The sequence below is a fragment of the Schistocerca piceifrons genome, chromosome 2 (genome assembly GCF_021461385.2).
Source record: "Schistocerca piceifrons isolate TAMUIC-IGC-003096 chromosome 2, iqSchPice1.1, whole genome shotgun sequence".
NCBI classification, from domain to species: Eukaryota; Metazoa; Arthropoda; class Insecta; order Orthoptera; family Acrididae; genus Schistocerca; species Schistocerca piceifrons.
Window position 1 is genome coordinate 112,137,832 of NC_060139.1, and position 72,089 is coordinate 112,209,920.

General features: G+C 44.4%; 1 protein-coding gene across 1 annotated transcript; it reads right to left on the reverse strand.

Annotated features, from left to right (window-relative positions):
- Positions 1–29,248: 29,248 nt before the first annotated feature.
- LOC124775182 (translation initiation factor IF-2-like) lies at positions 29,249–54,518 on the reverse strand. Its single transcript, XM_047250022.1, has 3 exons — positions 54,381–54,518; positions 37,279–37,562; positions 29,249–29,450 (listed from the first exon to the last, which is right to left on the reverse strand). The coding sequence occupies exons 1-3, from the start codon at positions 54,516–54,518 to the stop codon at positions 29,249–29,251; spliced, it is 624 nt and encodes a 207-aa protein (XP_047105978.1).
- Between the last annotated feature and the right edge of the window lie 17,571 nt (positions 54,519–72,089).

Sequence of the window (72,089 nt, forward strand, 5' to 3'; positions counted from 1 at the left end):
GTGGTCGGCTGTAGTAGCCATCTTGTAACTGGAGTTGGTCGCTCACACGCAGGACACTCGCACCCGTCGCCCGACGCGACAATGCAATCACAAGCAACGCTCCGATAATATCATAATCCGACCGTTGTGTTGAAACGTATTAAAACTTGGGTCTGTGAGCTTGTTTAAGCTTGAAATTGCTATTTGAGTCTTTATCGCCTCCGATGTTGTCTCCAGCACTAGGACACGAAACATTAGGCACAGAAATATGCCTTGAAGCTTAAAACAAAAATCACCTAGGAGGTGAATAACGGCCATATGACCCTACTGAGAAAATCAATAATAAGTAAGGAATCTAGGAACATGCTAAAGCCGTCCACGTATCGCTTCCGACAGCCCTCCTCTCACGGGACGTGAAAATGCACATAGACGAGGAGCTTGTGACGTCACAGCGAGAAATTCCACGTTACACTACAGTGCGGAGCGCGGAATAAGGACCCTGGCACATCAGATTTTTGCCTCGTGGAGACGAAAGGGGCCAATGAGATGCGACATCGTTTTACGTCACAAGCAGAACATAGGAGCCGCCCAATTGTACGGCGTTAAACACTGTATTTAGTGGGTTTTCTTTCCCATAGAGTATGTGCTATGAATGAAAACTGTTCAAAGCATCAGAAAACTGAGGAACTCACGAAAACGTTTCGTTTTAGCTGCGATTTGTTATAATAAAATGACAGAAAGCTACATAAATGTAAACTGAAGACTTCTTGTAGTTGATATTTTTAGTGTTATAACTCGTATGCTACTAAAGTATAGGCTTCTGTTTCAGTGCTACGGCATAATGATTATTTATCAAAAGCACTTCTTTTTTTAGTACTGTTTACATACTAAATACCAAAAAATGACAGTTGTAGAGACACTCGTTACACAGTCTATGTCGTAGTCGGAAGTTGCAGCAACTCTTGTTGTGAGCGGCGAAGAGAGAGACAGAAAGCTAGTGCCCACCTTCCTTTAATTTTTTTTACCTTTTATCTTGCAAGAGACTCTGGGTCTTTAAGGTTGAATAATAAGTACATTGTTTTTGTTCTACTGATACTGGGTCTTTCTTATTCATTTAATGGAAATATTATCTCAAAAGTCGATTTTATTTATTACAAATAATGTATTTTCTGCAATACTTGTTGCAAAGGATAACGACTGGAATGTTTCCCCAGTAGCCAGGAATCTTAACGTGACTGCCTGTCTATATCAGGAGGTAAAAACAACTTAAATGGTGCAAGTATTTATTACTACGAAACTTACTGTAAAATATATACACCTGTTTATGGATTTGTGGATTGCCTCGTGTTTTTGCCTTGCCGGTGAGTATCTTTTCAGAGGTGGTGAACAGGATCGAAAAAATCCCCACTTTCATTCGAATGAAATTGCGAAACGAATCTCGATATTAACTCTGTATGGTAAAATTTATTATTTCAGAGTGCTGATGATAAATTTAACTAAGAGAATACGATTATTGTGCATACGCAGACTGACATTAGACTCTATGGTTAGGTGACAAACGTTATGAGACACCTCCTGACATCGTGTCGCACCTCCAGTATTGCTCGTACGTCAACAGAGACAACTCTACGCAAACGCCGCTGCTCTCTGTCGTTAAGTGAAGGCCGGCGGCCACTAAGGATGGCGGTTACCACTGAAACAACCGGTTTTCGGTTATGCCGGTTCTTTTAGTCTCCTTTTTAACCTTACTGTTAATGCGCTCAAAATAACCGGTTTTAGGAATAACCGACTTTCAGTTTTTTGTTTGCTGTTATTTCCAGTTATAAACAAAGACTTCGAACTAAGACTGAAACATTTTAATGAAGGCGAAGACGTAGGAGATACGATCGACATGGGGTTAAAGGTGTAGCAGAAATCAGTCTCATTATCTTCAGCAAAGAGGGCAGGGCGAGAATGGAAGGTCACAAGCTGGTGACTTCGCAGAAGCGTCACTTGTGGATGGGATCAATTTTTCATCCTGCAGCAACTGCAAAATTAAGGGGGTCATTTATTACCCCAAGTTTATAGCACGCCATCACAATTATAGATACGTCAATCAAATTTAGATTCTCTTTCGTGGGACATTTGAGATGATTTCTCTTTACATAATGTCTCAAGCTTATTGTGCCTCTTCTCATTTTTAATCTATTAAAGCCGATGAAAGACAGTACTTCATAAAAAAAACTTTCCCGATTAGGGATGGTGGCAGTCTGCAATCCAGCTTACGTCCGAGGACGACAGCGAAAAACTACCGTACAGATCAAACGGGAGCAAGTTTTGTCCATTGTTGAGTACGCACGTACAGTTTCGTAGGAAACGCCATTTGGCAACAAGTACATCACTGTCACGACAATACTGTACCGGTTCGTTGCTAGTTCACAGCCGTCTGCATTGTTAATAAAATGGGATTTATCACTCTTCTTATTTTCTATTACCACTCAATATTTCAAAGCACTGGAAATTTTACGAATAAACATTACTCATTTTTTAAAAAACCAATAATTTTAATACTGCTGCTACGGCAAATTCATGTATGGCAAATTGATATACTGTTTTTTTTATCTGGTTATTAAAAAAAATGAAGAAAACCTGTTATATACGAGACCAAACATAAACCGAAAAATGTCTCTCGGAACTAAAATACCGGTATCCACTTTAAGCGGTCGGTTCTTTCCAATCGCATCGGCCACTGTTTTCTCCGTGGTGAGAGTTAATACCTGAAATTTAGTATTCTCGTCGCACTCTTGACAGTGTGCATCTCAGGATACTGAATTCCCTAACGATATTCGAAATGGAATGCCTGCGCCTTGCTCCAATTACCATTCTGCGTTCAAAATATGTTAAATTTCCGTCGTGTGGCCACAACCACCTCGGATATCATTTCGCATTGTTCACTTGAGTACAAACGATAGCTCCACCAGCGCACTGCCCTTTTAAACCGCGTATAAGTGACATTACCGCCATCTTTATCGCTATCCCATGACTTTCGTCATTTGAAACCAAAAATGGGGTGAAGATTCAATTGAATTAACGAACAACTTCTACTGGTAAGTATCTGAGATCGAAGTATAGCATTATGTAGTGTTCCTCTCCTAGCACTTCGCTGTTCAAGATTAGATTAGATTAGATTTACTTTAATTCCAATTGGTCCATAGTGAGGAGGTCCTCCAGGATGTAGAACATGTCAGAGAACAATGACACATGACAAACATTTACCACTGAAACAAACAAGTAAATGTACCTTCCGCAGGTCCCAAGTGAAATGATCGTCCTTATTTTTAAATGAACACTATATGAAAGAATCATTTTACAAACAGTCATTTAGTAAGGTCGCATTAATGCATTGAATTTAAAATTTAAAAAAACGTTTTTTTTATTTACAAGGTAATAAACATATAACAGAACTGCTACAATACTTATTTACAATGAACACATTACTGCACTGAACTGGTACAGAAATTAGATTGTGCTTATATCAGTTGGTTCTACTGAGAAATTCATCAATGGAGTAGCAGTTGGCCACCAATAAATCCTATAGGCTTCTCTTAAACTGAATTTCATTGGTTGTTAAGCTTTTTATGGCTGCTGGCAAGTTATTGAAAATGTGTGTTCCTGAATAATGCACACCTTTTTGTACAAAAGTAAGTGTCTTTAAATCCTTGTGAAGAATACTCTCATTTCTAGTATTGATTCCATGAATTGAGTTGTTAGTTTGAAAAAGTGACATATTTTTAATGACAAATTTCATTAGGGAATAAATATATTGGGAAGCAGTAATTAGTATCCCTAGTTCCCTGCCGGCCCTGGTGGCCGTGCGGTTCTAGGCGCTCCAGTTCGGAACCGCGCTGCTGCTACGGTCGCAGGTTCGAATCCTGCCTCGGGCATGGTTGTCTGTGATGTCCTTAGGTTTAAGTAGTTCTAAGTGTAGGGGACTGATGACCTCAGAAGTTTGAGTCCCATAGTGCTCAGAGCCATTTGAACCTAGTTTCCTAAACAGTCTTCTGCAGGATGTTCTTGAGTTCACACCACATATAACTTTTATTGCACGTTTTTGTGCTCGGAAAACCTTAGCTTGGCTTGATGGATTACCCCAAAAAATAATCCCATATGACATTATGCAATGAAAGTAAGCATAGCATGCCAGTTTTTTCATTTTTATATCTCCTATGTCTGACACAATTCACACTGCAAATAGAGATTTGTTAAGACGTTTTAGCAGTTCTGTGATGTGCTCCTCGCAGTTGAATTTGTTATCAAGCTATAATCTCAAGAATTTAACACTGTCCACTTTTTCTATCTGCTTGTCATCGTATGTTAGGAATATACTTGTGGGACATCCCTTACAATTTCTAAACTGCATGTAGTGTGTTTTTTTTTTTTTTTTTTTTTTTTTTTGCAAAGTTTAGCGACAAAGAATTGGTTAGGAACCAGTGACTAATGTCCACAAATATTTTATTAACCGATCTTTCTAAGACTACACATGATTTGCTATTTATTGCAATGTTTGTTCATGCCATGGACGAGACCAGAGTCTTACTCGCCATTTTCTTCGCTCTTCTTCAACAATCACTAACAGAATTATCGCAGCTGTTCTACGCGCGTCCGTTTTTCGTAAGAAAACTGTCTGGTATGTGAACGAAATAAAGCAGACAACGGCCGCTCGAGAGCACTGAGAGCGTAAATCACGCGAAGGAGCTCGTCCAGTGTGAAGACGCCACTGTGTCGCGAGAGACACAGCGTCCAACGTTCACGTCTATGTTAGCTGCCTCTTACGGTGTGAGGACAGCTTTTGGGACCACGAGGACATGGTTAGACTAATTACTGCTCGTATTTGAGCAGTTGTTCTTTCCGCCCTGCATCCACGAATGGCACGGGAAGAAACTCTAATACGTGATACAACGGGAAGTATCCACGTAACCAACTTCGCATTCGCCCGAAGAGTATACAACGAGGTGACGAAAAAGTCGCGGGACAGCGATATGTACATACACAGATGGCGGTAGTGTCGCGTACACAAGTATAAAAGGGTAGTACATTGGCGGAGCTGTCATTTGCAACCAGGTGATTAATTTTAAAAGGTTATCGACGTTATTCTGGCCACACAACGGGAATTAGCAGATTTTGAACGCGGAATGGTAGCTGGAGCTAGCAGCACGGGACATTCCATTTCGGATATCGTTAGGGAATTCGGTATTCCGGCATCTACAGTGTCAAACGTGTGCTGAGAATACCAAATTTCAGGTATCACCTCTCATCACGGACAAACAGTGGCCGACGGCCTTCACTTAACGAGCGAGGGCAGCGGTGTTAGCGTAGAGTTGTCAGTGCTAACATTGAAATGTCCGCAGAAGTCAATGTGGGGCGTACGAGGAACGTATCCGTTAGGACAGTCGCCTCTCATGGGCTCGTGGCCATATTGGCTGGACTCCAGATGACTGGAAAACCGTGGCCTTGTCGGATGAGTCCCGATTTCAGTTGGTAAGAGCCGGTGGTAGAGTTCGAGTGTGGCCCAGACCCCACGAAGCCATGCACCCAAGCAGTCAACAAGGTACTGTGCAAGCTGGTGAATACTCTGTAATGGTGTGGGCTGCGTTTAAATGGAATGGACAAAGTTCTCTTGTTCAGCTGAACCAATCATTGACTGCGATGGAATTTTTGTGTATGGCAATGCGCCATGTCACCGGGCCACAATTGTTCCGACTGGTTTGAAGAACATTCTGGACAGTTCGAGCAAATGACTTGGCCACCAAGATCTCCCGACCTGAATCGCATCGAACGTTCATGGGACATCATCAAGAGGTCAGTTCAGGCACAAAACGCTACACCGGTTACACTTACATAATTATGAACGACTACAGAGGCATCTGTGGTCTAGAGGTAGCGTCTTTGAGTAATAAGCAAAACATCCTCGGTCCCAGCTTAGAACCCCGCCGCGGCTTAAATTTTGAACAAAATCATCAGCAATGGCGGCCGAAGCCTTCCGACGTATGATTCTACTCTCATTCTGCCAACGACCTTGTCAAAGATGGTGAAGGAGCCTTCAGAGGTTCTGGGCATTCTCTTGCCCTTGCGCTGGGAAACTGCCCCTAAAGGTTGAAGACTCAGCAATGATCAACGGCATGAGAATGCAGAACGCAATGGTGACCAAGACATAAATGTTGAATAACCAACGAAAGGATAACGCTCTACGAATCTGGCCGTAGAATGTCGGAAGTCTGTACGTGGCGGGGAAGCTAAAAAATCTGAAAAGGGGAATGCTAACATTCAGTCTAGATATAGTAGGGGTCAATGACGTGAAATGGAAAGAAGACAAGGATTTCTGGTCAGTAGCAGCAGAAAATGGTAAAACGGGTATAGGATTCCTTGTGAATAGGAAGGTAGGGCAGGGAGTGAGTTCTCGTGAACAGTTCTGTGATAGAGTTATTCTCATCAGAATCGACAGGAAACCATCACCAATAACGATAGTTCAGGAACACATGCCGAAGTTGCAAGCTGAAGATGAAGAGACAGAAAAAGTATTCGAGGATATTTAACGGGTAGTTCAGCACGTAAGGGAGATGAAAATACCTGGAAAAAGCGTTCGAGAATGTGAAATTCTGAGTGAAACAGGTGTAAGCTATAGGGAGAGGCGGGTAACATACAAAGTGTACAGGAGCCAAGAGGGAATAATAAGAGTGGGAGACCAAGAACGAAATGGTCGGATTAAAAAGGGTATAATATAGGCATGTAGTCTTTCATGACCATTGTTCAATCTGTATATCGAAGAAGCAGTGATGGAAACAAAACAAAGGTTCAAGAGTGGAATTAAAATTCAAGGTGAAAGGATATCAACGGTACAATTCGCTGATGGCATTTTCATCCTGAGTGAAAGTGAAAAAGAATCACATGATCTACCGAATGGAATGAAGTTGAGTACAGAATAGAGACTGAGAGTAAATCGAAGAAAACGAAAGTAGTGCGGAGTAGCAGAAACTTAACATCAGGATTGATGGTCACGAAGTAGATGAAGTTAAGGAATTCTACAACCTAGGTAGCAAAATAACCAATGACGGAAGGAGCGAGGAGCACACCAAAAGCAGACTAGCGCTGGCAAAAATGGCATTCCTGGCCAATAGAAGTTTACTAGTATCAAACATAGGCTTTAAGGGGAGGATTACTATCTTCTAGTTCAAAAAAATAGATTTTTTTAAATTGCATTTTTGGACCCATAAAAGCGTTTAGAATCCACCCCTGAAACGGTTTTTCCGAATACGGAACGGAAATGTTTATTATTCGGGTTTGAACAAAAAAATGCACCTGCCTGAAATCGGCCTTTTTCACGCACCAGTTTTTTTCTTTCGGAGGACGAGTTATTATACCGGTGCTTGGGAGGAAACACACAAAATTCAAATGAAAGTTTGAACGCGTGTGTTTGAAAGTTAGTCCCCAAGCATATTCATTCTGGTGCGAAGACTGTGGAGACTGCGACTTTCCTGGCTGTGAGCAGCTTCAACGAAGGGTATTCAGCAAACCTGAAGACCATGACAACGATGGACGTCACCCTGGGACTCTATTCGACGCAGCTCTCCAAGCATTCGGACGACTACCGGATTTAAGCGGCCGAAAACCGCTTGTCACCGGCCGTACGAGCGGCTCTGGAGCAGCGGAGGATGGCCCAGATAGAGCAGAACGTCCTCTATGAAGAAGAGGAAGGACTAGTTTATGGGCCCGGAATAGCAGATTGAACGTACATTGCATAATATTGCATTTACATGCAGTCAAAACTTCAAACGGGTTTTTCTCGAAATGACATTTTTTATCGTGCGGTATGGTAACTTCAAATCTACTGAGCCGATTGGCATGATTCCTTGTTTTCGACGAAGCTAACTAAATTGTCTAGGAGATGTACCACTTTTATTCCGATCCATCAACTATAAGTATTTTGTTTCCTATGGTCCAAATAACTTAAGCGAGGTACAACTCCTAAAGAATCTTATATACTTCGCTAACGTCAACTCAATTTTGATTTCAGCCGGCTGACCTGTGACATACCGCGCGTGGAGGTCTACATCGAAATTTTGTTTCGTTCCGCCAGCACTTCCGCCTTTGCTCTTCTACATTTCCGGTCGAAAAAATTCCAATTTGTAGAGAAAATATCAATAAACGTTTTGACCAAATTTGACACTGATATCTATAACACATCCCGAGAAAAAAATTCTCAAAGACCATGCTTTTTTCGGTCCAAAGACAGTAAACCTCCCCTTAATTTGAGGAAGAAATTTCTGACAGAATGAATTTGGAGCAAAGCATTTTATGGCAGTGAAACATGGACTGTGCGAAAATCGGAACGGTAGAGAATCAAAGCATCTGAGACGTGGTGCTACAGACGAATGTTGAAAATTAGGTGGACTGATTAGGTAAGAAGTGAGAAGGTACTGCCCGGAATCCGAGAGGAAAGGAATATGTGGACAACACTGGCTAGGAGTAGGCACAGGATGATAGGACATACGTTAAGACATCAGCGAATGACTTCCATGGTGCTAGAGGGAGCTGTAAAGGTTAAAAACTGTAAAGGAATACATCCAAGCCAGCCCGTGTGGCCGAGCGGTTCTAGGCGCTTCAGTCTGGAACCGCGTGACCGCTACGGTCGCAGCTTCGAATGCTGCCTCGGGCATGGATGTGTGTGATGTCCTTAGGTTAGTTAGGTTTAAGTAGTTCTAAGTTCTAGGGGACTGATGACCTCAGATTTTACGTCCCATAGTGCTCAGAGCCATTTGAACCATTTTTGAATGCATGCAGCAAATAATTGAGGAATGTAGCTTGCAAGTGCTACTCTGAGATGAAGAGGTTGGCACAGGAGAGGAATTCATGGCGGGCCGCGTCAAATAGTCGGAAGACTCACGGGAAAAAAAGAATTAGATTAGATTAATTATTCATTCCATAGACCTATGAAAGAGGGAATCCTCCTGGGCCTGGAACATGTCAGATAAACACATTACAAAAATGTAATTAGAAAAACTTGAGTTTCATTAATTTTAATGATCCTCAGTCAATAAACGGTAAAATTATGTACATCAATTAAATTTAAACTTCTAATATTTACAGGTTTAATACTTACATCTGCTTTCATGAAATCCATCATTGGTTCAAATGGCTCTGAGCACTATGGGACTCAACTGCTGAGGTCATTAGTACCCTAGAACTTAGAACTAGTTAAACCTAACTAAGCTAAGGACATCACAAACATCCATGCCCGAGGCAGGATTCGAACCTGCGACCGTAGCGGTTCCAGACTGCAACGCCTTTAAGCGCACGGCCACTTCGGCCGGCGAAATCTATCATTCAGACATTTGCTAGTTTCTAGTATTGTCAAAAATTAAAGTAAATTACTCATTTCAGTGATCCTCACTTAAGAACAGTCAGATTATGTATAAGATTTAAAATTAAACTTCTACTATTTACAGACTTAAGACTTACATCTGCTTTCCATACATCCATCATTCAGACAGTAGGTAGTTACTTGGCTGTTACAACCAAGTATTGTCAAAAATTAAAGTATAATAAATTTTCATTAAAATGGTCTACTGCAATTGTTGAGAAAGTCATGGTTGGAACAGAAGGAGTTGACCACCAAAAATTCTTTTAAATTATTTTTAAATTGTGCCTTGTCTGAAACTAAATTCTTAATGGTTGCTGGTAACTTATTGAAAATATGCGTTGCTGAATACTGGACTCCTTTCTGGGCAAGAGTAAGCGATTTTAAATCTTTATGTACACTCCTGGAAATTGAAATAAGAACACCGTGAATTCATTGTCCCAGGAAGGGGAAACTTTATTGACACATTCCTGGGGTCAGATACATCACATGATCACACTGACAGAACCACAGGCACAATGCACAATGCACAATGTCGGCACTAGTACAGTGTATATCCACCTTCCGCAGCAATGCAGGCTGCTATTCTCCCATGGAGACGATCGTAGAGATGCTGGATGTAGTCCTGTGGAACGGCTTGCCATGCCATTTCCACCTGGCGCCTCAGTTGGACCAGCGTTCGTGCTGGACGTGCAGACCGCGTGAGACGACGCTTCATCCAGTCCTAAACATGCTCAATGGGGGACAGATCCGGAGATCTTGCTGGCCAGGGTAGTTGACTTACACCTTCTAGAGCACGTTGGGTGGCACGGGATACATGCGGACGTGCATTGTCCTGTTGGAACAGCAAGTTCCCTTGCCGGTCTAGGAATGGTAGAACGATGGGTTCGATGACGGTTTGGATGTACCGTGCACTATTCAGTGTCCCCTCGACGATCACCAGTGGTGTACGGCCAGTGTAGGAGATCGCTCCCCACACCATGATGCCGGGTGTTGGCCCTGTGTGCCTCGGTCGTATGCAGTCCTGATTGTGGCGCTCACCTGCACGGCGCCAAACACGCATACGACCATCATTGGCACCAAGGCAGAAGCGACTCTCATCGCTGAAGACGACACGTCTCCATTCGTCCCTCCATTCACGCCTGTCGCGACACCACTGGAGGCGGGCTGCACGATGTTGGGGCGTGAGCGGAAGACGGCCTAACGGTGTGCGGGACCGTAGCCCAGCTTCATGGAGACGGTTGCGAATGGTCCTCGCCGATACCCCAGGAGCAACAGTGTCTCTAATTTGCTGGGAAGTGGCGGTGCGGTCCCCTACGGCACTGCGTAGGATCCTACGGTCTTGGCGTGCATCCGTGCGTCGCTGCGGTCCGGTCCCAGGTCGACGGGCACGTGCACCTTCCGCCGACCACTGGCGACAACATCGATGTACTGTGGAGACCTCACGCCCCACGTGTTGAGCAATTCGGCGGTACGTCCACCCGGCCTCCCGCATGCCCACTATACGCCCTCGCTCAAAGTCCGTCAACTGCACATACGGTTCACGTCCACGCTGTCGCGGCATGCTACCAGTGTTAAAGACTGCGATGGAGCTCCGTATGCCACGGCAAACTAGCTGACACTGACGGCGGCGGTACACAAATGCTGCGCAGCTAGCGCCATTCGACGGCCAACACCGCGGTTCCTGGTGTGTCCGCTGTGCCGTGCGTGTGATCATTGCTTGTACAGACCTCTCGCAGTGTCCGGAGCAAGTATGGTGGGTCTGACACACCGGTGTTCTTTTTTCCATTTCCAGGAGTGTATATTGCTCTTATTCCTAGTATTGATACTGTGTACTAAGCAGCTAGTTGGCAAAAGAGATGTATTATTTACAACAAACTTCATTAAGGAATAAATATACTGAGAAGCTGTGGTTAATATGGCCAATTCTTTCAATAGGTTTCGACATGATATTCTTGGATTTACACTACTATTACTCTTATTATACACTTCTGTACTCTAAAAATTTTTTCTCTGTTTATGGAGTTACCCCAAAATATAATAGAGGTAGCATGGCTCAGTGTTTCTGCAGGGAATTTCCAACGACTTACTGAGTACATGATCTATCGAGCTGGTACACTACGCCTTGCAGAAGGAGGTCCGACACGATATTAAAAAGTGGCCTATGACTTTTGTCACCTAAGTGTCGATGTAGAAGGGCCGAGATTATGTGAGGCGTCACGTGAGAGCCGGCGAAGCTCGGTCGGCTTCGCTGCTCCAGCGACTTGTTTGTGTGGCTTCGCCGCCCCGTACTCTACACCACGGCACAGCGTGACGCGGTTAGCCCAGCGTGCGGCGTAGCGACCTCGTCCAGGGACGGGAACCGCCCCGCTGAAAGCGACGCCGCTTTCAATAACGGCCTGAGTCAGAGCCAGGGGGCGGATGTTTGCCGCGGCCGCCTTTCTGACACAATGGCGGCTCTACCTGCCACCGGCATCCGGCTCGGCGCAGCGCGCCATTCACGCTCTGTCCGGCTGGCTGCAGTGGGCCGCTAACCCCCTAGCGGCCTAACCCCTGCGGCGTGCCATCGGCCCACACTTCCGCCTCAACCATGTGGCCGCACGTGCGAGCGCTCTGTGCGGCTCTTCTCGCACCTCCTGCCCCTGACACAACCACCTCATTTCCGCAGCTTGTTTGCTGACTCATCTGTAACCCACTCACGTCGTCTTTCAACTTTGACGTCTGCCACTTTTACCATGCATTACAAGAAACTGAGGACATTTACCATTGTTTCCTGGCAGTCACCGGTGCACGTGCCATTTACTAGATGACGAATTTCAGTCTGTATAGTCTGTCTGTAAACTCAAGAGTGAGCAGCGCTTTTGGTGGGGGAAGTGACCTTTCCCAGAAGAACCCTGCCACTGGCCTACAGGGCCACCCAAAATCAGTTGCCCGTTACCTGTGTAGCGGTGTAGTTCGGCGTGCAGTGATATACGTCGTTCCTGTTCGTTGGATCTTAGTTGCCAGTGTCAGTCAGTTGATTTTGTGTACTCACTGATATACATCAGTATCCGGATGTGTGGATAATCGCCCTGCATTGCAAGAAAATGTGCAGAATACGAAGAAAAGGTATTTGCGGAGTAACGAGCGTTCGATCGTCTCTAACGTTATTACAGCGTGTGTTAAGGAGGCGACACGAAAAGAACTGTTGGCTAATATTACCAGTCCCAATCAAAGGACTGCAGTTTATGCAAACGTCAGCCTCGCCACAGTAGGACACATAAGGAAGGAACGCGAAAACAAGGTGCACGGTTTACTGGAATCGCCGCGAAGGAAAACTAATTTAGGGAGGAAACCTATCGTTGTAGACGATTTCACAAAATCGGTCATTCGACAAACGACGGAGGACTTTTACATAAACCAAAGAATAGTGCCCACATTACGGAAATTACTTACTGCTGTGAAACAAAAAATACATTTTCCTTGGCACACAAGACATTCCGTGAAATGGGATTTACCTGGAAATACTTTTCAGACATGTTTACGAAGACAGTGACAAAAAAAAAGCAGTGCGAATCGAACTAATACAACACACGAAATTATAAACTTCTGGTTACTTCTTAAACACTCTTCGTGTTGCAAGAATTGTTAAGTTTCAATGCAGCCCTTCAAAGAAAACTTTTACCTTTTAGTAGAAACACACAGTAAGAACAAGCCTTAAATTCTACAGATTGATTGCACTTTATCTAGTTCGTCTTACGAATAGAGGAACATACATTCACATGAATAGGCATTCGGTTCTATGTTTGTAGTAGGATCCTGATTCCCGTTAATATTATTATATCTTAATCTTTTTTACTCTATAATGTTTCGTTTCGAAGAAGCTATCGTCTTTTTTTTTCCTTATATTCTTAACGCATTTCTCTAAAAACAAACGGCGTCGCCTCAGATTTAAAGCGCGCGCTGCGGCAGGGACTGCACTACGTTGTGAAACAGCCTGTAGAAGCGCCCTTTGACGTAGCAGGGTAGGCAGAGTGGGGAATCGCTCGCTCGCTCTTCAGTTTACAGACAGACTATACCAACTTGCAAAAAATCGGGCCTTATGGGACTGGTGTTTGAAAAAATCGGTAAGACACAGTTTTTGTGGTGTCACCGCCAGACACCACACTTGCTAGGTGGTAGCATTTAAATCGGCCGCGGTCCGTTAGTATACGTCGGACCCGCGTGTCGCCACTATCAGTGATTGCAGACCGAGCGCCGCCACACGGCAGGTCTAGTCTAGAGAGACTCCCTAGCACTCGCCCCAGTTGTACAGCCGACTTTGCTAGCGATGGTTCACTGTCTACATACGTTCTCATTTGCCGAGACGACAGTTTAGCATAGCCTTCAGCTACGTCATTTGCTACGACCTAGCAAGGCGCCATATTCAGTTACTATTCTGAACAGATAATATTGTGAATCATGTACCGTCAAGAGCGACGTTCATCATTAATGGATTAAAGTTAAGTATCAAACTAATTACGTCCGCTTTCTGAATTCTCATTCCTTGTCATGTTCCAGACCTCACGTCAGTATAGTTCTTCCCTCCTCACATCAGCCTGTGTGAGCTAAAACGCGTGCATTTCGGCCTCCACTAGTAACACGGTGTTGGCTCTTCTGCCAACACGAGACAGAGAGGGAGAGAGAGAGAGGGAGAGAGAGAGAAGAAGAAGAAGAAGAAGAACACGCAAATATTCTATCATTACACAAGTATTCGTATTTCCTTGTATTAGGGGAGACCGTTGGAATACCGACCGACACGTTACACCTTAAGAGATTTTTCGTTTCTTTTTTTTTTTTTTTTTTTTTTAAATCTGTTGCTTCCATGGAAGAACTCATGACTCTTTGTGTAACCCAGGAATATTAAACTTGAAACTATACCAGAAAAATCGAAAAATTTTAAATACTTTCGGAGCTATATAAACATTTTCCTAAGACTGCAACTCTGCTTCTCTGCATTAGCTTTCGAAACTCAGCCTCCTGTGGGCAGACAGGATGTTCTCATACAGCAAAAGGAGAAAATCATGAACAGTCCTGAACTGCACTTGCACCGGAACAAATTGCGGATGGGAAAAAATCGACTGCTGTTTCTAGACCTCGCCCTGGTATCGTACTCAATAGTTCGTTGACGACGTCTTCAGTCTCAGTGCTAAATGGTTGGCATTGTGGAATGAAAACGCTCCCTACTATCTGTGTGATCTAATAGATCCATCAAAAACGACCAGTGGATTTTGAACTCCCTCGTCAGATGTGGAAAAGTTTAAATACAATTTGTATGGGATGCGGTGTTTTTACAGAGAACCTATACATGTGGGGAAAATGTACATCAAACTGCGACTGTGGAGCTCCATGGATGCGATATGAGAATGTACCCTTGTGGTCTAGTTGAGTTCTTCGTTCCAGCACATACGTACCTTGAGTGGATAACTATAACTAATCTTAACATGCAAAATTTATGCTGCAAGTGGTTTTTTCTTTAAATATCTTGCAATATCACAGTGCTGAATAAATACTTGGTGCGTTCGGAAATTCTTTTGTGTTCACAGGCCCAATTCCTGAACAAACGAGTACAATTTATATCACAGTTATTGATAGCTTCCGTATTTGAGCAGCAAATGACTCTGTGGGATCTTCTCTCGTTACTGGTGGACAACTGCATGAAGTTTGTCGTTGATGGTGAACTTCTTACCCTGCATGACCGCTTGCATTGCATTGTATCCAATAGATCCCGCGAATATGGATGATGTGGCAACGTGGCAGCACGGCAAGCCCTAATTCACGCACAGTGGCAATGGTCTGGCGACGGGCGTATGACCACGCATTGTCGTGTTGGAGCAGAATGCCTCGGCCCCATTTTCCGCGTTGGCTTTGTTGAATGTGTCGGCGGAATTGGTACAGTGAACTGCAGTACCTATCATTTTTTTAAAATTTCAGTTTATTTGTTTTCCGTCCGTGACATGCAGTGGAAAGACAAAACGACAATGTATTTGAGGCGACTTTCGTGTCAGTAATAACGATACGAATGGAACAATACCTACCAAGGCGGACTACCGATCACTGCTGAAGGCTGTATTGAGAAGGAGCCTGTCCACCAGCAGTATCCCTTCCTGATTTCAGAACACGTTCGTCATTTGCCTTTGCACGAATAGTCCCAGTCGTGGCTTCTTGGGACGAAGGTTCTTAGTATGCTTCCACTCCATAGACTGACGTTTCTTTTCTGGAGTCTCGTAGAAGAACCACTACTCGTCGATGGTGACCCGACGTAGAAAAAATCTCCGCTGGATGTGCACTGTGCTGTTGCACCAACTGTTGGCCCTGCTTCCATTCGCTTCTATTTCTACGCAGTGGTGACTGAATGGTGCACCCATTGCGCACACATCTTTTTCATCCTCAAATCCTCATGGATGTTGGTGTGGAGCATTCGCTGTGATAGAGCTGTTGGTTTCTCTACTTTCTTCAAACGTTTTTCTCAAAACTGTGTTTTTCAAATTGACAGGAAATCTTTTGTCTATATCTTTTGGGCGAGGAAATTGACATTTGTTTCATAGCGTCACCACTCTATTAGAAATTATTATTTTTCAGTTACCCTGAATACTCTATGCTGATAGAAAATACATTAAAAAGGACTTACACAAAATTATCTTGCTCCAGTTCCAGTAAGAAGGTTCCGGGAATTCCCGCTGATGACCAATGTTCTAGCTCCCAGGGGTCCTTCCACGAGGATGATATGACGATATTATTTCATCTGGTGTTGTGGACTAACAGTGAGCACTTTGAATCCTGCACGTACATACGCACAGGATGCGGCGCCGAATAAACACAATGATCTAAAGATATTGTACGTCATTTGTATTGTGGTTCACTCGTGTTCCAATCAAAGCTCCACTGACGAGCCAAAACGTTATGACCACTGCCCATCGCGCGTATGAAGGCCGCCTGGTGGAGTTGCGGACATGTGACGCGATAAGGAAAGCGTTTAAGCGGAACAGAGACGAACGAGGAATACGTTCTAGCGACGAGACGCGGTGCGAACGGGGAAATCCACCGACATAAGCGACTTACAAGGGAGCCTCCCCATCGCACCCCCCTCAGATTTAGTTATAAGTTGGCACAGTGGATAGGCCTTGATAAACTGAACACAGATCAATTGAGAAAACAGGAAGAAGGTGTGTGGAACTGTGAAAAAATAAGCAAAATATACAAACTGAGTAGTCCATGGGCAACATAAGCATCATAATGGAGAACGTGAGCTTAGGAGCCCCGTGGTGCGGTGGTAGCGTGAGCAGCTGCAGAACGAGAGGTCCTTGGTTCAAGTCTTGCCTCGACTGAAAACTTTACTTTCTTCATTTTTGTATAGTTATTATCTGTCCGTTCGTTCATTGACATCTCTGTTCACTGTAATAAGTTTAGTGGCTGTGTTTTACGACCGCATCGCAAACCCGTGCGATTAGTAGACGAAAGGACGTGTCTCTCCAATGGGAACAGAAAACATTTGATCGCAAGGTCATAGGTCAACCGATTCCTCCACAGGAAAACACGTCTGATGTATTCTATACGACACTGGTGACGGCATGTGCGTCACATGACAGGAATATGTTGTCGACCCACCTAACTTGTACACTTGGCGAATGGGTAAAAAGATTGTTCTACCTTGCCCGATTTAGGTTTTCTTGTGGATGTGATAATCACTCCCAAAAAAGTGATGAAAACATAAGAGTTTGTCACATAAACTGAAAATAACAAATTAAACTTTTCACTCGATGGAAGACTTGAACCAAGGACCTTTCGTTCCGCAGCTGTTCACGTTACCACGAGACCACGGCACTCTCGCGTTCCCACTCTCCTTAATGTTGCCTATCTTCCGTTGAACTACTCAGTTTGTATATTTTGCTTATTTTTTCACAGTTCCACACAACTTCTTCCTGTTTTCGCAATTGATATGTGTTCAGTTTTTCAAGGCCTATCCACTGTGCCAACTTATAACTAAATCTGAGGGGGGTGCGATGGGGAGGTTCCCTTGTTAGAGGGCAAACTGTAACGGTCCGGAATCTCGAAGTGGCGAAGCTGGACGCATCCTCGCCCGCTTCTGTCGGGAGTATCCACGTGTTTTATGTAGAAAAGGGCGTATTAAACCACACGATGACTAATCCTAAACCGAACTTACACTTTATAGTTACTTGACACATTCGACCACTATCCTAAACCACGCGCCCTTCTTCTCTTTTTTATTTTCCCTAGCGCTCATCCAGTATAGTACGGAGCCTACTTTTTCAGGATTCGGAAAATTTTATTTCCTTATCTATATAAACGATCTAGGAGATAATCTGAGCAGCCGTTTTAGGTTGTCTGCAGATAATGCTGTCGTTTATCGTCTAGTAAGGTCATCAGAAGATCGAAACAAATACAAAACGATTTAGAAAAGATATCTATATAGTGCGAAAATTGGCAGTTGACCCTAAATAATGAAAAGCGTGATGTTATCTACATGAGTGCTAAAATAAATCTGTTAAACTTCGGTTACAAGATAAATCGATCAAATCTAAAGGTCATCAATTCAACTAAATACCTAGGAATTACAATTACGAACAACCTAAATTGGAACACACAGAAAATGTTATGGGGAGAGCGAAGCAAAGACTACAATTTATTGGCAGCACACATAGAAGATGCAACACATCTACTAAAGAGACTGCCTACACTGCGCTTGTCGCATCCTTACCAGATAGGATTAACGGAGTTACGTAGAGGAAGTTCAGAGAAGGGCAACACATTTTGTATTATCGAGAAATAGGGGAGAGAGTGTCATTACAAAATTGTTAAGGCTTTCGTGGCCACTTGTTGACAAACTGCCTATTGGCTTCTGTCTCGGGTTCTTCGACCGACGTTCATCTAATGATTTTTCTGACGTTTCGCCAGCACGAGTGGCTGGCATTGTCAAAGCTTCACCCTCCATTTCCGGTGGTGAACTGGAGCCGAGCTCGCGGGCGCAGACTATATGTACCTGGCGGAGAAGCCCTCGGATGTTGGCGCGCCAGGTACATATAGTCTGCGCCCGCGAGCTCGGCTCCAGTTCACCACCGGCAATGGAGGGTGAAGCTTTGACAATGCCAGCCACTCGTGCTGGCGAAACGTCAGAAAAATCATTAGATGAACGTCGGCCGAAGAACCCGAGACAGAAGTCAATAGGCAGTTTGTCAGAGTGTCATTGATATGATACAGGATTTGCGAGGGACATCATTAAAACAAAGGCGTTTCTCATTGCGGCGGATCTGCTCACTTAATTTCAGTCGCCACCTTTCTCCTCCGAATGCGAAAATATTTTGTTGACGCCGACCTACCTTTGGAGACGTGAACACCTTAATAAATTAAGGTAAATCAGAGCTCGCACGAAATACATATAGGTGTTCGTTTTACCCGTTCGTTGCTCGACAGTGGGATAGTAGAGAATTATTGTGAAGGTGTTTCGATGAACCCTCTGCCAGGCAGTTAAGTGTAATTGCGTAGTATCCATATAGATGTAGATGTCGACATTTAACTTTGTGGCTGGGTGCCTTTGCTAAAGCCACAGTCGGCAAGGTAACCTAAGGGATGGACATCGCCCACGCCGTCACTCTGGGAATCGTGTTCTCTGAGACGGAATTTGGGAACCTGCCCGGAGAGTGGGAAAGCGCCTAAAAACGACACTGAGGCAGACCGGGGCACCAGCCTGCGGTCGTTAATCTGCTGTGCTGATTCGATTCGGCTTTGGCTCACCTCTTTGTCTCTCTCTACCTCTATCTCTACCTCTGTCCCTAAGCTAGCGCTCTGAGCATTGCGCTATACGAGCAGGTGAGTCCATACCCATACGTGAGGTTTTGCAGGAAATAAATTCGGGGTGTAATGACTGGCAGTTATCTCTCAATATTAGTAAGTGTAACCTACTGCGTATAACAAGGCGAAAATCCCCATTAATGTACGAGTACAATATAAATGTGGCCGAGCGGTTCTAGGCGCTACACTCTGGAACCACGTGACCGCTACGGTCGCAGGTTCGAATCCTGCCTCGGGTATGGATGTGTGTGACGTCCTTAGGTTAGTTAGGTTTAAGTAGTTCTAAGTTCAAGGGGACTGATGGCACAGGAGATAAGTCCCACAGTGCTCAGAGCCATTTGACCCATTTGAACAAAATAAATGTCCAGTCTTTGGAAGCAGTAACGTCCGTGAAGTATCTGGGTGTGACTATTCGAAATGATCTCAAATAGAATGATCAGATTACACAAGTAACGGCTAAGGTGAAATCTAGATTGCACTTTATTGGTAGAATCCCGAAGCGATGCAGTCCTTCAACAAAGGAAATAGCTTACAATACGTTAGTTCGTCCAGTCTTGTAGTATTGTTCGTCTGTATGGGACGCTTACCAGTTGGGCCTGATTCAAGAGATTGAGAAGGTCCAAAGAAGAGCTGCAAGATTCGTGACTGGTACATTTAGCCATCGCGAGAGCGTTACAAATCTCATAGAAAGTTTGAAGTGGGACACACTTGCAGATACACGGCGCCCTAAACAGAAGGGGCTGCTCACTAAATTCCGAAATCCGATCTTCACCCAGGATGTAGAACATATATTATTACCACCAACTTTCAAATCGTTCAATGATCACGATTCAAAGATAAGGGAAATAAGAGCTCGTACTGAGGCGTTCAGACAGTCGTTTTTCCCTCGCGCGAGCCGCGAGTGGAACCGAGGGGGGAAAATATTACTTTGGCGCGAATTGTGCCCTCCGCCACACACCGCTTGGTGGCTAGCGGATTGTATATGCAGATGTAGATATGTAGATGTAGATGTGTTGACGAAATAAAAACGTGGTGGATGGTCGTTCAGTCTGTTTCACTATCGTCACGCTGTTGCTCTCTTGGGGAGCAATCGTGCAGTTGTCGAGCTTAAAATTATAAGAAAGAGGATTCGCAAGAACGTACCTGATTATTCGTTCATAACAAAGGAACTAACTCCTCCGGTAGTACAGATGATGCACATAAATACAGAAACCCCCAAAATATAGCACTTTACCATGCCTTATATGGAGCAGGAAAACCACTGGCATTCAAAACTGTTTCCTGTCCTCTCGGAATGGAGAAATAAAGGTCCTGTATGGCTTTCACGGAAATTTATACCCTCCTTCCGGTGAAAGAGTGACAAGAGCAGATAACGATGGTGGAGGTGTACAGCGATCCTGGACGAAGCAAGCTGTGTGAACAGGGGCCCCTGTCGTCTTGGAACACAACATTACCATTGGAGAAAAAACACTGTACCATGGGACGGATCTGATCAGCCAGAATTCCACATAAGCCTTTGCAGTAATGCGACCTTGAAGAGTAGCAATGGCGCCCGGGGAATACCACGACATGGCTGCTCAAATCGTCACCGAACCCCGGTAGTGTTTCACTCTTCGGACGTAAACTAGGCCAGAAACTGGAAAAAAATATGCAACAAGACTCATCCGACGAAATGACTTCCTTCCATTGTCTCATAGTCCAGGTTTTATCGCTTCGGCACCACGATATACTGTGAAGGGCATTTGCATCACTGATGAGTGATGCAGCTCGCTCTGCAATTCCCTTCTTATGGAACTCCCTTCGTGTTGTTTTGATGCAGACAGGGTCCGATAAGCGCGACATTCACTTGCGCAGTGATTTTTTCAGCTGTCGTACTCTCATTTTTCGTCACAACAGTGTGGCGCTATCACTCGACGCAAACTTTCTTCCCTGTTGTGACTTAGCGGATGTTGTTTTCCGTTTCCCGGTACGCGGTATAAATTCTCTAGATTGTCGCACAGATGACAAAATGGTAGATATCGAAATAGATGACAGAGGGATAGAAAAACAATTAAAATCGCTCAAAAGAGGAAAGGCCGCTGGACCTGATGGGATACCAGTTCGATTTTACACAGAGTACGCGAAGGAACTTGCCCCCCTTCTTGCAGCGGTGTACCGTAGATCTCTAGAAGAGCGTAGCGTTCCAAAAGATTGGAAAAGGGCACAGGTCGTCCCCGTTTTCAAGAAGGGACGTGTAACAGATGTGTAGAACTATAAACCTGTATCTCTAACGTCGATCAGTTGTAGAATTTTGGAACTCGCATTACGTTCAAGTATAATGACTTTTCTGGACACTAGAAATCTACTCTGTAGTTAATCAGCATGGGTTTCACGCTATTCGTCCACGAGACTCAGAGGGCCATAGACACGGGTTCACAGGTAGATGCCGTGTTTCTTGAATTCCGCAATTCGTTCGATACAGTTCCCCACAGTCGTTTAATGAACAAAGTAAGAGCATATGGACTATCAGACCAATTGTGTGATTGGATTGAAGAGTTTCTAGATAACAGAACGCAGCATGTCATTCTCAATGGAGAGAAGTCTTCCGAAGTAAGAGTTGTAAGTAGGCTGTTTATGTTTTCTCTATGTAAGTAGGCTGTTTATGTTTTCTTATTGGCAACGTTACAAGTAGGCTGTTTATGTTTTCTTATTGGCAACGTTACGTAGCGCTCAATATGAAAATCACTGGCTGTGCTGTGTGCAGTCTGTGGCTAGTTTGCATTGTTGTCTGCCATTGTAGTGTTGGGCAGCGGCAGCTGGATGTGAACAGCGCGTAGCGTTGCGCAGTTGGAGGTGAGCCGCCAGCAGTGGTGGATGTGGGGAGAGAGATGGCGGAGATTTGTAATTTGTCATGAACTGATATATATATTATGGCTTGTGATGATATTAAGGTAAATACATTGTTTGTTCTCTATTAATATCTTTCATTTGCTAACTATCCCTATCAGTAGTTAGTGCCTTCAGTAGTTTGAATCTTTTATTTAGCTGGCAGTAGTGGCGCTCGCTGTATTGCAGTAGCTTGAGCAGCGAAGATTTTTGTGAGGTAAGTGACTTGTGAAAGGTATAGTTTAATGTTAGTCAGGGCCATTCTTTTGTAGGGAATTTTGAAAGTCAGATTGCGTTGCGCTAACAAAATATTGTGTGTCAGGTTAAGCACAGCCTTGTAGAATTGTTCAAAGGGGACGTTTCAGAGTGATTTCAGGTGTGCCGCAGGGGAGTGTCATAGGACCGTTGCTATTCACAATATACATAAATGACCTGGTGGATGGCATCGGAAGTTCACTGTGGCTTTTTGCGGATGATGCTGTGGTATATCGAGAGGTTGTAACAATGGAAAATTGCACTGAAATGCAGGAGGATCTGCAGCGAATTGACGCATGGTGCAGAGAATGGCAATTGAATCTCAATGTAGACAACTGTAATGTGCTGCCAATACATGGAAAGAAAGATCCTTTATCATTTAGCTACAATATAGCAGGTCAGCAACTGGAAGCAGTTAATTTCATAAATTATCTGGGAGTACGCATTAGGAGTGATTTAAAATGGAATAATCATATAAAGTTGATCGTCGGTAAAGCAGATGCGAGACTGAGATTCATTGGAAGAATGCTAAGGAAATGCAGTCCGAAAACAAATGAAGTAGATTACAAAATGGTTCAAATGGCTCTGAGCACTATGGGATTCAACTGCTGTGGTCATCAGTCCCCTAGAACTTAGAACTACTTAAACCTAACTAATCTAAGGACATCACACACATCCATGCCCGAGGCAGGATTCGAACCTGCGACCGCAGCAATCGCACGGTTCCGAACTGCGCGCCTAGAACCGCGAGACCACCGCGGCCGGCAGTAGATTACAGTACACTTGTTCGCCCACAGTTCGAATACTGCTCACCGGTGTAGGATCCATACCAGATAGGGTTGATACAAGAGATAGAGAAGATCGAACGGAGAGCAGCGCGCTTCGTTACAGGATCATTTAGTAAACACGAAAGCGTTACGGAGATGATAGATAGACTTCAGTGGAAGACTGTGACAGAGAGACGCTCAGTAGCTCGGTACGGGCTTTTGTTGAAGTTTCGAGAACATACCTTCACCGAGGAGTCAAGCTGTATATTGCTGCCTCGTACGTATATCTCGCGAAGAGACCAGGAGGATAAAATCAGAGATATTAGAGGCCACACAGAGGCATACCGACAATCTTTCTTTCCACGAACAATACGAGACTGGAATAGAAGGGAGAACCGATAGAGGTACTCAAGATATCCTCCGCCACACACCGTCAGGTGGCTTGCGGAGTATGGATGTGGATGTAGATACGGTGCCACCTGGAACACCAGACACTTCGGCAACTTAGTTATGTAAGCACCCACCATACGAGCGCTAACAATCCGCCTACGTTCGAATTCAGTTAGCTGTGACATAATGCACTTACAACTAGATAGAACACTGTTCTGATCGAGTCGGACATCTGCAACGTATTAAGGACATAGAACAGGCGCCATTTGTGGTCAAATAGAACAGGGCAACCTGCAGGACTGACTAGCATCTGCATTTATACTGTGGTGACAAAAGACATAGGATACCTCCTACCATTGTGCCGGACGGACCTCCTTTTGCCTGGCCTGGCCTGGCCTAGTGCAAAAAATTAAAGAGACCTTTGGAGAGAAGAGAACCACTTGTATGAATATCAAGAGCTCAGATGGCAACCCAGTTCTAAGCAAAGAAGGGAAGGCAGAAAGGTGGAAGGAGTATATAGAGGGTTTATACAAGGGTGATGTACTTGGGGACAATATTATGGAAATGGAAGAGGATGTAGATGAAGACGAAATGGGAGATAAGATACTGTGTGAAGAGTTTGACAGAGCACTGAAAGACCTGAGTCGAAACAAGGCCCCGGGAGTAGACAACATTCCATTAGAACTACTGATGGCCTTGGGAGAGCCAGTCATGACAAAACTCTACCATCTGGTGAGCAAGATGTATGAAACAGGCGAAATACCCTCAGACTTCAAGAAGAATATAATAATTCCAATCCCAAAGAGAACAGGTGTTGACAGATGTGAAAATTACCGAACTATCAGTTTAATAAGTCACAGCTGCAAAATACTAACGCGAATTCTTTACAGACGAATGGAAAAACTGGTAGAAACGGAACTCGGGGAAGATCAGTTTGGATTCCGTAGAAATGTTGGAACACGTGAGGCAATACTAACCTTACGACTTATCTTAGATGCTAGATTAAGAAAAGGCAAACCTACGTTTCTAGCATTTGTAGACTTAGAGAAAGCTTTTGTCAATGTTAACTGGAATACTCTCTTTCAAATTCTTAAAGTGGCAGGGGTAAAATACAGGGAGCGAAAGGCTATTTACAATTTGTACAGAAACCAGATGGCAGTTGTAAGAGTCGATGGGCATGAAAGGGAAGCAGTGGTTGGGAAAGGAGTGAGACAGGGTTGTAGCCTCTCCCCGATGTTATTCAATCTGTATATTGAGCGAGCAGTAAAGGAAACAAAAGAAAAATTCGGTGTAGGTATTAAAATTCATGGAAAAGAAGTAAAAACTTTGAGGTTCGCCGATGACATTGTAATTCTGTCAGAGACAGCAAAGGACTTGGAAGAGCAGTTGAACGGAATGGACAGTGTCTTGAAAGGAGGATATAAGATGAACATCAACAAAAGCAAAACGAGGATAATGGAATGTAGTCAAATTAATTCGGGTGATGCTGAGGGAATTAGATTAGGAAATGAGACACTTAAAGTAGTAAAGGAGTTTTGCTATTTAGGGAGTAAAATAACTGATGATGGTCGAAGTAGAGAGGATATAAAATGTAGACTGGCAATGGCAAGGATTTCGTTTCTGAAGAAGAGAAATTTGTTAACATCGAGTATAGATTTAAGTGTAAGGAAGTCGTTTCTGAAAGTATTTGTATGGAGTATAGCCATGTATGGAAGTGAAACATGGACGATAACTAGTTTGGACAAGAAGAGAATAGAAGCTTTCGAAATATGGTGCTACAGAAGAATGCTGAAGATAAGGTGGGTAGATCACGTAACTAATGAGGAGGTATTGAATAGGATTGGGGAGAAGAGAAGTTTGTGGCACAACTTGACTAGAAGAAGGGATCGGTTGGTAGGACATGTTTTGAGGCATCAAGGGATCACAAATTTAGCATTGGAGGGCAGCGTGGAGGGTAAAAATCGTAGAGGGAGACCAAGAGATCAATACACTAAGCAGATTCAGAAGGATGTAGATTGCAGTAGGTACTGGGAGATGAAGAAGCTTGCACAGGATAGAGTAGAATGGAGAGCTGCATCAAACCTGTCTCAGGACTGAAGACCACAACAACAACAACAGTGCAAAAACTCGATGAGGCACGGACTCAAGAAGTCCACTGCAGAAATATTGAGCCATGCTGCATCTATAGCCGTCCATAATTGCGGAAGTGTTGCCGGATCAGAATTTTGTTCACTAAATTATGTCTCGATTATGTCCCATAAATGTTCGATGGGATTCATGCGGGGCGCTATGGGTGGCGAAATAATTAGCTCGACTTGTCCAGAATGTTCTTGAAACCAATCGCGATCAATTGTGGCCCGTTGACATGGCGCATCGTCATTCATAAAAATTCCACCGTTATTTGGGAATATAAACTCAATGTATGACTGAAAATGCTTTCCAGTCAGTTATCGGTTCATTTCGACCGGAGGACCCAGTCCATTCCATGCAAACACAGCCCACACCAGAATGGGGCCGCCACCAGCTTGCTCAGTGCCTTGGGTCCATGGCTACGTGGGGTTTGCGCCACACTCTCACCCTACCATTAGCTCTTAGCGACTGAAGTCGGGACTCATCCGACAAGGACACAGTTTTCCAGTCGTCTTGGGTCCAACTGAAATGGTTACGAACCTAGAAGTGGCGCTACAGGCGATGTTGTGCTATTAGCAAAGGCACTCGTGTCGGTCGTCTTCTGCTACAGCCCATTAACGCCAGATTTCGCCGCGCTGTGCTAAGATGTCAATCCTAGCCGCGGCATGGTGCATTTCTTGACTGGGTACTGACCTTAGCCCACGCATTTGAACCGCGTGAGTCTAAGGGACACATCTACATGTACATGCGGAGGTATGGGAACCCCCGAACACACAACCCTATTCTGCGGGAAATACAGACAACACAGGAACACACCAGGAATAAAACACTTACAAACTGAATGACACATATACGATGCAATCAGGACACCAGAATTATGGGACGAACTAAACGTACTGACAGAAAAAATCTCAGATGAAAGCCATAAAGAGTACAGGCGCGATAGACCGTACAGACGATAAACCTAGATGCAGCACCTACATAGACGCCATAGTGTGGAGGATGAAAACCGAGACAGAGAGAAGACCGACAGAAATGTATTAGTCTAAACATAATGTATAGATATCACAATAGATTACACATAACTAAAGCTCAACATGAATAGATGTAAACAGTGTCGGCGCACCGTCGCAATTTCCAAAGGCAAACACTTTAAACCTGTAAATAGCGTAATTATCTTAGTAATAGCTTTAGTAATTAGCATAGAAATTATAGATTAGCACAGACCTTCTTAGTTAAAGGTAGACAAAAAATGGTTCAAATGGCTCTGAGCACCATGGGACTCAACATCTGTGGTCATCAGTCCCCTAGAACTTAGCACCAATTAAACATAACTAAGCTAAGGATATCACACACATCCATGCCCGAAGTAGGACTCGAACCTGCGACGTAGCAGTCGCGCGGTTCCGAACTGAGCGCCTAGAACCGCTAGACCACCGCGGCCGGCAAAGGTAGGCAAAGGATCGGAGACTGGGGATCAATGGCTTGACGACTAATTCCAAGGCTTTCATCCTCACTTCCCCACGGTGGAGGGACCATAAATTCTTCCTTTCCTATCTTCTTTCCTCTTCTTCATTCTAGACTAAATTTTTGCATTTCTTTTTCAAAATTTAAGCTTCATGTAAATTTTTGTTAAACGGTTTGGGAAAGCTGCCATAAAGAAAAGAAAAGAAAGATAAACAGCAAACAAAGATAAACAAGTAAAAGAAAACAAAATAAAAGAGACAAAAACGAAACACGATCAACTATGACGTGGCGGGACACGGGCAACGGTGCGATCGGATGCGGGAACTGATGTGGAGGTTCAGCCATATCTTCGCCCATATACCGATCGCAGCGGCTAATTGGTCAATAACGACGCACCTTAAGCAATTAGGTGGTGCGTCGTAAAATAAGGGCGGCAAGTGAAAAAAAAGTGTCCTAACGGATTCGTTCGTCGCACGTACCGCTTGGTTTTGTGCGCTTACTTCCCGCAGTGTTGCTTGTCTGTTAGCACTGACAACTCTACGCAAACGCCGCTGCTCTCGGTCGTTTAAGTGAAGGTCGTCGGCAACTGCATTGTACGTGGTGAGAGATAATGCCTGGAAGTTGACATGTTGGACTCGGGATACTGAATTCCCTAACGATTTCCGACTGGAATGTCCCGTGCGTCTACTTCCAACTACCGCGTTCAGTGTCTGTTAACCGCCGTCGTGCGGCCACAATCACGTCGGAAACTTTCTGACGTGAATCACCGCAATACAAATGACAGCTCCGCCAATACACTGCCCATTTGTACCTTGTGTGTGTGTGTGCGCGATACTACCGCCATCTGTGTATGTGCATATCGCTTTGCCATGACTTTTGTCACCTCAGTTCAAGCTTCTATTTCTCGCGGTGTTTCTACAGGGTGTCCCAGCTATCTTGTCCACCCAAAATATCTCTGGAACAATAACAGCTATTGGAAAATGACTTTCACCGGTATCAATGTAGGGCTGGGGTCCATGAATGTACATATTTGGAAACATTCTAAAACGAAAGCATATGTGTTTTTTTAACACCAACTTATGTTTTTTTTAAATGGACCTCCTATATTTTTTCTTCAGCAATCCATAGCATGACAAAGCTCATACACAATGCCGTTGATTGCGTCGCAATATTCCCATTACATCCAGAGATATTAAGACGCGAAGTTGAAGCTTGAAACACCCGACATGCGCTGCTATCGCACGTCCTGAGGCTCAGGCGTGAACCCCATGCTGCCCGTAATCGCGATGTGATTGACATGTGTAATCACACCTCAATACTTATCAAGAGGTCCCAAACAACGGTAAAACTTTTAGTCCACTTGCTCGTTTCACTAAAACCATCAACATGAATTTTACTATTACGAGTGAATGATTAACTGTCACTTGCGCTAGATCTACAGTAAAGTAAAGTTTTAACGTTGAACGGCATTACATTTTTAGTAACGGATTAACGATAAGCGAAGTTAACTTTGTGACTAACAATGCGGTACACAGATATGTTACAGAACCACATCACCCCTAGCCTATCGGATAAATACCTGCTGGAATGTACGACGTTAATGCAGGAGGGCAGCAGACCGTATTATTCGTTTCGGACCTCTTGACAAGTATGGAGGTGTGATTACACATGTCAATCACATCGCGATTACGGGCAGCATGGGGTGCACGCCTGAGCCTCAGGACGTGCGCTAGCAGCGCATCTCGGGTGTTTCAAGCGTCAACTTCGCGTCACAATATCTCGGGATGTAATGGGAATATTGCGATGCAATCAACGCCATTGTGTATGTGCTTTGTCATGCTATGGATTGCTGAAGAAAAGATACAGGAGGTACATTTAAAAAAACATAAGTTTGTGTTAAAAAACGCATATGCTTTCGTTTTAGAATGTTTCCAAATATGTACATTCATGGGCCCCAGCCCTACATTGATACCGGTGAAAGTCGTTTTCCAATAGCTGTTATTGTTCCACAGATATTTTGAGTGGACAAGATAGCTGGGACACCCTCTATATTTTTGTCCAGCTCCTGTAGTTTGGCAAGAGGAACCGCGGATGGCCAGACGGGTGTGTGAACCGAGCTGGAGCTGAGTGCCAGTGCAGCACGTTGTCCAGTGTTCAGGATCGCTCGGTCGCCTTATGCCGCCTTTCCGCGCCGACAGGCGGTAGCGCAGCGTGGAGCTGCCCGGGCGCCATCCTGGGCCCGGCGCCGCGCGGCGCGTCGTTTCCAAATCCCTGGCAGGCTGTTGACTGGGGCGGCGCCGGCAGCGGCGGCGGCGGCGGCGGCGGGCGTCGCGGGCAGGCAGCGCCCAGAATAGCCGAGGATGGCCGGCCGCGGCCTGTTGCAACGCGCCTCACCTGCCCGCCAGGCTATTACTGCCCAAATCTTTCACAAGCTCCCCCGCAGGTGACGAACGCTCCGACGCTAAAATCGACGCCGCCGCTGCGTTACGAAAGTCACCGAAGAGGTGGCGCAAACGGGTGTCGACCCAGGTGTAGGTCCGAGGGGGGAAGGAAGAAGGATGGGGAGCCGGGGGGGGGGGGTGAGTGAGTTCGTGACCCCTCACCCCCCCCCCCCTTTTGGCCCGAAACTTTTACTTGAAGTACACTCTAAGACACAAGAAAAAGACACATCACGAAGGAATAATCCGAATGGGAAGAAAACTGGTAGGTGTGATCTACATGGACAGACAAACAAATCACTACAGTTTCAGAAAAAATTGGATAATTCATTCAAGAGAAAGAACCCCCAGATTGAGCAAGTCAATAACGCGATGGTCCACCTGTGGCCCTTATCCAAACAATTATTCGATTTGGCATTGTTTGACAGGTTGGTTGGGTTTCCTCCTGAGGGATTTCGTGCCAAATTCTGTCCAATTGACACGTCAGATCGTCAAAATCGGTAGGTGGTTGGAGGGGCCTGCCCATAATGCTCCGGACTTCCTCAGTTTGTAAGGTGGCTATAATTTCACACCTTACAAGCACTCATCTACATACCGAGTGACTAAAAAGTCAGTATAAATTTGAAAACTTAATAAACCACGGAATAATGTAGACAGAGAGGTAAAAATCGACACACATGCTTGGAATGAGATGGGGTTTTATTAGAACCAAAAAAAAAAAAAAAACAAAGTTCACAAAATGTCCGGCAGATGGCGCTGGACAGCAAAACGTCAGTGACTGAACATGACAATCGTGTATGAAAGGAGCTGTAATGAGAGAGAGAATCAGATGCGCTAGCAGTCGCAGCATGTTACGTTACCTGAAAAGGCGCTTTTAGTGAAGCTGTATTATCAGACGCGTGAAAGATCTCTTGTGCGCGTCGTTTGGTGATGATCGTGTGCTCAGCCGCCACTTTCGTCATGCTTGGCCTCCCAGGTCCGCAGACCTCAGTCCGTGCGATTACTGGCTTTGGGGTTACGTGAAGTCGCAACTGTATCATGATCATCCGACATCTCTAGGGATGCTGAAAGACAACATCCGACGCCAATGCCTCGCCATAACCCCGGACATGCTTCACAGTGCTGTTCACAACATTATTCCTCGACTACATCTTGAGGATTGATGGTGGACATATTGAGCATTTCCTGTAAAGAATATCATCTTTGCTTTGTCTTACTTTGTTATGCTAATTATTGCTGTTCTGATCAGATGAAGCGCCATCTGTCGGACATTTTTTGAACTTTTGTATTTTTTTTTTTGGTTTTAATAAAACCCCATGTCATTCCAAGCATGTGTGTCAATTTATACCTCTCTATCTACATTATTCCGTGATTTATTCAGTTTTCAAATTTATACTGACTTTTTGATCACCCGGTAGTTAAATTTTGTGCTGGGGTACGGTTTTCGAAGGAGGTCACGGTTTTCCAGTTATTCAAGAAAAACGCGTTGGAAGGTAAGTAGCTTCTCAATTGAGCTCACGATGCTGTGTGTAGCCCATACCGGTCCCCCCACCAGGGAAAAATCCCTAGCAGTAGCGAGAATAGAACACTGGAGTCCATTATCTTCCTGAAATTTAAGCCCAGCATGGTTAACGATAAAAGGCAACAAAAATGGAGATAGGAGATAGAATATCTCCGACGTACAGCTGTGCTGTAAGGTTACAGCGGATGACAAGCAAAAAAAGGTGCCCTGCTATGAAAAGAACTGGCACTGCATACCATCACTCCCAACTGTTGGGTCATATCATGGGCAACACTCAGCATTGTATCCCACCACTATCCGTAGAGGCTCCAGACCCGTCTACAGCCTAGAATGTTTTTGACTGGAGTAGAATTGTCTTCAGTGATCAGTCCTGCTTCGAACTGAGCCCCGACGACCAGCAAAGACATGTATGGAGACACCCCAAACACTGGTGGGATACCAGCCTGTTTGTCGCCCGCTTTACGGCCCGACAACCAAGAGTGTTGTGCTGGGGTGCCATTTCTTCTGTTAGCATTACCCTTTGGTCGTTACCCGCGGCAGCCTTACAGCACAGTGCTGTGCCGACGATACTTGTCTCCGTTGGGGTAAACTTCAACAAGATAATGCCCACCAGCACACGGCGAGAGTTTGTACTGCTTGTCTTCCCGCTTGGGAAATCGCACCTTGGCCAGCAAGGTCGCCGGATCTGTCCCCAAATTAGAACGTTTGGATCATTATGGGCAGGGCCCTCCAACCAGCTCGGGTTGTTGGCGATCCAACACGCCCATTGAACCGAATTTGGCACGATTTCCCTCAGCAAAAAATCCAACAACTCTTATCAATCAATGCCAAGCCGTATAACTGCACCTATAAGGGCCAGATGTGGACCAACGCGTTACTGAGGTGCCCAGTTTGTGAAGCCCTTTATCTTTTTCTGAAATTGTAAGCATCTGATAGGTGGTACATCACATCTACCGATTTCCGTCCCATTAATAAAATTCCATCAATGTGCGTCGTCTTTTTTGTCTTAGAATCTTCAGAATGGTTCAAATGGCTCTAAGGACTATGGGACTTCATCTGAGGTCATCAGTCCCCTAGACTTAGAACTACTTAAACGTAACTAACGTAAGGACGCCACACACATCCATGCCCGAGGCAGAATTCGAACCTGCGACCGTAGCAGCCGCGTGGTTCTGGACTGAAGCGCGTAGAATCGCTCGGCCACCGCGGCCGGCCGGCCAAGTTTGTTTTATGCTCACTGAAACATACTTCTTCACCTTTTTCGTCACTCGGAAACCTCAGATCAGCTGTTCATGACACAATTTGCACAGACAAGTGAGATAAATGACAGACTTTTGCTTTTTATTACTTCATTTATTTTAAAATAAATGATGTGATGACGAATCTTCATTACTATACATACAGTATAACGTACGTGTTGTACTTGGCTGAAGCTCAAAAGATGCACTTCCTTTAGTTACAACACATGCTGAATGGAATAATTAGTTAGATGTGATCACTTGTATCACATGGTTGACATCTTAGCATCAAGAGCTCTTTTTAACAATGGTATCGACTACTACAGTTATGGAAATTTACCTACGTCCCCCTCCCCCTCCTCCCATACCCATCCCTCACCTCCAAAGTTAAAGATCATAGGACACGTCCTGAGGTACCAGGGAGTGGTCAGCTTGCTGGTGGAGGCAAGTGTGTGTGTGTGTGTGTGTGTGTGTGTGTGTGTGTGTGTGTGCGTAGGTGTGGTGGGCGGGGGGGGGGGGTGTGAGGGGGTTAAAATCGTGACGGGAGAACAAGGAGTATTACATTTAGCAGGTTGAAATGGATACAAAAATAGTCAGTTACATGTGCCATAGATAATTTGAACGATTATCGAAATGATGTGCAACGATTCAATGTTCGGGATATATACACTTACTTAACGTTAACATTAATGGACACATTATTAGTTTTAGTCCTACTCATACTACACTTACTAATCTTTTTGTACTAGCTAGCAGTTTTTAAGTAGAAATTCGTTGATGTAAAAGAAGGAGTTGACCAGGAGAAATGATTTAAATTAGATTTAAAACTTGCTTCGTTGCCTGTCAGACATTTTGCACTGAAGCGCCAGAGAAACTTGTATAGGCATTAATACAGAGACCTGTAAAGAGGCAGAGTACGGCGCTGCGGTCGGCAACTACTGTATAAGACAACAAGTGTCTGGCGCAGTTGTTAGGTGGATTACTACTGCTACAACGGCAGGTTATCAAGATTTAAGTGAGTTTTAACGTGGTGTTATAGTCGGCGCACGAGCGATGGGTCAGAGTAAAAATGGTTCAAATGGCTCTGAGCACTGTGGGACTTAACTGCTGAGGTCATCAGTCCCCTAGAACTTAAAACTACTTAAACCTAACTAACCTAAGGACATCACACACATCCATTCCCGAGGCAGGATTCGAGCCTGCGACCGTAGCGGTCGCGCGGTTCCAGACTGTAGCGCCTTTAACCGCTTGGCCACCACGGCCGGCAGGGTCAGAGTATCTCCGAGGTAGCGATGAAATGGGGATTTTCTCGTACGACCATTTCTCAAGTGTACTGTGAATCTAGTAAAACGTCAAATCTCCGACGTCACTGCTGCCGGAAAAAGGTCCTGCAAGAACGGGACCAACGACTGGAGGGAATCATTCAAGACGACAGAAGTGCACCCTCTCCGCAAATTGCTGCAGATTTCAGTGGTGGGCCGTCAACAAGTGTCAGCGTGCGATCCATTCAACGAAACATCGTCGATATGGGCTTTCGGAGCCGAAGGAGACAACCACAAGCATTCATGGACCCTGCATGTCAGCAGGGACTGTTCAAGCTGATGGAGGCTCTGTGTGGGGCGCTTGCAGCTGGAGTGATACGGGAGCCCTGATTCGCCCAGATACGACTCTGACAGGTAACACGCACGTAAGCATCCTGTCTGATCACCTGTGAGCCGTACTGCGACTCGCGTTGGTGCCGTGTGTAGGCTTCTGCCAGACCGTATCGTTTAGTTGGCATGGTTGCGTTGTTTGTCTTCTTCTGGCGTTCACTGACGCCACTCGGTTTCGTAAACGTTGCCTGTCCGCTAGTGGCAGCAGCGGCGCTTATCGATATGTAGTTCTGCTGCCCTATCTTTGGGGTGACCTCGTTCTTCTTCCGTGTGGTGTGAGCGTGGAGTTCGGATGGGGACGAGGAGCAGCGAGGTCGGCGCAGAGAGAGAACACGCCGGGACCGCTGGCGGCGTGTATGGACTGCAGGATCGAAGGGTAGTGGTCACGACCTCGTCCAAACCAGATCCTGCATGTTTAAGTTGAGTGCATTGCAATTCGCGTAGAGAAACCTCCACCATTGTGAAATCTCGCGATTCTCCAGTGACTTGCGTTCGTGTTGCTGCTCGTAATGTCGCCGAGCGAAAAGCAGCAAGTGGAGTACCTGGGAAAGGCGGATCAGAGTAGCCTTCCTGAGCTTCTAATTACTATTTACTATTTTCTGCCTCTTACACTGTTAAGTTCAACAAGCGGTATTTTCCTGCCTGGTGGCCGCTAACGCCCCAGTTATCTGCCCTGGGGGTTAGCGTATGTAACTGCAGTGTACAATTCCTCGCCTTGCCGCCGCTGTCCGGTGAGGGGTGTAAGTTTGACAGCTTCTTGATTGTAGGTTGGACGGCGTTCTTCTACCTTAGTGGCAGTCATTCCTTCAAGTTCCGGGCGCTCTTAAGCACAGTATTCTGCGGGCTGAGCCCAGACCGCCGGTTCCGGCTTTGGCGTAATTTTATATCTTGTATTTGTTTGTTGGATGTCAGGTAGCCTCACCAAGATTATCATTAGTCACTCGTGAGACTGCCACTAATCCGAGTTACCATTTTGTGATCTGAAGGCAAGCCTGGGCTACCTGTCTGTTCGCTAGCGGAAGTGTTTTTGGTGTGACAGAGGTCGATTCCTGGAGCACCGTCTTGACTGGTCCTTGTGTTTCATTTTGTTATTGTATTATTTAGTTACCATCACGGCTCTAGGCGCTACAGTCTGGAATCGCGCGTCCGCTACGGTCGCAAGTTCGAATCCTGCGTCGGGCATGGGTGTGTGTGATGTCCTTAGGTTAGTTAGGTTTAAGTAGTTATAAGTTCTAGGGGACTGATGACCTCAGCAGTTAAGTCCCATAGTGCTCAGAGCCATTTGAATCATTTGTCTCAACTGTTTGGTGATCCGTTGTTTTTTTTTTTTTTTTTTTAATTAACTTTTGCTATGCCATTCGCCGTTTGACAGTATGCTAGTTAAATTTTTATAATTGTCAATTGGCGTTAATGGCCTTCAGCTCTGATTGTGGTTACTTGCCTTAAAATTCTGATTGCGACCACATTGGCTTGTCTTCGAAATTATTTACTGTCTGTATTTTATGTATTTGTTAAATTTTAAATAATTGCCATTTTTCGCGTTAAAGGCCTTCAGCCGTGATGGTGGTTATGTACCTTAAAAGTATGATTAGGACCTCATTGGCTTGTTCTCAAAAATTATCTATTAAAATAAATGAGTGAAATTGCAAAGCAAACAAATAGTAAGTGATTCCGGCCCCATCCAGAATCGTAACCCAATGCTGCCTTCCTTAATTTCCAGGTCTCAACTTGCATCGATTCATGTACATGCGCGGGATTAGCCGAGCGGTCTAAAAACGCACTGCAGTCATGGACTGTGGGACTGGTCCCGGCGGAGGTTCGAGTCCTCCCTCGGGCATGGGTGTGTGTGTTTGTCTTTAGGATAATTTAGGTAAAGTAGTGTGTAAGCTTAGGGACTGATGACCTTAGCAGTTAAGTCCCATAAGATTTCACACACTTTTGAACCTACTTGGGCAATTCCAGCATGCGAGTTCGACACCCCATGCCTCCATAATTGCTGCAGAGTGGCTCAAGGAACACTCTTCTGAGTTTGAACACTTCCGCTGGCCACCAAACTTCCCAGACATCAACATTAGTGAGCATATCTGGGATGCCTTCGAACGTGCTGTTCAGAAGAGATCTCCACTTACAGATTTATGGACAGCCCAGCAGTATTCATGCCAGTTCCCTGCAGCACTGCTCCAGAGATTAGTCGGGTCCATGCCACGTCGTGCTGGGGCACTTGTTCGTGCTCGAGGGGGCCCTTGACGATATTAGGCAGCTGTTCCAGTTTCTTTGGCTCTTCAGTGTATATTATTTGGCAGATGATCAAAACCTTTTGATGCTGTATATTGAACTCCTTTCTGAGCCACTGACAGGTTTAACAGTGGATGATGGTCATTTTTGCCGTCTAGTGTTGTAGACATGGAGATCACTGTCCTCCTCAGAGTGTTCTGAATTATTTATGGAATGGAATGGAATGTGTGTGACTTCCTAAGGGACGAAACTGCTTGGCTCACTGGTCCCTAGACTTACGCACTTCTTAAATTAACTTAAACTAACTTACACTAAGAGCAACACACAGACCCATGCCCGAGGGAGGACTCGAACCTCCGACGGGAGAGGCCGCGCAGTCCGTGACATGATGCCTCAAACCGCGCGGCCGCTCCGAGCGGCAATTATTTATGACGAATTTCATTAGCGGATATATGTATCGTGACGACGCAGTTAAAATGGCTAGTTCCTTGAAGAGGTACCTATATGACCTCGTTGGGTCAGTACCACTTTTATTCTTACTGTTTGCTTTTTGCAATCAATTGTTTCTAAGAGATGAAAGAGGCTTACACAAGACATACCAACGCGGAGGGCTGCTTTAAATCAATCTTCGGACTGAAGAGCACAACAACAGCACACTCACTTATCGCAGGCACCGAGCGAGGTGGCGCAGTGGTTAGCACACTGGACTCGCATTCGGGAGGACGACGGTTCAATCCCGCGTCCGGCCATCCTGATACAGGTTTTCCGTGATTTTTCCTAAATCGCTTCAGGCAAATGCCGGGATGGTTCCTTAGAAAGGACACGACCGATTTCCTTCCCCATCCTTCCCTAATCCGAGCTTGTGCTCCGTCTCTAATGACCTCGTTGTCGACGGGACGTTAAACAGTAATCTCCTCCTCCACTTATCGCAGGGATAAAATACTTCCATTGCCTTTCGGAACCACGGTGTGTGTTCGCCGGCACTCCCAGAACTTAACAGTAACCGGTTTTCTCAGGTGGATCACTGCGTCGGCGCATGAGGTGGATCTGTGCGTCACGCGGAGAAACCGGCGGGTGCGCACGTTTCGGCGAGACGCGGAGGTGGTCGGCGAACTGACCCCGGCCGTGACCGGCGGCGGCACGGCGAGTCCTGTTCTGTAGTGTGGAGTGGTGTGCTGGGTAGCGACGTATGGCACCGCGGTGCGCGGCGCGGCCGTAACGGAACTGACCCGGACGCCGCCGCCGCGGCCGACAACCTCCAACCAGGCGGCGCCCAACGGGACGCGGCTGGCTGGCCCACTATCGCCTCAGCGCCGCTCGGCTTCACCGCCGTGTTCCGGCCCGCTTTACGAAACACAGCCCCGGAACCCGGGCGCGGCCCAGATTTCTCGGGCGTCCGTCCCTGCAGGCCAGTTTTCGCATCTTCTCCGTTTCACAGTGTAGAAAGGCTGCGGAACGATCGAGCGAGGAGAAATGTAAAGAGAACAGGAGCTCAAACCACGCCTACGCTTATTGTTAAAAGTGTTATCACACGGAGGTGTCAAGTGAAAATAGTGACTGGATTGAGGATTTTCTGGTAGGGACGACGCAGCATGTTATCTCGGATGGAGAGTCATCGTCATCTGTAGAAGTAACTTCGGGTGTGCCCCAGTGAAGTGTGCTGGGACACTTGCTATTCAAATTGTACACCAATGACCTCTTAGACGATAATCATAGCAACCTGAGACTTTGCAGGTATCTGTGGTGAAGTACTGTCTGCATGAAACTGCATAATTATTCAGTCACATCTTGGTAGGATTTCAAAGTGGTGCAAAGATTGACGTGTTGCTTTAAATATTCAGGAATGTAAAATTGTGCATCTCACAAAACGAAAAAAAAACTTAGTATCCTATGAGTGTAATAGCAGTGAGTCACAGTTGGAATCGGTCAACTCATACAAGTACCTGGATGTAACAAAAATGTTCAAATGCGTGTGAAATCTTATGGGACTTAACTGCTAAGGTCATCAGTCCCTAAGCTTACACACTACTTAACCTAAATTATCCTAGGGACAAACACACACACCCACGCCCGAGGGTGGACTCCAACCTCCGCCGGCATCAGCCGCACAGTCCATGACTGCAGCGCCTTAGACCGCTCGGCCGTGGATGTAACACTTTACAGGGATATGAAATGGAACAATTACATAGGCCGAGTGGTGGGTAAAGCCGGCTACTGTGGCCGAGCGGTTCTAGGCGCTTCAGTCCGGAACCGCGCTGCTGCTACAGTCACAGGTTCGAATACTGCCTCGCCATGTATGTGTGTGATGTCCTTAGGTTAGTTAGGTTTAATTAGTTCTGAGTCTAGGGGACTGATGACCTCAGATGTTAAGCCCCATAGTGCTTAGAGCAATTTCAACCATTTTTTGGTGGGTAAAGCAGATGGTAGACTTCGGTTTATCGGTAGAATACTGGGCGACTGCAATCAGTCTACAAAGCTTTCGTCGGGGGTTCAAGTCCTCCCTCGGGCATGGGTGTGTGTGTCATTCTTAGCATAAGTTAGTTTAAGTAGTGTGTAAGTCTATGGACCGATGACCTCAGCAGTTTGGTCCGTCAGGGATTGACACACATTGGAACATTTTGAATCTACAAAGAAGTCTGCTTACAAACCACTCGTGTGGCCCAATCTAAAATATTGCTCAAGTGTATAGGACTGGTAACCAGAGAGGAGTAACAGGGGATATAGATTGTACACAGACAAGCGTAGCACGAATGGTCACAGGTTTGTTTGACCCGTGAGACAGGGTTACAGTGCTTCTGAACACATTGAACTAATAGACTCCATAAGATAGACGTAAACTATACCGAGTAAGTTTTTTAACAAAGTTTCAAGAACCGGCTTTAAACGATGTCCTAGGAATTACCTACAACTCCTTACCTATCGGTCACATAGGCATCGTGAGGACAAGATTAGAGTAATGCATTGACATACCCTCTACTGTGCACTTCACAGTGGTTTGTAGAACAGAGATGTAGATGTAGATACAGATACAAACGTCCGTTGCCGAGACCACTAACGCCGCGCCCTTGCGGAAAGGCTCGGTCGCAGGTAAGCCGGTTAAATGCTAAACTTGCGCGACAGGACATACACTACTGGCCATTAAAATTGCTACAGCAACAAGAAATGCAGATGATAAACGGGTATCATTGGAAAAATATATTATATTAGAACTGACATGTGATTACGTTTTCTCGCAATTTGAGTGCAAAAATCCGGAGAAATCAGTACGCAGAACAACCACCTCTCGCCGTCATAACGGCCTTGATACGCCTGGGCATTGATTCAGACAGAGGTTGGATGGCGTGTACAGGTACAGCTGCACACGCAGCTTAAACACGATACCACAATTCATCAAGAGTAGTGACTGGCGTATTGTGACGAGCCAGTTGCCCGGTCATCATCGACCAGACGTTTTCAGTTGGTGAGAGATCCTGTCGGTTAAATTTCGCGTCTGTAGCACGTCATCTTCATGGTGTAGCAATTTTAATGGCCAGTAGTGTATTTGTAATTTAAATGCTTTCTTTTAATAAGTAAGGATATTGCTTCACTGTATGTGTAAATTTAGGTAGAAGTCTGTTGACGTTTTATTGTAATTATCTGTGTTTTACAGTGAAAATTAAAAGCTCTGTGAAAAAGCCAAGGGAATTGTTATTTGCATCCACTAGCAACGATAATAGCAGTGCTTGTGCGTTGTAAAATCTTTGGGTAGGGGGTTGTTGCGCAGAGCGCGTGAGAGAGCGGGAGACGGATTCCAGCGCTTGTAGCGTGCGGAAGTGTGGTGTTAACGCTCTCACAGTAGAGACTACCATTTCGGCGGCGTCATATACGCGCGCCGGCCAGATGACTAGTAGTTGTAGGAAGGACAGTGGACAGGCGGAAGAGGCTGTATTAATTACGATTGCCCGTTCCTGTAGTTAGCCCTGGCCCCACAAGGTACTACCGTCTTCAACAACAGCAGCAGTTCCAGCAACACAGATTCGTCGTCGGCTCCAAGTTTCGTCGAACGCACAGCGCTGAAGTAAGACTGTTCATTGATAGAAAGTATTAACGGCTAACCCAGCAGCACAACTCAATGTGATTTGATTAATGAACTTTATTTAAATAATAGTCAGTTAAATTCAGGGCGATTGTCCTCATTGCCCCCCAGATATTGTTACCAAGCAGTGTCCTTGTTCCCCTTTTTTTCCTTATATGCTAACCGAAGTTTGAGAATCTATCACTGGAAAAAATCCAAATCTAAAGAAAATGCACAAATGAAGAGTGCCGAAGTTTTATTTATTTTACATATAGCTTGGAGCACATGGCTGTTTGGTTTGGTACGTACTCTAGTATTTAATTCTGTTCAAGTCAGTAAAAAAGGCTCAGTTGTTCAGACAATAATATGAAATCCAATTTGAAAATTAACTAACTGCAAAGTAAAAAGTGCTTGCCTTTCTCTAAACTTCTTTGATGACGTTGTGTTGAGGTCTCTGAAAGTCATTGTTCACATAACGAAGTTCAGTGCTAACATACAGGTTAAGTGGATATTTTCAAATCATTACTCGATTGCCTTTTTCAAAATTTAATGACAAACTTAACGTAAAAGTGACTTCTCAGTTTTCTTTATCATTACATACTCACTTAAAATTAGTGTCAAAAAACGTGACAACCTTCAGTTGCCACGTCAGTGTTTAATAATAAATGTTTTTCTTTCCCATCATTTAGGATGTAAATCGCCCTAGTGGGCTGGCGACCGTAATGATTTCCTTTTCGTTCATTAGTGTAACTTTTGAATTCATGATCAGTGGTACCCCTTTTCTGTCCAGTGTTGTTCGTGAGTGAATGCACAAAATAACTTTCATTTTTCCAAATTGTAGCCCTGTTCGGTTTAATAACTTTTTTATTTTTAGTAGACTTTTCTATCAGAAAGATCGGTTGTGCACTTTCCTCCTGCTTATCGGTATTACTTCTTCGGGAAAGATAGCCTTATCCAATTAGAAAAATTCCATTAGGTATACACGCGATCCATGGTCATATTTTATATCGCAGGTCGTTCCCATTTTCAAGAAGGGTCATAAATCAGATGCGAATAATTATAGGCCTATTTCGCTTACGTCAATCTGTTGTAGAATAATGGAACATGTTTTGTGTTCTCGTATTATGACGTTCTTAGATAATACAAATCTCCTTCATCATAACCAACATGGATTCCGCAAACAGAGATCATGTGAAACTCAGCTCGCCCTATTTGCCCAAGAAATTCACAGTGCCGTAGACACTGGCGAGCAGATTGATGCCGTATTCCTGGACTTCAGGAAGGCATTTGATACGATTCCGCACTTACGTTTAGTGAAAAAAATACGAGCTTACGGAATATCGGACCAGGTTTGTGATTGGATTTAGGATTTCCTAGAAGAAAGAACACAACATGTCATTCTTAACGGTTCAAAATCTGCAGATATAGAGGTAATTTCGGGAGTACCGCAGGGAAGCGTGATAGGACCTTTATTGTTTACAATATACATAAATGACTTAGTTGACAACATCGGTAGCTCCGTGAGGCTATTTGCAGATGACACGGATGTCTACAAGAAAGTAGCAACATCAGAAGACTCGTACGTACTCCAGGAGGACCTGCAGAGGATTAATGCATGGTGCGACAGCTGGCAGCTTTCCCTAAACGTAGATAAATGTAATATAATGCGCATACATAGGGGCAGAAATCCATTCCAGTACGATTATGCCATAGGTGGTAAATCATTGGAAGCGGTAACGACCGTAAAATACTTAGGAGTTACTATCCGGGACGATCTGAAGTGGAATGATCACATAAAACAAATAGTGGGAAAAGCAGGCGCCAGGTTGAGATTCATAGGAAGAATTCTAAGAAAATGTGACTCATCGACGAAAGAGGTAGCTTACAAAACGCTTGTTCGTCCGATTCTTGAGTATTGCTCATCAGTTGTAAGTAGGCTGTTTATGTTTTCTCTATGTAAGTAGGCTGTTTATGTTTTCTCTATGTAAGTAGGCTGTTTATGTTTTCTCTATGTAAGTAGGCTGTTTATGTTTTCTTATTGGCAACGTTACGTAGCGCTCAATATGAAAATCACTGGCTGTGCTGTGTGCATTCTGTGGCTAGTTTGCATTGTTGTCTGCCATTGTAGTGTTGGGCAGCGGCAGCTGGCTGTGAACAGCGCGTAGCGTTGCGCAGTTGGAGGTGAGCCGCCAGCAGTGGTGGATGTGGGGAGAGAGATGGCGGAGGTTTGTAATTTGTCATGAACTGATACATATATTATGACTTGTGATGATATCAAGGTAAATACATTGTTCGTTCTCTATTAATATCTTTCATTTACTAACTATCCCTATCAGTAGTTAGTGCCTTTAGTAGTTTGAATCTTTTATTTAGCTGGCAGTAGTGGCGCTTGCTGTATTGCAGTAGTGGGAGAAACGAAGATTATTGTGAGGTAAGTGATTTAGTGATTTGTGAAAGGTATAGTTTAATGTTAGTCAGGGCCATTCTTTTGTAGGGAATTTTGAAAGTCAGATTGCGTTGCGCTAAAAATATTGTGTGTCAGGTTAAGCACAGTCCTGTATAGATTGTTCAAAGGGGACGTTTCATATGGCGACCCTTAGCCTAGGATACCTCACTGGAATCTTCTGATTTTTTTCTTGTAGTTTGTGTATTTAGTGTAGCTTTTGTTTATTGCTAGCGCGTAATTGTAGAGAGAATCTCCTTTGTAGTTGCAGTCTTTCATTGTTGTACTGTAAAACAGTTGTGGCATGCATGTAGATTTGCACCAAGTATTTCGCAGCGGCGCTGGTAATTAACTAGATATTATTTTCAGTGCTATGTTAATGTGTTCTCTTATTTTTGATCTTCAAATTGTGCTTTTCTTTGTTATCGTGTGAAATACTCTGACAATAATGGCGTGTGAAAAACGTAATACTAGGCTCCAAAGTAAACTGAGAAATGACAGTGAAGACGAAAGCAGTGTGTTAACGCCACCATGTAATGAATTAACAAATATTCAAAGTAGTAATTTGGTAACTGTGCATAGGGAAATGGAGCGGGCGTCAAATAATGGTGTAGACATTGAAACATGTAGAGAACAGCGAAGCATTATCGATCGATCGGTCGGCAACAGCTCGCCTCAGGAATCCGAAATGACAGGAAACAATCTCGCAAATACTGTAGATTCAGGTTTTGGATCCTCACCGTTTTCTCAAATAAGTCAAGACACATTTTCTGCTTGTCAAAATGTGAATGTTGCCGGTGCAAATGCACTGCCGAACAGCGTAGAGAAACAGATTCCAGACACTAATACATTATTATTGCAATTAATGCAACAAATGGAACAAAATCAGAGACAAACACAGCAACAGTTAGACACAGTGGAACAAAATCAGAGACAAACACAGCAAAAGCTTCAAAAGTTAGACACAGTGGAACAAAATTTTAAAAAGTTAGACTCATTGGAGCAAACTCTTGAACAAACACGTGAAGATTTAACTACTGAGTTACATAACATTGAATCTAAATGTCAAAAAGTCTGTAATGACGTAAAAACACAAATTTGTGAGCATTTTCAACCTATTTTTTCGCGGCATGAAAATGCATTACAGAATCACGAAGCAGCCATAAAAGAACTGCAAATTATTGTTCATGAAAATCATGAGACCTTGCAAGCTAAATTTGACTCAGTTGCATCTACCGATTCGGTTACGCAACTTGCAAAAACTCAGGAAAACTTTAAGGACACAGTAGATACTCTGAAACTTGGTTCAGAAAAACACACAGAAGAAATAAGTACACAATCGGAGAAAGTAGCCGAACTTTCGGATCAGATCACTAACTTATCTACAAAGGTAGATGATGATCTGAATGACACAAGACCCGTAGCCTTCACTGACACAGAAGAGTATGAACAAATTAGAAAATTCAAACAAAATCAAAATCAAATCAATACACAGTACAAAAGAGAAATCCGGGAAGTGCAAGATCAGTTGGCACAAGTAGTACAAGAATTACGTATTTCAGAGGACACTCGCGCCCCAATACGGGAAGAGGGACATAGAAATACGGAACAGCCACAAAATAATAACACAGGGCATTTCGGAAATTATGAAAGAAATTGGCAATGTGCACCGAATTTTGAGATGGAACGGCCGACACGACCTAACAATGACCGATATGCGACTCGCCGACATGACGATTTTGACTATAAGCTGTTCATTACTACACGTAAATTCAAAACATTTAAGAATTCTGGCAACGACATTCATCCACAAGCATGGCTCCATCAATTCTCTCATTGTTTCCCTCCCAACTGGTCATTGGAGCACAGGTTAGAATTTATGTGTGGCTACTTAGAGAATGAACCAGGTGTAAGAATGCGATCGGTCATTCACGATTGTCACAGTGAAGGAGATTTTTATCATGCCTTCCTCTCAGCGTATTGGTCTCAAGCTACACAAGACCGTGTAAAACATAGCATCATGATGATGAAACACTTTGAACAATCTGAATTTTCCAGTCTTGTCAAATATTTTGAAGACATGTTGCATAAGAATCAATATCTATCAAACCCATACAGCCCCTCAGAACTCATCCGTATTTGCTTACTCAAATTGCCTGAACATTTACGACATATTATTTTAGCAGGACGCTGCAAAGATGACATTGAAGCATTTCAGGGTCTGTTACAAGAATTAGAAATTGACACTGACAATCGCGGAACGCGAAACCAGGAACACAACAATTACAAGTCACATCCGTCACAATTCCACGATGAAAGAAATAATAACTGGACACGACAAGGCTATTCTCACAACACATATCGTGACCAAAACAGACACCACCCATATGACAACCACTGGCAGAGTAATAATAGTTACAGAGAAAGATCGCATTTCCGTAGTAATGAATATGACAAAGATTACCATAGAAACAGACAATATGGGAACAAAAACAATTCTTATCAAGGGAGACAGAATAACTACAGACGCAACAGTTCTGCGCGCAGTTACGATTCAGGGAGAAATTCTCCACCATGTGACCGACAAGAAAGAAACTATGGAATCTACCGACATGACGACAGACGATATGATCGTAACGACAGACCTGAATTGCATCAGAACTGGCGGGATTCAAACAGAGCAGGGCCCTCTCGTCACGGCGAATTTGTAGAAGTTAGGTCTCCTAATCCCAATAACGGCGCGCGCCAACAAAGAGACAGACAATGACTCGCACAGCAGGCAGCTGCGTGCGGCCGCTGGCTCAGGGAAAAATAACAAAGACGCTAGCCTTGAGAAAAGATTTAGCATTCTTTACCGATGTAAACAACATGATAATTGCTTTGAAGTTGAAAGTCTGCATACTAGGAAGAGTAAAGGATTGCACCACACTTCACATGTAAAACCGCTTACTGAGAGATAATCTGCTTTTTAACTTTGTCTTTGCCATAAAACGTTTCACTTCACATTACTAATATGCTTTGTCAGACTTAGAATCTGTTAACATACAACAATGTTTGAAGTTAAATATCCAATCAAGAACCAAGAGAACTTATTTAAACAGAAATGACGAATGCATTGTTATAGTGAACAGACGTCACAGTGTTATTGTGTGTGTACATTCTTGCTTGTTAGTTGTACGATTACGTAACGACTATAAGGCTCACATACTTAGAACATTTACCAGTACTGCTAATGAGATTTTAATGCAACATTTTGGTTACCTGAAAATACATTCTGTATTTAAAGTGCTTTCTGAGAGATACCAGATGACACAGAGGTTAGTTTATGTGACAGCTACACGATTTTTATCACGACGCTACTAATGAGTGACAATTTACAATGTTGCTTTTGCGGTGTATCTGTTTTATATCTGCACAGTTTTCTGAATTCTTCTGGAAAGAAAAACATGTTTTAGTAGTAACTTTTGTGGTATAGCAACAATGAGACAGCCTTTTTTCGTGGCACAACAATACGTTACTGTACAGTACTTTCCCCATCACGCCAATAAGCATAATAACTACGATATCTATACGCAAAGCATTTCACTTTTGTTTATCATGAGGTAAGTACATTGGCTTCTGCAGAACTTAGCTTTTGGAGGAAAATAACTACGACACTTCCACAGAGATTATCTTACAACAAGATGCACATTTAGCGCTACAGGACACGCATTCCAGTGATCAATTTTATACTTAAAACATTTATTTTTAAAGATTTTTGAATTACAAAGAAAGTTTTCCGTGATATATTTCATTTCATTGCTGTAATCTGTAACACCGGAGGGTATAATTACATAAATCCTCAGGGGGGTACACGCTTACTTTGTGTACCATGTGTGTGGCAAGCACAAGGAGCCCTAGCTAATATGGTATTTGCTTATACAACTATACACATCGGTACCATATTTCTCTAACACACAAATTACACAGCTATCTGATCATGTAACTGAGAGATAAACTTTTTTATTACATCAGTGACAGATGTTTACGCAATTACACAGTTGGATAACTTCACACTTATGAAACTGTATTTTGTCTGTACTTTGTGAAACTGTTCATATTTTTTCGGAACCATTGTGATACTATGAGAGCTTTGAATGATGTATTTGGTATGAGATCATGATTTTTAAGGTACGTTTGAGGCAGCTGACACTTTTGACATGAGCAGAGAATTTTTTTAGGCTTAGAAATTATTGGAGGAAGTTATGACGATTTTGAGATTTGACTGAAGTGTTATGATGTTATTATTACGACGACGATGTGTATTATGTTGTTGAGGAATGTTTATTATGCTACGTATTTCTCATGATGAAATATTGAAGAAGTGTCGACGAACATGTATATGTATAATGAGGTAAGGAGTAATGAATAGTGGGTAGGGACTCTTGACTTGTGAAAAAGGATGTTGGAAACCAAGAATCGTACTTTAAGAGTTATGACATATGTGAATCATGTGCGAATGTATCACAATGCCACTGAACATTTTTTGGACACTGTTATATTCATAGGATTTTGTTTCTACAGATTTGCAACGCTAATTCTTGACCTGTGAAGTATTTTTATGTGAGACTGTCACTTTAGCGAAAATTGCTGTCGTAAATATTTCCGTACGAAAGTTAAGTGACCACCTGCACGTAATGCGTCGCGGGCACCCAGCTGTGTCAGACGCCTGGAGAAAAAGTCAATAGCGCGTGCCTTTCAGAGCACAGGAAAAAAAAAAAAAAGAAAGGGAAGGCCATTATCCTGGCCATTGTCATTCCTTTAGAGAAAGCATCGCAAAAACGACATGGTCGAACTTGAAAACATATGATTACACTAGCTCTTAATTTACGATATTTACTGAAATGCCTAATAAAATGACAAGCAATATTTTTACATCTGCACACCTGATTATGACAAGCGTCTTTCTATGAGAGTTGAGAGAATTTCTACTAACTTACGAAATGTCACATGACTACTGAATGATATTTTTATGCTTTGCTTTTCATAGTTGCTTATTTCATTTGACACCTGTTTTCCAGCTGTGTTGCAGCATTGCTTTTATAAAATAAAATGCATTTGCTAATGTGAACACTTTCTGTCAACAGATCTATTAAATAATTATTTTATGATCCACATTCTTTAAAAAAGGAGCACTTGGAAAGGAAAGAACAATAAGAAGGAACTAGTAACTGCATTCATAATTTTCTTTTCAAGTAATTGGTAGCTTTTTGGTAGAATAACTTCTTGTGGTGCACCACTTTAATTACATAGACATTAAGATGTGATTATACATTTCCCTTATCTGCATTGTTATCTTTAGTGTACTATTTTTTCTGCTTGAGCTATGTCATGTTTTGATATAAGTTATTACATTTGCTGCTGCTAGCTTTGCCAATCTGTATTTTTTGTCATTGCTGCTTGTGTTAATTGTTTTGTGCTGCTGCATTGCCTCGTTCCTTAGTTTAGCATCTGAGCTCAGTAGATTTAAGTTAGCTTAAGAGGGGGTAGCCTCTAAGAGAATGAGTTGCGATGAATTGGAAGAAATGCATTGAGAAAACAGGTTTAGGTAGGATTTTCTTGGAAATAAATGTTGAGGTAAGAAATGTGTGAACATATAAATACAGAAAGCATGCTTAGATAGAATTTTTTTTGGTGGAAACAAAGGATGAAATAAGAGGAAAGATATATGAAGTTTTGGGTTGGACTGCAGTACCAAATGTTACACTGAAAACGAACCCTGTCCTTTCCTATTGGTGTTATCCCACTATGTGTTTGTGTACCCTTGAGTATTTGTTTTCTTCCTGTCTCTGTGTACTGTTTCATAGAATTTTTTTCTCTTCTAATACTAAGCTATATTCACTATGAGGAGGAATACTGTTATCCTCAAATATAAGTTGCATTAATAATATGTTATTTTCTTTGTAAAGTTGTTTACAATTCTGTTCTGTTTCAATGTTCATGTGTGAAATTAATGTTTCGAAAACTATTCTCATTATTTTATGTATGTACTTATGTCACTATTTTTGTAACACTGATGTATATGTTTATTTCTATTCTTTTGTAAAGCCTGTACTACAAAGGTTATCTGTATTATTATGTTTTTAATGATGTATTTTGTACCTTTGTAATTGTATTCTTATGTTATAAAATTGTAATTGTCACCAGTTCATGACATTATTAACTTGTTAGTTACATTTCACTGCACACGTTTCTGTTGGTCATAGTATGTGGACAATATGTGAGAAGTAGGGACTGTTAGTGTTTGCACGTGTGTTAATAACTCAGCAAGGGACTGGATAACAGCATTGCTGGTTCTAAGGACAATTTCAAAAACTTTGTGAGTGCACAAGTGGTGGTTTATGGACTTGCTATATTATCCGCAAGACTCTTCAATGGTGATTGTGCACCTGCACAGTCACAACAGATGGCTGCTGGCCATCTCTACAAAGACTACAGTGGGTCTGCATCTTTGATGGCCCACCAATACCGTAATCTCTACAAGGACTACAGTGGGTCTGCACCTCTGGTGGCCCACCAATACCACAATCTCTACCAGGACTCCAGTGGGTCTGCTCTGTGATGACCTACCTACCAATATTCTTCAAAACTTCGAATGACTCTGCTGTGGGTTTGCTCCATTGTGGCCCATTACCTGTCAGCATGTCAAGAGTCAGCACTGTCTTTCCATTGGAAGGACAACACTACTTCTTCAAGACTGCATGGAAGTCCACTACTTCTGTGTGCATTGTCTTTTACTGCTCAGACTTTGAGAAAAGAAACGGCAGTTTCACTGTGATGAACAATGTGGACTGTCTTTATGGACTGTGAGAAATTTTTAGCTTTTGACCAACAATGTATCAATAAGTGTGCGCATTTTATATCTTTGTTACTGTAATTGTGAAAAATTTTTATCAAATCATTATTGGCCACTGCCCAAAAAAAATTTGTAAAATTTTTGTGGGGAGCATGGGGGCTATGTAAGTAGGCTGTTTATGTTTTCTCTATGTAAGTAGGCTGTTTATGTTTTCTCTATGTAAGTAGGCTGTTTATGTTTTCTCTATGTAAGTAGGCTGTTTATGTTTTCTTATTGGCAACGTTACGTAGCGCTCAATATGAAAATCACTGGCTGTGCTGTGTGCAGTCTGTGGCTAGTTTGCATTGTTGTCTGCCATTGTAGTGTTGGGCAGCGGCAGCTGGCTGTGAACAGCGCGTAGCGTTGCGCAGTTGGAGGTGAGCCGCCAGCAGTGGTGGATGTGGGGAGAGAGATGGCGGAGGTTTGTAATTTGTCATGAACTGATACATATATTATGACTTGTGATGATATCAAGGTAAATACATTGTTCGTTCTCTATTAATATCTTTCATTTGCTAACTATCCCTATCAGTAGTTAGTGCCTTTAGTAGTTTGAATCTTTTATTTAGCTGGCAGTAGTGGCGCTTGCTGTATTGCAGTAGTGGGAGAAACGAAGATTATTGTGAGGTAAGTGATTTAGTGATTTGTGAAAGGTATAGTTTAATGTTAGTCAGGGCCATTCTTTTGTAGGGAATTTTGAAAGTCAGATTGCGTTGCGCTAAAAATATTGTGTGTCAGGTTAAGCACAGTCCTGTATAGATTGTTCAAAGGGGACGTTTCACAGTATGGGACCCTTACCAGGTTGGATTAATAGAAGAGATAGACATGATCCAGCGAAAAGCAGCGCGATTCGTCATGGGGACATTTAGTCAGCGCGAGAGCGTTACGGAGATGCTGAACAAGCTCCAGTGGCGGACACTTCAAGAAAGGCGTTACGCAATACGGAGAGGTTTATTATCGAAATTACGAGAGAGCACATTCCGGGAAGAGATGGGCAACATATTACTACCGCCCACATATATCTCGCGTAATGATCAGAACGAAAAGATCCGAGAAATTAGAGCAAATACGGAGACTTACAAGCAGTCGTTCTTCCCACGCACAATTCGTGAATGGAACAGGGAAGGGGGGATCAGATAGTGGTACAATAAGTACCCTCCGCCACACACCGTAAGGTGGCTCGCGGAGTATAGATGTAGATGTAGATGAAGCAGGATAGGTCGATTAGTAAGGGGGAGATTACACTATCACACGGGATATCAAGTGAAAATAGGGACTGGATTGAGCATTTTCTGGCAGGGAGCACGCAGCATGTTATCTCGGATGGAGAGTCATCGTCATATGCCGAAGTAACTTCGGTTGTGCCCCAGTGAAGCGTGTTGGGACCCTTGCTATTCAAACTGTACACGAACGACGATAGTAATAGCAACCTGAGACTTTCTGCAGGTATCTATGGTGAAGTACTGTCTGCAAGAAACTGCATAAATATTCAGTCAGATCTTGATAGGATTTCAAAGTGCTGCAAAGATTGACATCTTGCTTCAAATGTTCAGGAATGTAAAATTATGCATTTCACAAAACGAAAAATACTTAGTATCCTATGAGTATACTAGGTGTACAACTTTGCTTCCACCGTTTTTTCTCGAAGTTCGGGGTTTCGTTGTGAAAAACTCAAAAAAACTACGATTCATAGTATTGCCCATTTCTGGCCACTACATTCTCCCATCTTTCGGATAGCATACGAATCCCGTGGTGGAAGAACTGGGCGTCTTTTGTGGGGATCAATGAATCAATTCAATTTTGCACTTGTTCATATGATGGGAAGTGCTGGTCGGCCAGACTGTATGCAACTGATCGGAAAGGTGGTAGTCAGAGAGAGCAACGTATGGAGAATAAGGCGGGAGGGATAGGACTTCTCATTTCAACGTTTACATGTGTATATTGACGGGTTTTGCGACATGAGGTCGAGCACTGACCTGCTGCAAAATTACCTTCACGTTTGTATCACCTTATTGTGGCCGTTTGTGTTTCAGTGCTGGGGTCAAACGCATCAATTGCTTTCGACAGTGATGTCCTGTGACTGTTTTTGTCTGTTTCAGTAGCTACGGACATGTTCTGTCTTCCACCGCCATGCCGGTCTTCGACATCAAAATCACCGTTCTTAAGGCGTTGGAAACATTCTCTGCGCGTTCTTCCACTAATAGTTCCCTCACCATTGGTCTTACCCAGCATTTTAAGAGCAACAGTAGCAGATTTCTTCATGTTAAAATAGAAAATTAAAACTTCCCGCAAATGGCGAGAAATGGGTACGTAAGTTGAGATACTTAATCGAGAATAACCTTACGATGCAATCACAAATCGACTAATATTTTTATGGCATTATGTTTACTGATGCCTAAGCTTATTGTATTACACCTGTGAACAACCACCCGAACTCCACTTGCCGCTACTGCCGTCTACTGCCAAACGGCAGAGGCAAAGTTGTAGACCTAGTAATAACAGTGAGTCACAGTTGGAATCGGTCAACTCATACAAATACCTGGATGTAACACTTTGTAGGGATATGCAATGGAACAATCACATAGGCCGAGTGGTGGGTAAAGCAGGTGGTGGACTTCGGTTTGTCTGTAGAATCCTGGGGAACTGCAATCAATCTACAAAGAAGACTGTTTACAAACCACTCGTGTGGGCCACTCTAAAATATTGCTCAAGTGTGTAGGACCGGTAACCAGAGAGGAGTAACAGGGGATATAGACTGTACACAGACAAGGGTAGCACGAATGGTCACAGGTTTGTTTGACCCGTGAGAGAGGGTTACAGTGCTTCTGAACACACTGAACTAATAGACTCCAGAAGATAGACATAAACTATACCGAGTAAGTTTTTTAACAAAGTTTCAAGAACCTGCTTTAAACGATGTCCTAGGAATTAACTACAACTCCTTACCTATCGGTCACATAGGGATCGTGAGGACAAGATTAGAGTAATGCATTGACGTACCCTCTGCCGTGCAGTTCACGGTGGTTTGCAGAGCAGAGATGTAGATGTAGATACAGATACAAACGTCCGTTGCCGAGACCACTAACGCCGCGCCCTTGCGGAAAGGCTCGGTCGCAGGTAAGCCGGTTAAATGCTAAACTTGCGCGACAGGACATACACTACTGGCCATTAAAATTGCTACACCAAGAAGAAATGCAGATGATAAACGGGTATTCATTGGACAAATATATTATACTAGAACTGACATGTGGTTACATTTTCACGCAATTTGGGTGCATAGCTCCTGAGAAATCAGCACCCAGAACAACCACCCCTGGCCGTAATAATGGCCTTGAGACGCCTCGGAATTGAGTCAAACAGAGCTTGGATGGCGTGTACAGGTACAGCTGCCCATGCAGCTTCAACACGGTACCACAGTTCATCAAGAGTAGTGACTGGCGTATTGTGAGGAGCCAGTTGCTCGGCCACCATTGACCAGAAATTTTCAGTTGGTGAGAGATCAGGAGAATGTGGTGGCCAGGGCAGCAGTCGATCATTTTCTGTATCCAGAAAGGCCCGTACAGGACCAACAACATGCAGTCGTTCATTATAATGCATAAATGTAGGGTTTCGCAGAGATCGAATAAGGGCAGAGCGACGGGTCGAAACACACCTGAAATGTAACGTCCACTGTTCGAAGTTCTGTCAGTGCGAACAAGAGGTGACCGAGACGTGTAACCAATGGCACCCCATACCATCACGACGGGTGATACGCCAGTATGGCGATGACGAATACGCGCTTCCAATGTGCGTTCACCGCGATGTCCCCAAACACGAATGCGACCATTATGATGCTGTAAACAGAACCTGGATTCGTCCGAAAAAAAAATGACGTTTTGCCAATCGTGCATCCAGGTTCGTCGTTGAGTACACCATCGCGGGCGCTCCTGTCTCTGATCCAGCTTCAAGGGTAACCGTAGCCATGGTCTCCGAGCTGCATACGTCGTCGAAATGTTCGTGCAGATGGTTGTTGTCTTGCAAACGTCCCCATCTGTTGACTCAGGGATTGAGACGTGGCTGCACGATCCGTTATAGCCATGAGGATAAGATGCCTGTCATCTCGACTGCTAGTGATACGAGGCCATTGGGATCCAGCACGGCGTTCCGTATTATCCTCCCGAACCCAGCGATTCCATATTCTGGTAACAGTCATTGGATCTCGACCAACGCGAACAGTAATGTCGCGATACGATAAACCGCAATCGCGACAGGCTACAATCGGACCTTTATCAAAGTCGGAAACGTGATGGTACGCATTTCTCCTCCTTACACGAAGTATCACAACAACGTTTCACCAGACAACCCCGGTCAACTACTGTTTGTGTATGAGAAATCGGTTGGAAACTTTGCTCATGTCAGCACGTTGTATGTGTCGCCACAGGCGCCAACCTTGTGTGAATGCTCTGAAAAGCTAATCATTTGCATATCACAGCATCTTCTTCCTGTCAGTTAAATTTCGCGTCTGCAGCACGTCATCTTTGTGGTGTAGCAATTTTAATGCCCAGTAGTGTAGACCATTATCCATCACTTCCGGATATCGAAGTACATTAGTGAGTATACAAAGTTAACACACTGACACTGACAACTAAGATCCCACGAACAGAAACGACGTATACCACTGGACGCCGATCTACACCTCTAGACAGGTAACGAGCAAGAGATTTTGGGTGCCCCTGTAGGCTGGTGGCAGCGGTCCTCCGGGAAAGGCCCATTCCCCCACCAGAAGCGCTACTCGCTCTTGAGTTTACAGACAGACTGTACCCCCACAATCTTAGGACGATGAGAGGGTATCCTAATATTAGCGCCGGACAGCTCTCCCGCGCGCGCGCTCTTTTTTTGCGCCGCCGTGGGCACCGGAAGCGAGAGGAGGCCGGGGACCACCGCGGAACCACGCCTGCGCACGTGTGCCCTCGCCCTCGCCGTCGCTGTGGCTGTGGCGGTGCCGCATTGCGCCACGCGTGGGAGGAGCGCGGCCGTGCGGGGGCGGACGGGTTGCGGCGGCGGCGGCGGCGGCGCGCCGCTGCTGGGCTGGGCTGGCGGCCTCTTCCGCATACTACTGTGCCCTGCGCTCCTAACGGTCCGCTCCGCTCTGCCGGCTGCTACCGCGTGGCGTGCGAGCGCAGCTGCCCGGCCTACGTCACGCGGGCAGCTCCCTGTCCTAGGAACGGCGGTTATCGCTGAAACTGACCGGTTTTCGGTTACATCTGTTATTTAGCACGCCAGGTTAACCTCATTGGGAAAACCGCTCAAAATAACCGGTTTCTGAAACAACTGCTTCTCGGTTTTTAATTTCTGAAATAAACGTCGAAACTGAACAAACATCTGCACCTACATCTACATCGATACTCTCCAAATCACATTTTAGTGCCTGGCAGAGGGTTCGTAGAACCAACTTCGCCGCCCGGAGTGGCCGAGCGGTTCTAGGCGCTACAGTCTGGAACCGCGCGACCGCTACGGTCGCAGGTTCGAATCCTGCCTCGGGCATGGATGTGTGTGATGTCCTTAGGTTAGTTAGGTTTAAGTAGTTCTAAGTTCTAGGGGACTGATGACCTCAGAAGTTAAGTCCCATAGTGCTCAGAGCCATTTCAACCATTTGAACCACCTTCACAACAATTCTCTATCATTCCAAACTCGCACATCGCGCAGAAAAAACGACCTTGTATCTTTCCGTGCGGACTCTGATTTGCCTTATTTTATTATGGTGATAGTGTCTCCTTATGTAGGTCGATGTCAATAAAATATTTTCGCATTTGCAGGAGAAAGTTGGTGACTGAAATTTCTTGAGAAGATTCCGCCGTTACGGGAAACGCATTTCTATTAATGATGTTGTTGTTGTTGCTGCGGTCTTCAGTCCAGAGACTGGTTTGATGCAGCTCTCCATGCTACTCTATCCTGTGCAAGCTTCTTCATCTCCCAGTACCTAGTGTAACCCACATCCTTCTGAATCTGCTTAGTGTATTCATCTCTTGGTCTCCCTCTACGATTTTTACCTTCCAAGCTGCCCTCCAATACTAAATTGGTCATCCCTTGATGCCTTAGAACATGTCCTACCAACCGATCCCTTCTTCTAGTCAAGTTGCGCCACAAACTCCTCGTCTCCCCAATTCTATTCAATACCTCCTCATTAGTTATGTGATCTACCCATCTAATCTTCAGCATTCTTCTGTAGCACCACATTTCTAAAGCTTCTATCCTCTTCTTGTCAAAACTATTTATCGTCCACGTTTCACTTCCATACATGGCTACACTCCATACAAATACTTTCAAAAACGACTTCCTGACACTTAAATCTATACTCGATGTTAACAAATTTCTCTTCTTCAGTAACGCTTTCCTTGCCATTGCCAGTCTACATTTTCTATCCTCTCTACTTCGACCATCATTAGTTATTTTGCTCCTCAAATAACAAAACTCCTTTACTACTTTAAGTGTCTGATTTCCTAACCTAATTCCCTCAGCATCACCCGACTTTATTCGACTACATTCCATTATCCTCATTTTGCTTTTGTTGATGTTCATCTTATATCCTCCTTTCAAGACACTATCCATTCCGTTCAACTGCTCTTCCAAGTCCTTTGCTGTCTCTGACAGAATTACAATGTCATCGGCGAACCTCAAATTTTCTATTTCTTCTCCATGGAATTTAATACCTACTCCGAATTTTTCTTTTGTTTCCTTAACTACATGCTCAATATACAGATTGAATAACATCGGGGAGAGGCTACAACCCTGTCTCACTCCCTTCCAAACCACTGCTCCCTTTCATATCCCTCGACTCTTATAACTGCCATCTGGTTTCTGTACAAATTGTAAATAGCCTTTCGCTCCCTGTATTGTACCCCTGCCACTTTCAGAATTTGAAAGAGAGTTTTCCAGTCAACTTTGTCAAAAGTTTTCTGTAAGTCTACAAATGCTAGAAACGTACGTTTGCCTTTCCTTAATCTTTCTTCTAACATAGGTCATATACACCCCAAATCCTCTATCATTTCAGTGACACTGTCTCCCCTATTTCGCGATAGTACAAAATGTGCTGCCTTTCTTTGAACTGTCTTTCTTTGAACTGTCTTGATGCGCTCCGTTAAATCTAGAAGTACGGAATCAATTTGAAACCCCTTGTCAGTAGCACTCAACACTTCGTGTGAAGAAAGAACTACATGTCTTTCACAAGAACGATGTTTCCTAAATCCTTGTTGACTGTGTGAAAATAGACTGTGTCCTTCGAGGTAATTCATAATCTTCGAACACAATATATGTTCCAAAATCCTGCTAGATAATGTAAAGGGCCTGTAATTTAGTGTATTACTCCTACTATCTTTCTTGTATGTTGGTGTGGCCTGTGCAACTTTCAAAGATTGAAAAATTATGTCTCTCGCAGTTTCAAGATGCACAGAACCAAAATATTAAATTAAATAGGCAGATAAAAGAAAAGTTAATCTGTCCACCGTTCGCTGCTTTTCCTGCAAAGTGATGAGTGATCGAATACTACGAAACATCACTAGTAGTCTCCAATTAATTCTAATTATTTTGAAACTCAGTTCAAAAATCAAGTTGTAATCGAGGATAACACCACTTTTTGGGCATTATGAATAGTCAGTGTTAAAGGGTGAAAACTGAGGTCGAAGATCTGTTTTCTTTGTTAATTTGCCCGTTTTTCACGGCTACAAGCAGATAAAGGCACATTATGTAGATACAGGCAGCAGGTTACTTACTTTCTATTTTTGTTGTATACTGTGAATGAATTGTTGTTAAGTTTTCAATTTACTTCCTTTACCATAATTTCCATCCTCTGGCAGACAAACTTTAATCTTTTAAAGCAAATGAAGCATTGTTGTTCACTGCTACATCATTTCGTAAAAATATTTCCAGACAAGGGTTGGTGTCATTCCGCAATACAATGAGTGTCCAGCACCGACAGCGAGAAACTACGACATAGACCATGTGCAGAAGTCTTTCACGCTGCACGTACACGTTTTCACTAAGCCACGAAACACAGCAAAGAGGTAATTATTGTCTCAGCAATATTGTTGAAAGGGTACAGTACCGCCCGACATTGAAAATAGGTACAACATACTTCATTATTCTTGTCAGAACAACACATTTTTTGTAAAAATAACTCAGTTTCAATTAATACAGCGAAGCCGGATACCAGTGTGGGAAAGAATGGCAATTTATTTATTTAACTGATCACATGTGCACTCCCATAAAATAAATCCCTATATCCAGTTTGGTGAGATCTGTGAAATGAATGAATGTATGGTCGTCTGCTAACCGCAGATAGTGAATGTGAATATATGATCATCTTTGAGACGATCCTTTGGCCACCTTTGGTGGAACCAAAGAGATGAAATTTACCTGAGCTTTGAGCGCCTGAAATGTGGCTGACCAATACGGTAGCAAGGTGCTCCCCCACTTCGGCAGAGGAGCGAGAGAACCTGAAGAACGGCCATGTTTCAGCACTCTGCCGCTGGATCTTGTGCTGTTAAGACCTGTCTTAGGCGTGCTCCATCAGGACAAAAGAGTGGAGACATGGTATGCATATGAAATACTTAAGAGTAGTTTAGAATAATAATTTCTCTATTTCAGGAACTTTTGTGGGGAGAATTAAATGTCAGGCAGGTAATATTAATGGGATCGTAGTAATCTTCAGAAGTGACCAACGGTCACAATGAAACCACGTGTAGCAATAAGTTGAAATACTTGCGAGTGCTAAAGTTAAACTGAATTACTAGCGTGTGTACTATAAGTTGGAAATATTTAAGAAATGGCGTGTGCAGGACTTGAAATTAGAGACGAGTACTTCCACGTGGTGAGTACTGTGTGAGCCTCAATCTGTGTATGAGACAAAGGATAAAGAAAAGTACTCGTCCATGGTATCAGTTGAGGACTCGCGTGTGTGATGAATATGTTCTTAATATTACTTTTCGTGTTATGCTTCCGTGTGACGCTTGATTCAAACTATAATACTCTGAGAGAGAAGCAAGGTGAGTCAGCCGTCTATCCAGCAACGCCACTTGGCTTGCATTGCACAGGAAGACGTGCATATATCGTCCAGAGTTCGTAGTAGGAAAGAAAAGTTACGAAGTGGGGCAGTGTCGTGTGAAACTGGGATGAATTTTAATTGAAGTGGGAAAGCTGAAGGTGATGGGATTATAACGTTGTGACTATTTCTTGTTTTGTATTTTATGTTGCCGGTGTGATGTATTTCATGAAATTTAAGTATGTGTGGTTTGCATGGGAGAGTAACAAGGTATTTTCAGAGGTAGTTGGTTATGCATGTTCCTTTTGTACCGCTCGGTCTTGAGGAAAGTTTCGTGATGATGGTTGTGAGAGTCGAAGTGTGAGATATAGCAAAAGATCCACCATCCTATCCAGAAAGTGCAATGTAGCGTTAAATAATTACGAGACCATAAGATAGAGAATCACCAATGTAAAGCCGCTGGGCGGAATTTCTCATGTGTTATTGTTGTAGGTAATAGAATTTGTGTGTTTAGGTTATAGAATTTATCGGAATAAATTAGATAGTGAAAAGAAAAAGATTGGTGGCCTTTTCCTTCGAATTGTATGTTGCCATGATATCCAGAATTTATAATGTGTACGCCATTCATATTCAGTGTGATGGCCACGGTTGATCAAAGCCGTTAAATAAAAAAAGAAAATGTGGTATTGCCAGTGCGTAGTGAACAGTCAGAGTTGCGTAAATTACTAATAGTCAGATGTGCGTTTCCGTTGCGTAATATTCATACAGAAGAATAATTTGTAACTTAATTGTGAGTACTAGAGTTCATGTTACTCGATGAATCCACTCGCTTGGCAGACCACTCATCTTGCAGGCCTGACTGCTTGATGCCACAGTATGAGCAAGGCATGTGGGTGCCTCTCATTGTACCAATTCTTATGACATGTGTTTGCCGTTATTTGTGTTGGTATTGTCATTAAAATAGCACAGATCGCTTTTGTCATTTTCTATAATAACCACTATTTCAAACCAATGCAGATTTCATGAATAAAAATTACTTTTTTTTTTATTTTTATTTTTTTAAAAAGGGTTTATACAGAACTAAAATCCCGCTATCGGTTTCAGCTGGTCGGTTTTTCCCATCCATATCCTATCCGTGCCCTACCGTATGACGAGTAGTCGTAAAATTACAGTCATCACCTCGAAAAAATCCAGTAGTGACCATAAAAGTTGGTGATTGTAGCCATGCTGGTATTGGGGGAGGGGATGGGGGGCAGTGGGTGGCCATAAATACACCCACGCTCATAAATGAAGGATAATGCTAATAAATGGTGAAATAACGCTCTGGTGGGCGGTTTGCGGGTTTAAATCACCTCGGGGTATGACCACGCGGTGCATTTGGCCTGCGGTCGTCGCACGGTGGCGCTGGCAGCAGTCCACATACGCAGAAGTGTGTTGGTGCATGTCAGAGTACAGTGCAGCAGGTAAGTGTGCAGACGTTGTCAGACGTACTAATGGTGACCGTGTGTTGAAAATGGCTCAAAGAACACATATTGATGACGTTATGAGGGGTAGAATACTAGGGCGACTGGAGGCTGGTCAAACACAGCAGGTCGTAGCACGAGCCCTCCGTGTGCCACAAAGAATGATCTCAAGATTATGGCAACGATTCCAACAGACAGGAAACGTGTCCAGGCGCTACAGTACAGGACGCCCACAGTGTACAACACCACAAGAAGACCGATATCTCACCATCAGTGTCCACAGACGGCCACGAAATACTGCGGGTAGCCTTGCTCGGGACCTTACTGCAGCCACTGGAACAGTTGTTGCCAGACACACAGTCTACAGACGACTGAACAGACATGGGTTATTCGCCCGGAGACCTGCAAGGTGCATTCCACTTACCACTGGGCACAGGAGAGCCTGTAAAGCCTGGTGTAAAGAACACAGTACATAGTCATTGGAACAGTGGTCCCAGGTTATGTTCACGGACGAGTCCATGTATAGTCTGAACAGTGATTCTCGCTGGGTTTTCATCTGGCGTGAACCAGGAAGCAGAAACCAACCCCTTAATGTCCTTGAAAGAGACCTGTATGGAGGTCGTGGTTTGATGGTGTGGAGTGAATTTATGATTGGTGCACGTACACCTCTGCATGTCTTTGACAGAGGAACTATGTAAGTAGGCTGTTTATGTTTTCGTATTGGCAACGTTACGTAGCGCTCTGTATGATAATCACTGGCTGTGCTGTGTGCAGTCTGTGGCTAGTTTGCATTGTTGTCTGCCATTGTAGTGTTGGGCAGCGGCAGCTGGATGTGAACAGCGCGTAGCGTTGCGCAGTTGGAGGTGAGCCGCCAGCAGTGGTGGATGTGGGGAGAGAAATGGCGGAGTTTTGAAATTTGTAAGACTGGATGTCATGAACTGCTATATATATATTATGACTATTAAGGTAAATACATTGTTTGTTCTCTATTAAAATCTTTCATCTGCTGACTATGCCTATCAGTAGTTAGTGCCTTCCGTAGTTTGAATCCTTTATTTAGCTGGCAGTAGTGGCGCTCGCTGTATTGCAGTAGTTCGAGTAACGAAGATTTTTGTGAGGTAAGTGAATTGTGAAAGGTATAGGTTAATGTTAGTCAGGGCCATTCTTTTGTACGGATTATTGAAAGTCAAATTGCGTTGCGCTAAAAAAAAAATATTGTGTGTCAGTTTAAGCACAGTCTTGTATAATTGTTCTAAGGGGACGTTTCAACTATAACAGATCAGGGGTGCAGTGGGAAAAAAATAACGCAGTTATTTGGTTAATGGGCAAATATACAAGTTATGTTTTTAACAATATTGGTTGCGATGAACATATTGAATACAAGATGTATATGGAAAATGAATTCGAGAAAATACCCAGATATCAGAATCACATTAAGAAATATGGCAACATGCTCCGAATTGTCTTCAACAGAATGGATGTAGGATAGGAACTGGATTCCTAGTAGAGAGGGAATGGGTTGGGTCACGTTACCGACCCTAACCTCACCTGCTAGTCACACATGAAAAATAAATCAGTAGTACAGCAGATACAAGAATATGGCAATAAACATCTGGTGTCTGATATAAAGAAAGATCTTGAACTCCCTATAGATGCGTTTAGAAGGCTGGAACTGACAAAAATAACAAGGCAGTGAAGTATTTTGCGATGCCGCTGTTCGGGACTGCTCTTCTGTCCACGTAATTTACCCTGGAAGCAAAACACATCAAGGATTTACTGAATGATTAATTTGGGTCTCGGAAATGATGATGAGGAACCTCAGGCTGCAGAAGAAGAAAATGTGCGTGCTGAACTGCCACCAGTTGAAGGTGACAGTGAAGGTGCTAAATTGTGCTACTGCTAAAGACTCATTCTTTGAATGCTGTAATTTAGACTGCAATTACCTGTCACCTTATTTATGTCATTTCATTGTAGTCATTTTTGTTACTGTTTTTGTGGCATAAATAAAAATAAAAAAATGGTAAGACGACCGCTCGCGATAAACGGAAAATCCATGTTCGTATCCAGGTGCAGCACAATTTTTTATTCTCGTCTTTCCGTTATACAACTGATGGTTGTCCATATTCGCAAGTGCGAATACATTTCATGTATTTCATCTACAAGTGACGCCCCAAGACAACGTTTTGCTTTTCTACTGTTGTTAAAATTTCTTCATAGGATGCCAGTCGCTGTGACCGAGCGGTTCTAGGCGCTACAGTCTGGAACCGCGCGAGCGTTACGGTCGCAGGTTCGAATCCTGCCTCGGGCATGGATGTGTGTGATATCCTTAGGTTAGTTAGGCTTAAGTAGTTCTAAGTTCTAGGGGACTGATGACCTGACATGTTAAGTCCCATAGTATTAGGAGCCATCTGAACCATTTTTTCCTCGAATCAGGACCTTTATGAGAGCAGGATTTGATGCTGTTTGCTGCACTGAAAACCCACTGACGAAGACAGATGATGTGGATATTGTCAGTTCTGAAGTGTCAGTGAAGGATAGTGCCAAAAGGGCTCGCCAGAAGGATCAGGCTAGAAGAAAACAGTTACATGAAGACCGAAACGACCAAATGAATGGTCATGGCCAACATTAAGACACTTGAAACTTCCTGACAGATTAAAACTGTGTGCCCGACCGAGACTGGAACTCGGGACCTTTGCCTTTCGCGGGCAAGTGCTCTACCAACTGAGCTACCAAGGAACGACTCACACCCGGTACTCACAGCTTTACTTCTGCCAGTACCTCGTCTCCTACCTTACAAACTTTACAGAAGCTCTCCTGCGAACCTTGCAGAACTAGCACTCCTGAAAGAAAGGATACTGCGGAGACATGGCTTAGCCACAGCCTGGGGGATGTTTCCAGAATGAGATTTTCACTCTGCAGCGGAGTGTGCGCTGTCTCCGCAATATCCTTTCTTTCAGGAGTGCTAGTTCTGCAAGGTTCGCAGGAGAGCTTCTGTAAAGTTTGGAAGGTAGGAGACGAGGCACTGGCAGAGGTAAAGCTGTGAGTACCGCGCGTGAGTCGTGCTTTGGTAGCTCAGTTGGTTGCAAGTCGGCTCTCAGCCGTGGCAGCGTGCGGACGGCCCCGCGCGCCGGCCAGTGCTCCGCTGCAGGCGTTGTTTACTTCCGCGTCGTAGCTTTCAGGCTTGCGTCCGTCCACCGTGAACAACATGTTGAGCGCTTACCGCCGTGCGACCCTTAAAGTTTCCTTCCCAGCTGAACATGCGCGACCTCGTGCACATGAAGTTGAAACGTTCATACGTGAAGAAGTTCGTTTAGATCCTAACCACGTTGTCGGAATCCATTTTTCGATCACGAGTAGTGTCGTTCATATTAAAATGACAAACACCGAGGTGTGTGAAGATGTTATTCGCCGCCATGCCAATGGACTTAAGTTCAAATACTCTGATGGTCACGTCGGAGCTGTAACACTTGAACTCGCAGAGTACGGTCAACGCACGGTTAGGGTGTTTGAACTACCTTTTGAAGTGCCGAAGGACGAAGTTGTCTCTGCGTTACAACCATACGGTAACGTCATCGGTTACGTAGAGGAAAAATGGCAAACCTTCACGACCTACCATGTCCTTAATGGTGTGCGTCAGGTCAAAATTGAACTGAAAAAACATATTCCATCATACCTGACCATTGGCGGGGTGCGAGCCATTGTCATGTACGACGGCCAACCCCGAACATGTGCGGGTTGTGGACAAGAAGGCCACGTTAGATCCGCCTGCATGCGACGCCGCCTGATCCAGACGCCGGTCGGCGAGGAAGCGTCCCCAGCGGTGATGACTCAGATCCCTGTCACATACGCCAAGGTTGCCCAGGAAGGTAGCACGTCTACACAGAGTCTTCCTGCTGCGTTGACGTCGTCTGATCAGGTAGATGCAACCGCTCCTGAGATTCCTTCTGAGGTGCCCCAGACGCCAGATCCTAACCTGCCGAATCATCGCAGCACTGTGACTGAAAATGCTACTGAGATGGACGTTGATCCGGGAGTGGTACCTACTTCTGCTTTCCTTCAGACTGGTCCGGAGTCAGACGAAAGCCACCCGCAATCGGACTCTGAACGACTTGTTCGAAAACAAGGGTCGACACGAAAGAGAAAGAAACGTAGCCGTACACCCCCTGATGAATCCATTCTACGGATGGATACCGGGGATGCAGACCCGAAGATGGACGACAAACCGATCTTTGATGACCGAAAGGCTGATGCGAAAGACCCGCCACAGGCGACCACTGGCAACGAACACCCCTCATTACTGACGCCGTCGCCCCCACAGGTCGACGTTGAAGAGAGCCTATCCGATGAGACGAAAACTACGTCTCTTCTCCACGTGGATGACGTGCACAGCCGATGCCCTACCGCAGCATCAGTCTCCTGGGCGGACGACGTGGAGATCGAAGGGACTGGGGTGGATGCTGCTGATGATGGGGCACCCCCATCGGTTGCGCCCGCGCCCGCAAACTCTCCACAATAGCAGCCTCTTCAGCGGACCGGCAAGATCGACGACCTCTCGCTCCTGAAGAAGAAGCCCCGCCTGTGCCTGTGGGACTCCAACACCAGCATTATCGTGTCGCAACGATTAACCTGGCGACAATTCGTGCGCCCCACAAACTAGCGCTGCTCCGCGATATGATTTATGATGCGGACATAGATATTGCGCTTTTTCAGGAAGTGCATGTCGCCGATTTTTCACCACCACATGGCTTCACGGTGCATCTTTCTCCCGCTTCGGTCACCGCTAGTGGTGTTGCCATCATCTTACGCGAAGGTCTTCGTGCCGAAGATGTCCTATACCTCCCCAGCGGCAGAGGTATGGCCCTTACTCTCTTTGGTGTACGCATCATCAATATTTATGCGCCATCGGGCTCCAGCTACCGTCGTGAACGCAATGCCTTCTTCGCGAATGAAGTCACACCCCTTTTTATGGGACCACTCGATGACTGGATCATGGGTGGAGACTTCAACTGCACCCAGCGACCTCAGGATCAATTGCCGCGTCACTCACCGTGCGCAGCTCTGGCAACAGTCGTCACGCGGCTACAATTTGTCGATACGTGGATACATGTTCACGGTGATCTTTTGGGCTTTACGTACCACACTGCGCACTCCTCTAGCCGACTGGATCGCATCTACATCTCGCGATCCCTAATTCAACACACTCGACAGGCTGAAATCTGGCCTGTTGCTTTCTCAGACCATGAGGCTTACTTCTGTGATGTTGTTCTCACAAGACAGGCAGTATGGCACGGACGTGGTTTATGGAAACTGAACACGGCACTTCTTAATTCACCTGACTGTCGACTTCTAATAGAAGACACTTGGATCACATGTAATAGACGCCGAAAATTGATTTTATACTTTCGACTACCGCGCCTCAGCTGCGCGAAGGCGCTTTACGACAGATAGCGCAAATGTAGGTACACCACTACGCATGCGCGGCCCGCTTCTGCTGCAGAGCGCGCCAAATTAGATAGGGGGCGCGGTATTAGCCTTCTCCACTGCGCGGGCGCCGCCGCGCCAATTTTCGGTATATATAAAACGACGCGCGCCAGTAATCTTCTTGCCGATGACACTGCCTTCCTTGCCCTTTCCCCCACCCTGCAGCGCTCCCAACACCTTCTCCAATCCCATCTCGACCGGTTCACCGCTTGGTGCAACCAGTGATTGCTCAAGGTCAATCCCTCCAAAACCCAGGCGATCATTGTAGGCAAAACCAAACCTTCCTTCCGCCTCCTTGATTTCTATCTCACCATCTATGACCGTCCTATCGCCCTCACTCCCACCCTTAAGTACCTTGGCGTCACCCTCGACCGTCGCCTCTCCTGGACTCCCCATCTCCGGACAATCCAAGCCAAGGCATGCTCCCGACTCCGTCTCCTCAAGCTCCTTTCCGGCCGTACGTGGGGTCTGGACCCCTCCACCATCCCCCACACCTATAAATCCCTCATCCGCCCTATCCTTTGTTACGCCCATCCGGCCTGGATCTCCGCCCCCCCTACCTTTTATAAATCCCTCCAAATCCTTGAACGTCATGCTCTCCGCCTCGCCTATCACATCCGCCTCTCCTCCCCCACGCGGATCCTGTATGATCTCATCCCCTTCCTCCACCTCCTCCTTTTCCTTGAAAGGATACGGATCCTGTACACCTCCCGCAAACTCGATCCTCCTCATCCGCTTGTCTCACCCATCCTCTCCCACCCCCGCCCACTGCCGCGCCAGTATTCCCACGTCCCACCCGGTCTCCATCTCTCCACCCTCCTTACACTATCCCAAGGTGGCTTCCTCCAGCTCCCCCTCCCTGATGATGTCCTCCTCCCCTCCATCTACCCCTCCTATCAACTTTGATCCTCCCCCCCCCCCACTTCCTGTGTCATTTCCTTTAGGCACCCTCCCTCCCTTCTCTCTCCTTTTTCCCCCCATCTCTCTTCCTCCGTCCCTCTTCCCCCGGGCTTCCCCTCCCCCTTCCTCCTTTCCTCCTATCTCCTCTGCCCATGGGATCTCTGCTCTCCCCTCTCCCTCTCCCAACCCCCCTCCTCCTTTCTTGGCAGGTCCCCGGACTCGCACACGCCACGTGGACTTTCGCGCGCCGGAGATCATCGCCATTAGTGTCTCGTGTGTGCCGTCGTGTTTAGTGTTCAGCGTTCACCCTCGCCCTTCATCGTTCACCTGTGCCATCGCCATCTTCAGTGTTTGTGCGTCGTATCAACAGTTTGCCGTGTGGTTTATCGTCGAGTGTGAACGGCTCCGTGTTTGTCCTTACGTGTCTACTGCTTTATTGCCCACCGTTCTGTAACTTATGTGTATTCTTCCTGTTTCTTCTCCTTGTGTATTCTATGGCTGAAGAGCAGCGTAGAATGCTGCTGACAGCCTGCCTGTTGTACAGGTTTTAAAATAACAATAAAGTAAAAAAAAAACCAGTAATCTTGAGTCTCGTACTCACCTGAAGATGGCTGCATGTTTGTTAGCCGAAATATCGTGCCAAGATGTCAACGTGATCCGGCTGCAAGCCCGAAATATGATGGACCAATCAATACGCCGGGAAAACTTCAAGATACAGATAATCTACTCCTTTCTGAAAGTGATAAGGAACCCTTGAGAAAATGTTCCTCATGTGACAGTATGTATTCTAAAAGTACCCAGCAACGTCCTGAACAAAACATTAAACAAAAAATTTTAAAAAAATCAGGTTTTAGAGAGTAACATAATGATAAACATGTGCAAAATTTGGTTCAATTATCTATCAAAAATTAGTTTCTATGTACTCGTGTATTGTATGATGCGTCCCTCCTTAATTGTACACTACTGGCCATTAAAATTGCTACACCACGAAGATGACATGCTACAGAAGCGAAAATTAGCCGACAGGAAGGAGATGCTGTGATATGCAAATGATCAGCTTTTCAGAGCATTCACACAAGGTTTGCGCCGGTGGCGACACCTACAACGTGCTGAGATGAGGAAAGTTTCCAACCGATTTCTCATACACAAACAGCAGTTGACCGGCGTTGCCTGGTGAAAAGTTGTTGTGATGCCTCGTGTAAGGAGGAGAAATGCGCACCATCACGTTTCCGACTTTGATAAAGGTCCGATTGTACCCTATCGCGATTGCAGTTTATCGTATCGCGACATTACTGTTCGCGTTGGTCGATATCCAATGACTGTTAGCAGAATATGGAATCGCTGGGTTCGGGAGGATAATACGGAACGCCGTGCTGGATCCCAACGGCCTCGTATCACTAGCAGTCGAGATGACAGGCATCTTATCCTCATGGCTGTAACGGATCGTGCAGCCACGTCTCGATCCCTGAGTCAACAGATGGGGACGTTTGCAAGACAACAACCATCTGCACGAACATTTCGACGACGTATGCAGCTCGGAGACCATGGCTACGGTTACCCTTGAAGCTGCATCAGAGACAGGAGCGTCGGCGATGGTGTACTCAACGACGAACCTGGATGCACGAATGGCAAAACGTCATTTTTTTCGGACGAATCCAGGTTCTGTTTACATCATCATGATGGTCGCATCCGTGTTTGGCGACATAGCGGTGAACGCACATTGGAAGCGTGTATTCGTCATCGCCATACTGGCGTATTATCCGGCGTGATGGTATGGGGTGCCATTGGTTACGCGTCTCGGTCACCTCTTGTTCGCATTGACGGCACTTTCAACAGTGGGCGTTACATTTCAGATGTGTTACGACTCGTGGCTCTACCCTTCATTCGATCCCTGCGAAACCCTACTTTTCAGCAGGATAATGCACAAACGCGTGTTGCTGGTCCTGTACGGGCCTTTCTGGATACAGAAAATGTTCGACTGCTGCCCTGACCAGCACATTCTCCAGATCTCTCACCAATTGAAAACGTCTGGTCAGTGGTGGCCGAGCATCTGGCTCGTCACAATACGCCAGTCACTACTCTTGATGAACTGTGGTATCGTGTTGAAGCTGCATGGGCTGCTGTATCTGTACATGCCATCCAAGCTCTGTTTGACTCAATGCCCAGGCGTATCAAGGCCGTTATTACGGCCAGAGGTGGTTGTTCTAGGTACTGATTTCTCAGGATCTATGCACCCAATTGCGTGAAAATGTAATCACATGTCAGTTCTAGTATAAAATATTTGTCCAATGAATACCCGTTTATCATCTGCATTTCTTCCTTCTATAGCAATTTTAATGGTCAGTGGTGTAAGTGCACAAAAACATTAAGATACTTGGCATCGACTTTCTACGCGAAGAATTTTCGGAATGTTTGAAGAAAGTAGATAAGGTACTGTCCGGGACACGATTGCGAGGATAGCCACGCGTTGCTAAGGCGTTCTCCATTACGCGAGGAGGTACCGCAGCGCGCTCGCCACAGAACAACCGTCTGTTGTTTAAGCCGTTCGCTACGGTCAGTCCCGCCTTGGAGTGATAAGGCAGCGCTCGTACCTGTTCGCACTATTGGGACATACTTCTAGGTCTCGAAACGAAAACACTGCAGGCCAGGCAGCTCCGTTACAAAATTTCTCCCCCCTTCCTTTTGTTCGAGACCTGTTTTTCGTATGTCATTATCGGAGAATACCAAGGACGAAATGATGCAAGTCGGAGGCTGGCAACAAAATCCTTATTGTCTGGAAGGCGCCCAAGGCTGCGGGCCGCGATGGCGATGGCTTGCCTCAGCAATAGAATGCCGGGTCTGCACGCTGACCGGTTCACGGGCGGGTGCAACACCACCGTCTCATTCTACATCTACATCTGTAATCCGCAAGCCACCTTACGGCGTGTGGCGGAGGGTACTTTGTGTAACAGTGTCAGTTTGTAACCTCCCGCTTACTAATCGACCTATCCTGCTTGCGATATAAAATATGACTGTCGATCGCGTGTATACCTAATGGAATTTTTCTAATTGCGTAAGGCTATCTTTCTCGAAGAAGTAATACCGATAAGTAGGGGGAAAGTGTGCAACCGATCTTTCTGATAGAAAAGTCTACTAAAAACAAAAAAAGTAATTAAACCGAACAGAGCTACAATTTGGAAAAAAGTTATTTTTTGCATTCACTCACGAACAACACTGGACAGAAAAGGGGTACCACTGATCATGAATCCAATAGTTACACTAATGAACGAAAAGGAAATCATTACGGTCGCCAGCCCACTAGGGAGATGTACATCCTAAATGATGGTAAAGAAAAACATTTATCATTAAACACTGACGTGGCAACTGAAGATAGTCACGTTTTTTGGCACTAATTTTAAATGAGTATGTAAAGGTAAAGAAAACTGAGAAGTTACTTTTACGTTAAGTTTGTCATTAAATTTTGAAAAAGGCAATCGAGTAATGATTTAAACTGTATGTTAGTACTGAACTTCGTTACGTGAACAATGACTTTCAGTGACCTCAACATAATGTCATCAAAGAAATTTAGAGAAAGGCAAGCACTTTTTACTTTGCATTTAGTTAATTTTCAAATTGGATATCATATTATTGTCTGAACAACTGAGCCTTTTTTTTTTTACTGACTTGAACAGAATTAAATACTAGAATACGTACCAAACCAAACAGCCATGTGCTCCAAGCTATATGTAAAATAAATAAAACTTCCGCATTCTTAATTTGTGCATTTTCTTTAGATTTGGATTTTTTCGCCTGCCGGAGTGGCCGAGCTGTTCTAGGCGCTACAGTTTGGAACCGCGCGACCGCTACGTGTGCAGGTTCGAATCCTGCCTCGGGCATGGATGTGTGTGATGTCCTTAGGTTAGTTAGGTTTAAGTAGTTCTAAGTTCTAGGGGACTGATGACCTCAGAAATTAAGTCCCATAGTGCTCAGAGCCATTTTTTTGAATTTTTTCCAGTGATAGATTCTCAAACTTCGGTTAGCATATAAGGAAAAAAGGGGAACAAGGACCCTGCTTGGTAACAATGTTTGCGGGCAATGAGGACACAATCGCCCTGAATTCAACTGACTATTATTTAAATAAAGTTCATTAATCAAATCACATTGAGTTGTGCTGCTGGATTAGCCGTTAATACTTTCTACCAATGATCAGTCTTACTTCAGTGCTGTGCGTGCGACGGAACTTGGAGCCGACGACGAATCTGTGTTGCTGGAATTGCTGCCGTTGTGGAAGACGGTAGCATCTTGTGGGGCCACGGCTAATTACAGGAACGGGCAATCGTAATTAATACAGCCTCTTCCGCCCGTCCACTGTCCTTCCTCCTGCTTCTAGTCATCTGGCCGGCACGCGTACATGATGCCGCCGAAATGGTACTCTCTACTGCGAGAGCGTTAACACCACACTTCCGCACACTGCAAGCGGTGGAACCAGTCTCCCGCTCTCTCCGCGCGCTCCCCTTACCCAAAGATTTTACAAAGCACAGGCAGTGCTATTATCCTTGCTAGTCGATGCATATAACAATTCCTTTGGCTTTTTCCCAGAGCTAATAAGTTTCACAGTAAAATACAGATAAAAACAATGAAACAGACTTTTACCTAAATGTACATATTCAGTGAAGCAATGTCCTTACTTATTAAAAGAAAGCATTTAAATTACAAAAATTTACATAAAATTCAAAAAAATATATCGGTAGCAGGTGCCATGCATCCTGCGTTTTCGGTATTATAAGTTCACATTTTTCCTGTCCCAGTTGTGAATGATTCGCGGGAAGAACGATTGCTGGTAAGCCTCTGTAGGAGCTCGAAACTCTCTAATTTTATCTGCGTGGTGCTTCAGCGAGACATATGTAGGACGAAGCAAAAATATCGGTTGACCCTTCTGGAATGTACGCTCTCGGAAATTTTACCATAAACACACAGTGAACACATCTCTTGCAGCATCTGCCACAGGAGCTGGCGTATAATCTCTGTGACACTCTCGCGTTTACTAAATGAACCTGTAACTAAACGCGCTGCTCTTCTTTGGATCTTCTCTACTTCCGCTACCAATCGCCTCTATTACGGACTCCAGACTGACGAGCAATATTCAAGTATTGGTCGAACGAGGTTTCTGTAGGTTACCTACTTTGAGGGAGGACTAAATTTTCCGAGGATTCTTCAAATAAATCTCAGTCTGGTATCGGCCTCACCTGCAATTTCAGTCGCTCAGCTCGCGAATCCCTCGATGTTTTATGGATATAACTGCTTCCTGTGATTGTTATGTAATTGTGTAATCGTAGAATAACAGGCCACTCTTTTTCTTTACGCGCAATACGTCACATTAGTTTATGCTGAGGGTCAATTGCATCTTCCTGCACCAAGCGTCGATCCTGTGCAGGTCGTTCGCACGACGGAAATGTACAGATTTTGAACTCGTAATTGTAACTGGAACTAGACGCACGGGGCGTTCCATTCTGGATAGTTAGGGGATTCAGTATTCCGAGGTCCATAGTGTCAGGAGAGAATACGAAATTTCAGACATTACCTCTCACCAGGGACATCGCGCTGGCCGACGGCATTCACTTAACGACCGACAGCAGTGGCGTTTGCGCAGGTTTGTCTGTGATGACACTTTCTGCAGGACCTGGCGGTCATTTTGCAGGACAATGCTCAAGCACGTACA

What these genes read in the sequence shown, in the direction of transcription:
- LOC124775182 (XM_047250022.1), bottom strand. Translation starts at nt 54,518, where the DNA reads ATGCGGCACCGCCACAGCCACAGCGACGGCGAGGGCGAGGGCACACGT. An exon ending in AGCGCGCGCGCGGGAGAGCT is followed by an intron (nt 37,563 to 54,380) that starts GTCCGGCGCTAA and finishes ACTGGCCTGCAG; the next exon opens with GGACGGACGCCCGAGAAATC. An exon ending in CGCCGCCGGTCACGGCCGGG is followed by an intron (nt 29,451 to 37,278) that starts GTCAGTTCGCCG and finishes GCGTTGCAACAG; the next exon opens with GCCGCGGCCGGCCATCCTCG.